This window comes from Urocitellus parryii, chromosome 1, assembly GCF_045843805.1.
Source record: "Urocitellus parryii isolate mUroPar1 chromosome 1, mUroPar1.hap1, whole genome shotgun sequence".
NCBI classification, from domain to species: domain Eukaryota; kingdom Metazoa; phylum Chordata; class Mammalia; order Rodentia; family Sciuridae; genus Urocitellus; species Urocitellus parryii.
Genome location: NC_135531.1, coordinates 55447697 through 55519785, shown reverse-complemented (window position 1 = coordinate 55519785; position 72089 = coordinate 55447697). Strand labels below are relative to the sequence as shown.

General features: G+C 39.5%; 1 protein-coding gene and 1 pseudogene across 1 annotated transcript; one reads left to right on the top strand and one right to left on the bottom strand.

Annotated features, from left to right (window-relative positions):
• The first annotated feature begins 30817 nt into the window (after positions 1 to 30817).
• LOC144249016 (palmitoyltransferase ZDHHC3 pseudogene) lies at positions 30818 to 31581 on the top strand (annotated as a pseudogene).
• An 18162-nt stretch (positions 31582 to 49743) lies between these two features.
• Positions 49744 to 69823, bottom strand: Gtf2h2c (GTF2H2 family member C). The gene is made up of 16 exons (XM_026390841.2): positions 69775 to 69823; positions 66530 to 66612; positions 65279 to 65356; positions 64928 to 64964; positions 64436 to 64522; positions 63556 to 63606; positions 63168 to 63222; positions 61713 to 61818; positions 60726 to 60816; positions 60483 to 60570; positions 59867 to 59974; positions 57418 to 57481; positions 55224 to 55327; positions 54599 to 54701; positions 52607 to 52646; positions 49744 to 50255 (listed from the first exon to the last, which is right to left on the bottom strand). Exons 2-16 carry the CDS (start codon positions 66583 to 66585, stop codon positions 50136 to 50138), a joined length of 1188 nt encoding a protein of 395 aa, XP_026246626.1. The 5' UTR covers positions 66586 to 66612; positions 69775 to 69823; the 3' UTR covers positions 49744 to 50135.
• Positions 69824 to 72089: the final 2266 nt, after the last annotated feature.

Sequence of the window (72089 nt, the reverse complement as noted above, 5' to 3'; positions counted from 1 at the left end):
AATGTATAATATTCTTATACTATTTTAATGTTATAAATTTTGAGACCTAAATTTAATTAAAATGTAAATATAAAATATTACTTTTAGTTATTGTTACATCATTATTCTATGAAACTGGCCCAAACATTCTTATGTTTCCACCAACCTACTGTAAACATAACTGTCTGAACAAGGGATAATGGTGGGAAAGATGCTGTGAGATTATTTCCTTAATGAGACAGTATTCCATCATAGTTGCCTCCAAAAGAGAATTTGAACCATGGCTTCTTTTGCGGGAGGCGGGGGGAGTACGAGGGACTAAACTCAGGGGCACTCAGTCACTGATCCACATCCCCAGCCTTATTTTGTATTTTATTTAGAGAGAGGGTCTCACTGAGTTGTTTAGCAACTTGCTAAATTGCTGAGGCAGGCTTTGAACTTGCAATCCTCAAGCCCCCACCTCCCAAGCCGCTGGGATTACAGGTATGCACAACCATGCTTGGCCTTGAACTATGGCTTTTAAAAAACACTTAACTCTTAGTAGAATCAAAGGATCTGTTGCCATAATTCCCCTACTCTATTTTCTCTAATTATCATCAGCACTCTTGTCCTTTAAATATAATTCCCATTGCATTTTTAGACAGTGCTCCTGTAGAATAATGTTCATTTAACGAATGATGGGTTTCTAATGCTGATAATCTCATTCGACAGTTGTGCTTTTATTTGGGTGATTTCTAATGAATGTCTAGATGTCTCCTCCACTAGACTGTAAATGATGAGAGACTGAACCTATTTTCAACTCACTGTCATAGTGAAATGAGCCTAGCACCATGTCTGGGACACAGTGTTTCCTTAATATTTGTTTAACGGATTATATTGCTCTATTTTTCCTTTAAATAATTTCTTAAAGATTTTATCCAAATTTTAGCAATAAAGATGAAAAAATATCAGCAGACCCAAGTTGAAGATGTAATCCTCCTGTGCCCCAGTTCTCTGTGCCCCAGATCTCTGTGCCCCAGATCTCTCCTCCTATGCCCTTAAATCTCTTACCCAGGAGATTTAAGGTTTCATCATACATGACATTTTCATCAATTGGTCAAATAATCTGAGGTAGCTTGTCTAAGGATTATGAAGTTAAGCATGTGCTCTAAAGAAAAGAGTCAAGTACAGAGTGACTGTATCCATGCTGAAAGGAAGTGGGACCAAGGCAGAATCTCACACATCTCCAATGTTTCACATTAACCTTTTTTTTTTTTAATCTTCTTGAAATAGCTGGCCTCCAACTCCTAGACTCAAGGGATCCTTCTGCCTCAACCTCCTGCTTCAACCTCCCAAGTATCTGGGACTACAGGTGTGTGGACCACCATATCTTGCTTCTCACAATTTGTTTTTGAGCTCACAAGCTCTATTAGTCCAATACTACTCAAGCAATCTATCCATAAATAATTGCTTTTCTTTTGCACTTTATGATTTTTCAATTCAGCAGCATACACTGAACATTTACTATGTTGGGAACATGCTGGTTGTGCTCAGTATACAGGTGTTTTGTTCACCAGTCACTTCCCCCCCTCCTTGGTGCTGGGATTGAACCTAGAGCCTCTCACACAATAGGCAAGCACTGTGCCACTGAGTTATACCCCTGAGTGTGTGCACATGTATGTGTGTGCACATGTGCGTGCACACACACAATCAGTCCCTTCTTTTTTTTTTTTTTTCTTTCTTTCTATTGTGGTGCCTCTGCTCTCAGTTTTTCCTGTGGCTGTGTGATCAATTAGTACTAGCATAATAATGAAAAGATAAGTTTCTATGTATAAGTGTATTTCTCAGGGTAAATAAACACCAAAGTGGTAAGCTTTCCCAGAATTTTACTGAACTGTGGAATATATCCTTAACTTCTAGCAGCTAAATAGCCTCTCAAAAGTCATTAGGACCCAGAGATAAAAAATGAAATCCAAAAATGGTGACCAGTAATAAATGGTTTAATGCACAGTTGCCAAACAGAATCAGATTGTCTTTGTGCAGGACCAGTAAGGATTTTTCCATGTCATTATTATGCTTAGGTTAGTGAGGATGGGTGGGAATTACTGATCCTCATTACCAAACTAATCAAATATGTATGTGTGGGGGGAGTATATAAAATATTTCTATAAAGGTCATTCCCATACCTGTACTTTAGATACAGGAATCTCTGGTTAAATTTAAAGAGACAAAAGAAAAACAGAAATTAAAACACCAGTATCTAATCTCATAGTTAGGACCCCACTCCTTCCTGCCCTGTCACCACAGGCACTTCACCAGCTAGGTGACAAAGCTGCAAAGCAGACAGTCATGTTGTTAGCTGTGCCCTGGTGTTGTGCACGGGCTCTGACCCAGGAAACAGATTTAGGGTATAGACTCAAGGTAATAAATATGAACTTGTGAGCATGCGCCCCCACCCTCCCATGTAACCTGTTGGTTATATGCCTTCTTTGTTTGGACTGCATATAAAAAGGGCCTATGGAAATGGGTGTGAGGAGGGATTAAAATGGAACTGGCTAGAGGTTGAAGCTGAAGCTGGGCACTGACTATGGCTGCCTCTGAATAAAGGATGACCAATATTTCCAACATGCCTTGCATTTTCTTTCACCTGCCAAATCTGTTTCCTGGGTTAGAGGCCCTACAGGGCGATCAATGTAGCTGGCAGAATGTTCCACAAGTGGGAGATGCCTTAACCCTGGTGGAGAGGAGGGATCTGTGGCCAATGAGCAGCTTGTAGAACTCAGTTGCCAAGGTCCTATTAGCATGAATTCCTGGGTAAAATTGGGATATGGTCAATGAGACTCTTATGAGCATAGAGCACTTCTGATTGCCCCCTAGTGAAAGTGGGCCTGCCAGAGCAGACTGAACTGAACAGAGTAGCCCAGGTGCCAGCCTATGGCCAAGGACAAAGATGCAGTGGTGGTGCTGGTAAGATGTAGAAACAGCCTGAGGAGCACAGTTGCTAGGGCTATGGGATAAATGTTTCTTACAGCTCTAGGAGCAAAAACTGATGATGCAGCTTTACCAGAGACTGCCACAATGGAGGAGTTACAAGATAAGGAAGAGGCCTTGAGAGGCAGAGTATGGTTACTGAATGAGGAGCTCCATACCTTGAAAATACCCCTCAGTCTCCCCATAATGCTGATGGAGTCCCAGGAGGAGGAGGCAGATTAGAGCCTGCAAGCCCAGCCAGTGGGAATGGAGAAAACGAAACAGCACAGCTGATAGTTCCAATGGGCAGCTGCCAGCAGGGCCAGCCCAGTGACCAAGTTCACCATGTTCTACCAGAAAGTAAATCAGAGTTGGAGTTGGTGGACTTGGGAAAATAATTTGGACAGAGTCCAAGAGACCCTGGCCAATTTGTTTTTATGAGATTTAAAATTGAGATTTAAAATTGCCAATAGCTGACAGGAGAAGATGCCCCATGTTATTGTTCCTGCACAACCTTGTGATATAGATGTGCTGGAGGCCAGCAGGAGCCAGGAAAGCCCAATATACTAGAAGCTGGCAAGAGCCAGAAAGCCCAAATGTGCCAGGAGCCAACAGGGGAGAGAGAGCCCAAGTGTATTGGAAGCCAGCAGGGGCTGAAAAAATGCCCAACTGCACTAGGAGCTGGCAGAAGCCGAGAGAGCCCAAACGTGGTAGGAGCTGGCAGGGTGGAAAGAGCCAAGTGTGCCAGGAGTGGAGATAGGGTGGGGGTGCCAAGAAAGAGCCCAAGTGTATTAGGAGCTGGAAGGAGCCAAAAAAAGAGAGAGGTGATAGAGCATATTATCTATGTCATGAACCATGATCAAGCCCATTCCTTGGAGGTAAGGCATCCATACTGTTCAGTGTTTGGTACACTGATGCCTATGTGGATGGCAGTGGCTGTGGAGTCAGAAACAGGCACTGTCTGGTTTGATGCAGGTATACAACAAGAAAGCCAGTGAGCTGAGCTAAATGGTGATAGCAAATGAAGTATTCCCCGCAATGATATGTACTGACAGTTGTGTACTGGGAACAGGTTCTGTGGCAAGAGAACTTTTAGAACTGGCAATGGCTTTTAGTAAACTACCAGAAACAGGTGACTATAGGGCATGTTATGGGCCATGCCCCCCATGACTAGTCTAGGGAATGATGAAGCAGATACTTTGGCTAGGGTGCTGTGGTTAGAGCAGGTACCTCCCACTAACTCAGTGGCCTACGATACGCAAGTGTGAAGGCTATGTGGAATGTAGTCAAACAGTAGGGTCTGCCTTTAATGTGGGATGCCCTGGTAGAGGCTTGCCAGGCATGTGTGGTTTGTGCCCAGAAATATCCACACACCCCATGCCTTGGATCCATGCATGGCCAGGTAATGTGGGGGCACATCTCTTTAACATGATAGCAGGTTGACTACATTGCCTTTACTGAGGTCAGAAGGGACCTTGACAGCAGTGGGTATCTTGTTGTTTGCTAGGCCCTGTTGTCAAGTGAATCAGTGTGCCATAGTTTGTGCCCTGATAGGGTTGACAGTTTTGTATAGACAGCCTATCACAATGGAAATACCAAGGGCCTCATTTTACAGGTCAGGATGTGCAGCCATGGGCAACTCAGTTACAGATTCAACGGCAGCTGTACATCCCATATCATCTGCAGGCTGCAGGCCTGATGGAGAGATATAAAGGCCTGCTTACGCAATGACTTAGGACTGCAGTCAACACACCTTCCATGAAGGGGTGGGCACAGTGCCTGTGGGTAGTTGTGAGAGCTCTGAAGGAGGATCCCCAGCAAGGGGGACCATCTCCTGTGGAAGCTTTGGTGCATTGCACAGCAGCACCAATACAGGTCCAGGTGACAACAAAGGATGTTATACTTAAGCCTGAGTTTGGGAAACAAGGGAATGTTCTCTTCCCTGCTCCCCAAATTGGATTGAATAGGGTACAAACTACATGGGACATGGACTTGGACAATAAAGGTCTCCCACATTCATTGTGTAGCCCTGTTAGCCCCATGGGGAAGAGAATTGGAGTGTGATCTCCTTGTAATGTCATGGGTAACTAATGAAGCCCCCCACCCGCTACCCGCTGTGATTTGGCCCATGTACCACAGATAGGACACAGATTTTAAAGTGCACATTTGTTTTTTCCTTTGACCAATTATGAGTTCCCTGGTTTTGGTGCACACTGAGCTTGCTGGGGAATAGGACCAAGCTGTATGAGTGTGATATCACTACTCAGGGAAGCCACCACAGGTGGCCACTGTGCTTTCCCAGGACTCAAAGCTGGCAGAAATTTTTCTAGATGAATGTGATTTACATGTGCTAACGCTTTGTTCTTTCTCTGTAGGTGTGTCCTTGCCAACACCACTGTGAACTGGACACACACCTACAGCAGAGATCCCTGATGGGTATGCATTGAAATGCCTCTGAGTTTTGCTGGACAACCCTGGTGAATCTAGACTGTCCCTTGACAGTTAGATGTGAATGAGAAATACTTTTATTGCCACCTCAATATAGGATACAACTGGCAATGTTGTTGTACCTTTTATTGTTATGGGTACAGGGTTCTGCCCTCCTTGCTAAGGGATCATTGCAGAAGACTTCAGTTGTGTAGATTGTACAATGAGGAATCCTAAAGCAGTGGATTGTTGGGGTAGGCCAAAAATGGCTGTAGTTAGGCTGCCTTGCTGAGATTTCTAGTGGGCTATGTTATGTAGCCAGGGCTGGGAACTGGCTATGTTATGGTTTGTCAAGACCAGAAAGGCCTTCTCTCCACACAGTACCTCAGAGGGAAAATGAGCCAGGTCAGCAAAGCAACACACACCAACAGTGATCCAGGGCTCAGGTGTTAGAATCTTCTAATCTTCAGAAAAATGGGATTTAAAAATTTTTCCCCTGCCTCACATTGATGAGAAATATTTCCTTGAGCTCAGTTCTGCCTTAAATCTCATCTGAAACATTTTTTCATTTTGTTTTCAGAGTGTAGAAGACACATCAGGCTTAATGTTTACCTGTGTGTATTAATTCTATTTCAGAGATGTCAAGGTCTCAGCATTAGCTCAGAGAAAAAAAAAAAAATACCAGTGTGCTCAACTGGTTTTAATTATACCAAGTGTTGAGCAGGGACTCTGGCAAGTGGAAGAAAATGCAAGCCATGGTGGGAGTATTGGTCATCCTTTATTTAGAGGCAGCCATAGCCATAAGCCAGGTCCCAGATTCAGCTTCAACCCCTAGCCAGTTCCATTTTAGCCCCCCCTCACACTCATTTCCATAGGTCCTTTTTATAGCAGGCCAAACAAAGAAGGCAGACTACCAACAGGTTACATAAGGAGCAAGGGCACTGTGCATGCTCACAAGTTCATGTTTTATGACCTTTAGTGTATATGCTGAATCACAGTGTTTCTGGTCTTGGTGCAGGACCAAGAACCCAGGGAGAGCAAGGGGCCCTGGCAAAGGGCAGGGCTCTGTTTCCCATAATGTGCTCTGGCTCAGATGAAAATGCAGGGCCAGAGACCTGTCAAAGGAGGCCTGGCAAGGGGCCAGGAGGAGGGCAATGTGAGGGCACGGCGGGGGGGTTGGGGTGTTTGTGCAGAGCCGGGAGAGCCAGGACCCAAGCCAGGCTCCCAAGAAAGGTACCCACCTGACCAATGGTGTTGAGGAACCCGAGGAGCAGGAGACCCACAGCCCCAGGGAAAAGTGCGAGGGGAAGGGGAGGAAGGGGCTGCGCGAGGACCAGGAGACACAGGGAAGCTCAAGGTGAAGGGGCACCCTCTTTCTCCACAAAAAAAGCCTTCTTCACCATGACTGATTTTAGGACTATCAGCAAAAGAGTCTCTGCAAAAGAGTCCAATGAAGATAAACTTCCTATTTTCATGTCACCCTGTTTACTTGACCACTGGCCAAGAAGATAGCAGCACTCCAGGTGCTGGACACCCCTTACTAGTTTTCACAAATGCATCAGTGTAGTACTTTAAAGAAATGTGCAAACAAGGCCTCTGGCCTTGAGCTGGGCTTCACAGAGATGTCTACATTTTTAAAATAAGTTACAAATGAGCTCCATGGTAACAGCTGGCAGGGGGAGGAAAGAAAGGGGAGAAGAAGCTCTCCCCTTCTCAGGTGTTGTCCTTGAAGAGTTAACTTGCCCAGAACAGTGAAAGGAAAAGCTGCTTTTATGTGAACTTCTGCAGACTGTGAACTTCTGAGCCCCTCCCCTTACATGCTGGGTATAAAACTCTGAAACTCCCTGAACTCGGGGTTCAGGGGATTGATTGATTACAGCAAAAGCTATGCCCTCTGAACCTGGCTGCAGCCAAATAAAACTGTTTCCTGCTATCTTTGGTGCCTTGCCTCATTTGTCCCTACAACAAAGGGACACCTAGGGGAACCCGCTGGTGTGCCCAAGTAAGGGGACCCCAGGTCAGACCCAACATGAAGTGACTCCATGCTATGCCAAGGAACATGAGAAATGCTGTCAGGGGCTCAGGCGAGTGCCCAGGCCTGGGGCATGGAGCACAAATTGTCAGGGTTATAGAGGACTGGGCTGGGGTAGGTGCAGCATGCAAGGCTAGAGAGCAGGGGAGAGAAGGGAGGTTATTGCTCAGGGCTGAGTTGGAGCAAATCCCATGTTAACTGCCAGGCCTCAAGTTTCAGGCTGCAAAGTGGACACAGGTGAGTGGCAGGGCTGTGTTTGCCATAGGGAGTATATAGGGCACAGAGGCCAGCCAATTCGGCTCCTCTGCCCAAGGTAGTAGATACTCAGAGAGGGAGCTGGACCAAAGGAGGGGCAAAAGAGGGTACTGTGAGGCAATACCTAGTGAGCGGAGGTGGGGAGGGCATTGGGGTACCAGGACCCAGTTGAGGAGCCTAAGCTAGGGAGAAGCAGGGGGAACAGAGGGTCTTGGCAGTGCCAGGATACCACAGCATGAGGGAAACATAGGGTAGGCACAGGAGGGGGCCGGCAAAAGGGGCCTAAAACCAAGGGACAGGGACAGGGTCCTCCAGAGGGCAGCCAGGGGCTCAAGCAAGGAGCCGGTCCCAGTAATGGAAAGCCAAGTGCTAGCACATGGGCCTGGGTGAATGAAAAGAAACATGGATGAGGAGAGGAGGGAGGGGAGAAAGGGGCTTGAGTGGCACACAGGGAGGAAAGATCAAGGCCCAGGTCCACTGCAGGGAGTCAGATTTCAGGAGCAGGGCCCTGGATGAGGGAGGCCAAAAGACCCAGGCAAGGGGCAGGGCTATGTTTTCCCAAAGGGAGCCCACAGGGCCAAGAGGCTGTTTACTGGTGAGAAGTCCTTCCTTGCCTGAATGCTTAAGTATAACACCAGAGAAGCACGCTGAGGCCAGTTTAGAGTGGAAAGTTGAAGTTTTATTAAAGAACAGCAGAAAAGACTTCTCCCTGGAGGAAGAAGGGGACTCAAAATGTGGAATCTGTGGAAGGGGAGGTCTCCCTCTTTTATAGCTAAGGTCTTCTTTTAGGTTTCCCACCCTCCTGTCCTTTGTTTCCAATTATCTTGCAGTGAGAGAATGCAGGTGGGAAGGCCCAAAGATGGGGGGATACATGTGCTGAAGGAGTAATCTGGGCAGAAAAGGCCTGGGGCAGTTTAGCACTTCCTTGTTTGCTGGGAGCTGCTTCATTAACATTTCCTTAGGATGGGTTCTGGGCTTTGGGAACATTAACATTTCAATTTCCCCCAGTGTTGCTCTGGTTTCCTGGAATCCATTCTCAATAATGGCCTCCATTTTATTTATCTTACTCTATATTAGACTCAATTTACCTAACTACACTAACTATCTATCTTTAAATCTGGCTTCATTCCCCCCTCTAAATTTGGGAACTCCTTACTGCTGTAAGGAAAGAGGGCAAGTGAACATTCTGACTTCTTCAAGCTGAAAGGGGTGTGGTTTAAGCAAGCGATTTGGAGTCCCCTTTTTTAAAAATCAGGTCTATCCAGTGGTCCATGATAGAAGTCTAATTGAGAAGTAACAGGTTGGAGGGCCATTTGAGGGATGGGTGGTCTATAAGAGAAACAAGAAGTTATTAGTATTGGAACAAAATTAATGCAACAATAAATGCCACAGCTTAGGAATATGCCAATGAGAATAAAGACAATGACAGAGACTAACAGTGTTTTCCACCAGGAAGTACCAGAGAACCAGGAGCTAAGAAATTGTTCCCATGACAAGGTTGGTGGGACATGGCTTCTATCTGTGCATGTAAATCTTTAAGGATATTAGTCACATTGCCAGAATTGTCAGGGATATAAATGCAACATTCAGTTTTAATAATGGCACAAGTACCGCCTTGAGCTGCAGTGAGGACATCTAAAACCATCTGTTTTTTTTAATATTTATTTTTTAGTGGACCCAATATCTTTATTTTATTTGTATGTTGTACTGGGGAAGGAACCCAGTGCCTCACATATGGTAGGCAAGCACTCTACCCTTGAGCCACAGCCCCAACCCAAGCCATCCGGTTTTGTAAGATGGCCTTCCTCATAAGTGTTACTTCAGTGTTAAGGAGATAGATACTTTCCTAAACCTCATGGAGGGCAGTTTGAGTATAATTGTTTAAAGTCTCTATGCCACATTATATCTTCTAAACCAAGTCATGGAATAAACAGTGAAGCTAGATGATCATACCAAAGAAACACAGATCATCCCCATCTGTGTTTGAGAATGGGGAGGTTTGCTGGCTGTTTAATATTTGGGTTCCATCTCCCCTGCATCCAGGGGTACCCAATAGTACATCTCTCTATCCAGCCTGGGGGAAGCCAAGGCCATAAGTTAGTTCCACATATCCACTGAGTCCCATTGGGTGCTGGCCAAATAATTTTAGGTCTAGAGAGCCAATCTGTTCCAAACAAATCATTGGCTTGTAAAATTATAATTTGTGGGTCCATCCTAATTCTTGAGTAGCATTGAAGTGGCACCCCCTTAATCCACAGAAAAGCCCTCTTCATCATGGCTGATTTTAGGACTGTCAGCAAAAGAGCCTCTGCAAAAAAGTCCATTGTAAATAAACTTCCTATTTTCATGTCACCCTGTTTACTTGGCCACTGGCCCAAAAGATACCAGCACTCCAGGTGCTGGACACCCCTTACTAGTTTTTCACAAAAGTATCCAGTATAGTACTTTGAAGAAATGTGCAAACAAGGCCTCTGGACAAGAACTGGGCTTCACAGAGATGTCTACATTTTTTTTTTTTATTTTTTAGTTCTCGGCAGACACAACATCTTTGTTGGTATGTCCTGCTGAGGATCGAACCCAGGCCGCACGCATGCCAGGCGAGCACGCTACCGCTTGAGCCACATCCCCAGCCCCGAGATGTCTACATTTTTAAGGTAAGTTACAACTGGGCTCCATGGTAACAGCTGGCAGGGGGAGGAAAGAAAGGGGAGAAGAAGCTCTCCCCTTCTCAGCTGTTGTGCTTGAAGAGTTAACTTGCCCAGAACAGTGAAAGGAAAAGCTGCTTTTATGTGAACTTCTGCAGACTGTGAACTTCTGAGCCCCTCCCCTTACAAACTGGCTATAAAACTCTGAAACTCCTTGAACTCGGGGTTCAGGGGGTTGATTGATTACAGCAAAAGCTATGCCCTCTGCACATGGCTGCAGCCAAAAAAAAACTGTTTCCTGCTGTCTTTGGTGCCTTGCCTCGTTTGTCCCTGCAACATTTTTGGCGACCCAGATGGGACAGAGGAGGTAAAAAAGGCTATTCTGCCTCTCTTGTCTCCAGGGTCTGGCTTCCCTGGGGTGATGGGGGACAGCTGTCCCATTGGAACACCCAGGCCACTTTTGGCCTGAAGGATGATCCACTCACCCAGTGCCCTGGGGCTGCCACCCTAGAGCACAATGGAACCCACAGGCAGCAGGAACCAGAATTAGGGTTTTGGAGCACCGCCCAGCTGAACAGGTAGGACCCGGGTCCATTTGGTTTTGCAGCCCACCTGACTTCCCCTTTGAGGCCTAAGCAGGTGGAAGAGAGACTTGATCACCCTCTGTTGGGTCCCAAGTACCTTCCAAAAGTGGTTGGAGCTGAAATGGACCCCGGGAGTCGCCTGAGTAGTCTGTGTTGGGGTCAGCGAGCAAAGGGGAAACCGTGAGGCCCTTTTTGTTTGGTTTGGAATTGTTGGAATTTGGGGGGTATAGAAATTCTGTCCTGGCCATGTCTGTGTGAAAGTGTGTGAAAGTGTGTGACTGAGACGGACAAAGGGAAGGGTTCCAACCCAACCTGAGAGCCGAAGCGAGTGCAGAGTCCTGATCCGCAGTTCTGTGGCACCTCATACAGCCTATGGCGGAATTTCACCAACCAACATCCAGGTGAAAGCTCCAGTTCGGGGGTTGATACCGACCCCGCAAAGCTAATGTAAGGGTCCGGCAGAGCGTCGGAGAAAGAGACCACAAGAGACCAACTTCATGCAATAAGCAGGGGGGAATTTTATTGAACCAGCATGCTGGGGCTCTGTGCCCACTCAAGAAAGGAGAGCAGCCCAGAGCCCAGAGCAGAGGTCAAGCAGAGCTTAAGTACACTTTTTGGAGAGGGCGGGGGGGGGGGTGCTTTGCATACATCAGAACCAATCATCATGAGGAACGGGAAAATTGAACAACAACTCTGAGACAGGATTAGTACATTCATTGGCGGGAACAGTCTGGGCAGGGGTGATTGGTTACTCCTAAGCGGGGTACACATTTAAACTGATTGGTTTTGTGGCCTGGATGCTTACGTGCTGAGCTACTTGGAGCCCTTAGCTATTAAATAACCAGGGGACCAGGAGAAATATTTACTGGGCAGTTCAGGTATTGTCCTAACAGCTACAGAGATTACAGGTTCTGGGGGTAGCAGAGGAATTTTAACAATACCTGGTCTTTTACTTTTTAGCCCAGGCCTTGCAATTTAGAAACTTTACAATGCCCGGTCTTTTACACTTTAACTCAGACTTTTGCAGCTTAGAATCAGCTTAGAAATTTTACCTTTACACTAAGAGGGCCCTAAGTCCCTGCGAGAGGAGCAGCAGAGATGGACGAAGCGAGTCTTGTCCTAAGTGTGTTTTGTTCTAAGTGTGCAACACTGATGCAGGGTGGAACATGGGAGGCACACTAAGGAAACTGTGTTAGAAACCTTTGTGTGTTAGAAACCTTTAGGAAGGTTTTCCTGGTAACTGTGGGGTGAAACTTGCTCCACAAAGGTTGCATACTCTGTGAGTTAGAGTGGTTCACCCAAGACGTGGGCTAGCCACCAGAAGAATCCTTAGATGAGAGAGTCATTGCTGAGGTCCTTTGATTGTTGTTGGAACCCCTGAATCAATTCTCTTATATTGATTGCTGGAAAGAGATAGTACAGAAAGAGCCCCCTGGGTTGAGAGCCTGTCTAGATGGACAGTCCGAGCTGATGTTAGACAGGAGCATAGTGGTCTCTAAGACCCAGCAGAAAGCAGCTAAACAGAAAACCTGACTAAAAAAGACAGGAAGGGAGTCAGTTTTCCCTGTGAGCCAGAAGATGATCCAAGACCTTATGTGCCACTCTACCCAACTTTGCCAAGACCAATGGGACAACAGACTGTCCCCTGGCCCCCTTGTCCTCAGAGACAACAAATGATGGCCCCCAATACTGGCTATTCCTTCCTCTGTGATGTTCTCAGAGCCAAAGGCTTTCTAGGACCAAAGACTCTTTCACCTCCCAAGATTAAGGTGGGAGATTTGTCCCAAGATTAGAGCCACAACTCAGATGAGAACTCCCCAGATGCCCCTGCAAGGGACTAGAGGACCTGCCCATATTGACCAGAGGGAAATACCCGAGGGAGACAAAGAAGTTTTGTGTGCCAGCCTTTCTCCTCCACTGTGCTCATAAGCTGGAAAAATTATACTCCCTCCTACATGGAGAAACTCTGGACCATGACTGATCTGATGCAGTCCATTATCCAGACCTAGGATGGGGCCCCAACAAAGAAGATCTAAAAATAAAGAGATGTCAAGAAACCCTCATAGAAAGTCTAAAAGAATAGGGAAAAAAAGAATAAAACATACTGTCTGAGCCCAAGAGTTAGAAGGAATCAGAGCCAGCCCTGAGCCCCAGCCTAAGCCCAGCACATCTGCAGACAATCAGAGCTGAGATAAGCTTCCCTTTGCTCTAGAATCTCCCTCTCACACCCTGGATAGACCTGAACATTTCTCTCTGCCCCACATCTGCCTAAAGCTCCTCTGCCCTATGAAATTGGCAGCAATAATCAAAAGATATGTGCCCAACTGACTCAAAGCTAAATGTCCAGGCCACTGCCGCTGCCGCCCCTCTCCCTGCCCAGAGGCGACCGGGGGAGGAGGGGCACCATACAAACATTGCAGCTGCGGTGCAAGTTTGTCAGTGAAGAAATGCACAGGCACAAGTAACAGGTGATCAATTCAGCCTTTGTGGGACAGGCTCAGAGAGCCATTTGCCAAAAATTACAATCCTAGAGGGCTTTACTGAGAAGTGTGCCAGTGAGCTGATTAAGGTGGCCACCACAGTTTTCGTCAATCGAGATCCAGAGACTCAAAGACAAGCAGACCAGAAAGATAAAGAGGAGCATGGATCTCCTTACAGTGGCCCTCACCACAACCCAGAGGTCACTCAAAGCGGGGGTCTCACTAGAACAAAGCCAATGGTCCAAATTTTTATAAGGAAAAAAAGCGTGGCCAGACAAAAGGAGAAGCCTCCAGTGGCCCCAGCAGGCAAGCACCCACTGCCATGCTCAAATGCTAAGCCTTGAACAGAGAAGGAGTGAATGTTTTCCTCCAGCCTTTGGCCCCAGCCCCTCCTTTCAGTTTCTTCCCACTTGCTTGGAAGTTGATGATTGACGAATATGGCAGGGGTCTCATAGACACACAACTGCATCTGATGCACGGGACCCAGAACCTCAGGAGGGCTCAGCTGCTGCAAGCCTCCAAATGAACCAGGAATATGTTCATGTTAACAGCCGATAGTGGGCCATAGGGTGTTCACTCCAAAAGGACATGCCACCCTGGCTCCAAGCCACATGCTGGGAGCCACCAGCAGGAAGGGCCACAGAGCCCCATGCACCCAGGCATACTGAACAAAAACACAAGCAGGGCAGCTACTATGGACAATTAGAGCAGGCTTCCACATGGCAGGAGGAGAAAGCCACACAGTCAAGGAGCAACACCTAGGTGGGCACAACGTGGCTGCCACACTGGGACCTGCATGGGACCACACCGCTGCCCTCCACCCTTGGCAGACAGCCCACGGCGAGATTGACATAGGTGCCTTTTACCCAAATGATGTCCCAGATCATCAGTCTCTGCTAAGATTTACATTAGATTTAAGAGTTGGAGAATCCTAGCAGCAGACATCCTGCACTGGAAGATAATAAAAAAATCCTGCATCTTAAAGAGCCAGAGGCTCTATATATGCCTCCCTTCCCTAAATGACAGTTCCTCCCAGGTGCTTGAGTACACCATCTTTGCGACAGCACTGGACTCTAACTTAAAAGCCCACATTTATCAAGAAAAAGGTCAAATACCTTGGTTACCATCTGACTCAGCAACAGAACAGAACAACCACTGGGCCTCAAAAGAAACAGGAGATCTGCTAAATTCCAGTCCTTCCAACCTGCCATCAGACTAGAGAATTCTTGAGGGCTACTGGGTTCAGCCATATATGGATCACCAACTTTCAGTTATGACAAAACCCCTCTATGAAGCCACAAAGGGGGAAGAACGAGATCCTCTAATATGGGGGCCAACTAAGCAAAAGGCCTTTGAGAACATTAAACAAGCACTCACCTGTGCACCTGGATTAGGGCTCCCTGACCTCACAAAGCCTTTCTTTCTATATGTCCATGATCGGTCTGGAGTGGCTATGGGAGTTTTGACTCAGATGCTGGGGACATGGCACTGTTCAGTGGCCTGTTTGCCCAAACAGCTGGATTCTGTAGCCCAAGGCTGACCACCTTGTTTATCAGCCCCTGCAGCCACAGCTCTTCTAGTGTTGAAGCTGATAAACTGGCCATGGGACAAGAACTGGTTGTTAGAGTTCCTCATTCAATTTTGACATTGTTAGAATATAAAGGACACTATTAGTTGACTAATGAAAGAATGGTCAAATATCAGGGCATGTTATGTGAAAACTCACATATCCACATAGAGGTCCTCAGAACTCTAAACCCAGCAACTTTGCTACCCATTGGACCTGGAAAACCTGATCACATATGTGTTGAGGTCATGGATGAAGTGTTCTCCAGCAGACCAGACCTAACAGACCAGCCTCTCAAGGACACTGATGCAGAGTACTTCACAGATGGAAGCAGTTTTATAAATGATGAGGTATGTTTTGCTGGATATGCAATGGTCACTCTGGACTCCACTGTCAACCTCTGCCTCAGAAAACTTCAGCACAAAAAGTAAAACTTATTGCTTTGATTCAAGCACCTCAGTTGACAGCAGGAGTCTGTGTGGATATTTACATAGACTCAAAATATGCGTTCGCTACCCTTCATGTTCATAGGGCCTTATGTAGGCTAATTAACTCAGGAGAGGAAAAAAAAGGGAGGGGGGACATGATGTATGGGCAAGAAATTCTTAAACTTTTGGATGCACTGTGGGCTCCCAGGAAGGTTGTGATTATATATTGCCAGGGTCATAAAAAGGGAAACACTGTGGTTTCTCAGGGCAACCAGAGAGCTGACACAGAGGCCAGATTAGCTATCTGCAAGAAAAGGGAAGAAAATCCAGTCCCAGGTTTAAATGCTGCCCTTCTGTCTGGCCGACTAGCTAACAGATTGGGAGCCAACATACTCCCAACATGAAAGTAAGTGATTTAAGACTGAAAAAGAAACTTTTCTCCCAGGTGGATGGTGAAGATTTTCTGATGGCCGGAATAGCCATCCCAGAGATTCTAGCCCCAGCCTTTATCAGACAGTTTTGCAGGAAAACATGTTGGACATACAGCATTTGAGACAGTTCTGAGTCAACATTTCTATGTCCCCTGGCTCACAAGCAACACCTGGATGATCTGCAAACAATGTGAAGTTTGTGCTCACAACAATCCTTGACAGGGGCCAGAGCTCCCACCAAGAACCCAAACTATAGGAGGAGCACCTTTTGAAGAGTTGGAAGTAAACTTCACTGAACTACCATGCTCGTGGGCTATAAGTAACTTTTGGTTTTTGTGTGTTCCCACTCTGATGGGTGGAAGCCTTTCCCACCTGCCCTGAAAGGCTAGGGAGATAACCAGGATGCTTCTCAGGGAAATTATTCCCAGATTTGGTGTCCCAATAATTATTGGCTCAGACAATGGGCCACCTTTTGGGCAGAAGTGATACAATTACTGACCAAGAGTTTAAATATCAGATGAAAGTTACATACTGCCTATAGGCTGCAGAGTTCTGGTAAAGTTCAAAGGATAAAGAGAACTTTAAGGCTCAGTTGGGTAAGCTGTGTCAGAAGACTCTCTTACATTGTGATGAATTTCTCCCTATTACACAGTTGAGGATTAGATCCACTCCCACTAGGAGGACTGGATTCTTTTCTTTTGAGATAATATATGGGAGGTCCCCCCCTCCTATTAGGGGACTACAGGGAGACTTAAGAGAGGTAGGAAAATTAACCCTGAGTCAACAGCTTCAGGTCTTAGGGAAAACTTTACAGGTCTCAACCAATGGGTTAGAGAAAGATTGCCAGTAAGTTTGACCCAGGTCCACAATCCTTCAAGCCTGGAGATTGAGTCTGGGTCAAAGAATGAAATATTAAACCTCCAAACTTCTTTGGAAGGGCCCTTTCACTATTGTTTTATCCACCCCAACTGCAGTAAAGTTCGCAGAGATAGGTCCCTGTTTTCACTACACCAGACTCACGCCTGCAGCTGTGGACTGGGAGTGCTCTCCAGATGCTGCTATGCCCTTGAATCTGACCATCCCGAAGAAAAAGGAGCACCAGAGAAGCTTGAGGATCAGAAGGACAACAGCCCTGCTCCAGTCACACCGGAAGCTGACTGGTCTATGCATGGCGGAAGCTTGAGGAGACTTCGGCCCTGTTTCAGCCACACAGGAGGGACTGGCTGATCAATGCACAGTGAAAGATAAACTTCCCACCAAGACTAATGAACTATTTTAACCTCTGAGATAGTTCTTATACTGTAATGCATTTCCACTCCTTGCTTCTAGATATATACATAATTCTCTGTTTGGTTTTTGCTACTGGTTTGATAACAGTAACTCCTACTCACTGGTCTCTGGGTAACAAAATTTCACTTATATTTTTTTAAATCTTGCTTATATAAATTTTTTAGGATTTGTTTGGTGTTATTAGTTTGGCTTTGTTAATTTATGCTGTTTAACTTATGCTAACCAAAATGTTAGTCTATTATTTAGTTTGGTTTCTTTTGATAACTTTAAGAGGTTCTGCCCTACTCCTATTCCAACCATTTGGAATGGATCATGTGAACCATTTGTCAAGACAATCCACTAAAACCAAGAGGTGATAAAACATATATTTAGGATCTGTCCTGCCAGAGGAATGCAGTGGATGGGTAACTGTTTGGAAAGGAAAAAGAGGTCCATTGGAAAGAAACTTGATTTAGGAGGTCACCAATCTTGAGGTGAAGGAAACTGGCCACCCCAGAGGAATTTTTGCCACTTTTGCTCCCGACGCTACCTGAGCACAAAATCACTGTTGGAATTATAGAACTCCTATTTACATGTTAAACAGAATTATTCACTTACAAGCTGTACTAGAAATTATTATTAATCAGACTGCCACAGCCTTTGACCTCCTAGCCACACAACAGACCAGATGCGAATGGCTTACTATCAAAACCGCTTGGCATTAGATTACCTACTGGTTGAGGAAAAAGAAATATGTGGAGAGTTCAACAGCTCAGATTGTTACATCCAAACGGATGACAATAGACAAGCAGTTAAAAATACAGCCAACAACACAAGAGAACTTGCACATGTGTTAGTTCATACCTAGAAGGGCATTAAAGTTTGGGTCCCAACATGCTTTGGGGAGATAGTTTTCAACTCTTGGTAGATTTAAAATCTTAACTGGTATAGTGGGTATTCTGCTGTTAACCTGTTTATTGCTCCCCTGTTTGGCTCCACTGTGCATTAAAACTATTGGGTCCACTAAAGAAACTGCTGTTGAAAGGAGGACAACAATTAAGGTTTTGGCATTATATAAAGCTTTTAGCCAAGATAATGGTAATGATGCTCTTAAATTTCAAGGATTAAATTAAGGGGAGCATCATTAAATGGGGGAATTGAAGGGACACCCCCTTTCTCCACAGAAAAGCCCTCTTCACCATGGCTGACTTTAGGACTGTCAGCAAAAGAGTCCATTGTAGATAAACTTCCTATTTTCATGTCACCCTGTTTACTTGGCCACTGGCCAAGAAGATACCAGCACTCCAGGTGCTGGACACCCCCTTATTAGTTTTTCACAAATGTATACAGTATAGTACTTTGAAGAAATGTGCAAACAAGGCCTCTAGCCTTGAGGTGGGCTTCACAGAGATGTCTATGTTTTTAAGATAAGCTACCAACTGGGCTCCATGGTAACAGCTGGCAGGGGGAGGAAAGAAAGGGGAGAAGAAGCTCTCCCCTTCTCAGGTGTTGTCCTTGAAGAGTTAACTTGCCCAGAACAGTGAAAGGAAAAGCTGCTTTTATGTGAACTTCTGCAGACTGTGAACTTCTGAGCCCCTCCCCTTACATGCTGGGTATAAAACTCTGAAACTCCCTGAACTCGGGGTTCAGGGGATTGATTGATTACAGTAAAGGCTATACCCTCTGAACCTGGCTGCAGCCAAATAAAACTGTTTCCTGCTATCTTCGGTGCCTTGCCTTGTTTGTCCCTACAACAGTTGAATACCCCTGAGTTCAATTCCTGGTACCAAAAAAAGAAAAAAAAATTACTTAAAAAAAATCCAAGCCCAGCATATTCTAGATAACACTAATATGCATCTCCAAGAATCTTATTACTTGGTCACCTCGGGTGGGGGAAGGTGCAGGACCAAATCAAAGGGTACCATTTTTTCCCATTATTTTTTTCCATTCTTTAGACAAAGATCAAAGAGAAGAAATCATATATATATTTTTTTTACCTATCCGAGATTTTATTAGCAGGACCATAGCAGCCAGTCGAAGAGGAAAAGGGAGGGGAGAGAGAGAAAGAGAGAAAAAGAGAGAGAGAGGGGAGGGGGGAGGGGAGGGAGGGAGGGAGGGAGAGGGGGGAGGGAGAGAGAGAGAGAGAGGAGAGAAAGAAGAGAGAGAGAGGAGAGAGAGAGGAGAGAGCAAGAAATTATATATTTAAATGCAATTAAATTGTTACATAGAAAAACACCAAAGTGTTTTAAATAACCACAATATCCCATAATTATTCCATTTACACAATGAAATTAAATGTGGAGGGCTGGGGATGTGGCTCAAGCGGTAGCGCGCTCGCCTGGCATGCGTGCGGCCCGGGTTCGATCCTCAGCACCACATACCAACAAAGATGTTGTGTCCGCCGAGAACTAAAAAATAAATATTAAAAATTCTCTCTCTCTCTCTCTCTCTCCTCTCTCACTCTCTCTTTAAAAAAAAAAGAAAAAAAAAGAAATTAAATGTGGATTATTAATTTCATATTAATTTCTTCCCATAATGCCATAACATGGATACATACTCTTCAGATAAATGGCCTTGCTTACAGAGCACCCTGGCAGTCATGGTCATGTCACTGATCACACTATATCCCACCCACCTCTTATCACAGCCTGGGATCTCCCAGGGAAGGCGCTCTGGTTAGGAGTAGGGGTAGGAAGCTGCTCATCACAGCTGAGCACAAGCGTCTAATGCCAATATCACCTGAAGAGTATTGAGACAGAAAGAGGCCACCCATAAGTAGCCAGGGAAAATGTCGAGGTGGAGGGTTGTGTGGGAAGATGGGTAACTCAAACTTCTGAAGCCAGGTGACCCCAGCACAAGGACAATTCCTTAACAGTCCCTTGACATGACCAACCCCAAAAGGAACTTCTTGCACCAACAGACCCTCGCCCTTACCCTTGTGTTAATTAAGGCTTAAAAATCACTTTCTTCCAGGTTTTCTAAAAAGGCAAAATAGAGTTCTAAACCTTATACCCACTAATCATTTATAGGAACTGTCAAGAGCTTTGTAATGTTGTGAACAACCAATAAAAAAAAATAAAATTATAAAAAAAAAAAACAACTCCTAGACAACAGATACCCATTGGCCTCCCTCTCTTTGGACCTTCCCTCTTTGGGAGCTCTGCTTTCTTCCTGATACTCTAATAAATCCTGTGAATTTGCTTTCACCCTTGTGACTGAGGATTTCATTCTTCAAATTTGCATGGCAATGAATCCACCCATCTAACCTCTATGTTATAGTATCAGGTACAAAATGTGGACCATGAGAAACTTTGGACAATGTTTTGGTTCCTTAGATATCTAATACTGTAAATAAGTTACTAAACCTGTCCCTGGAATTTTGAAAATATAGATTTTATTTACTTATTTGTTGTTTATTATTATCATTATTATTGCTATTATTATTATCATTATTTGTGTGATGGTATTGGGGATCAAAACCAGGGCCTCCAACATGCTAGCCAAGCACTCTACCACTGAGCTACATCCCAGTACTTTTTATTTTGAGACAGTGTCTCGCTAAATTGCCAAGCCTAGTCTAGGATTTTTTATTCTCCTGCTCAATCTCCCTAGCAGCTAGAATTACAGGTGGGTGCCACTATAATGCACAGACACTGAATTCTTTATTGCCCTTCTGGTCAAATTGTGTTTGATGCTATTTCCTCATATTATCATTTGATCTCAACAAAGAAGATTTAAGAAAATTTTGTCCTTGTCACAGTGGCAATCCCATTTCCCCATTTGGCAACCAACATGGACTGAATATTACATAGGCCTTGAGATTCTTTTCCAAGGATACGCATGCATGTTACATGTTCATTTATAATACATACAAATGAACACTACTCTGCCTCTGTTGGGGTATAAATGCATAATCATAGCTTACTTTTCTATAAGTTTTTGTTATTTTAGAATAATTTATGAAGTGCTTTATATTTGGTCATTCCATTAACTTGAGAGTTATTAGGAATTATTAATGGAATGTTTTTTGTAGCAATCCTATAAGAAGAGGAGGAGAAAGCTAGGCAAATTTAGCTGGGCACATGGTGCATGCTTTTAATCCCAGTGACTTGGAAGGCTGAGACAAGAGGATTAAAAATTCCAGGCCAGCCTCAGCAATTTAGTGATGCCCAAAGCAACTAAATGAGACCTTGACTCAAAATAAAACATAAAAAGAGCTGGGGATAAAATCCAATGGTAAGCACCACTGGATTAAATCCTCAGTTGAGAGAGAGAGAGAGAGAGAGAAGAGAGAAGAGAGAAGAGAGAAGAGAAAAGAGAGAAGAGAGGAGAGACAGACACTGACTCTGAGGTTCAGGTTTTTTGTTTTTTGTTTTGTTTTGTTTTTTTCTTTTTGACCTAACAGTTCTGCTAACCATCCAAATGATTCCAAAAGTATATTTTTATCTCCAAGTCCAAATTTTTACTTAAAATATAATTCAGTTTACATGAGTGATATACACATTTTATGAAACCATTTGTTGTGTAGATAAAACTTTAATAATCAATTAACACATACAAATTAATTCCTCATGCATCACCTTCATTTTCTGGTTCAAGAGGATGGTGGTGGTGGTGGTGATGATGATGATGATGATGATGATGGCAGAAGCAAGGATGATGATGAAGCCTGATTTAGTCAACAGCACGGTCTCTGGCCAGGAACCAAGTTGCTTGCCTGTCATTCCAACTACTATGGAGGCTGAGTTTGAGGTCAGACTGGGCATTTTACAGAGGCTCTGTTTCAAAATAAAAAAGCCTGCTGCTGTAGCTCAGTGACTCAGTGTCCCTGGGTTCAATCCCAATGCCATATAGGGTGTGTGGGAATCACAGTTAGTGGAAGTGGATTGTTTGAATTTGAATTACTGGCTCTTACTGCCTGTGTTGTCCTAAGTTACTTAATCTCTGGACTTCAATTTCCTTGTCTATGAGACGTGATGATGATGATAATGATGATAATGATAGTACCTGTCTCACAGGACTGTTATGAGGATCAAATGGATTAATATCCGTACAATTTTAAAATAGTGCTTAGCACATAACTTTTTGCTAAGTTAAAACAGTGCCTAGCATGTAGCAAGCACAATGTAAATATTTATTAAAAACAATGATAATTAATATTCACCACAAGCACACCATGTGCCAGATTCCAAATTTAGTACTTTGAACACATTGCTTTTCATTCTCCCAGGATGCTATATGAAGTGCTATTATTTAATCTCCAGCTTATAGATGAGTCAACCTGAAACCCAGAGTGCTTAAGTAATTTGTCCAAAGTGGCACAGCTAGTATATAGCAGAATTGAGGTTGAGTTAACCTGTCTTTATCTAGAAGTTATTTTACTACCCATCACATTTCCCTGTTGCATCTAAGCCATTTTACTAATTGATTAAGTTGATTCTGTACAATTTGGGATCTTCTATAACCCTAATGAGTGGCATAAATATTCAACTTTGTCATTCTCTTCTAATTTTTCCTATTGAGATAAACCTTAATTTATTCCATGTCTTTTTTATATTCAGATATACAAATTTTTTGAGACAGTGTCCTCCTATGTTGTCCAAACTGTCCTTAAACTCTTGATCCTCTTGCCTCAGTTCTCCATGTAGCCGGATTTCAGGCATGCACTGATATGCGCAGCTTAGATATATTTAATGGCTGTATTTAATAAGCATATGATGACAAAGACTTGTTAGGCTTACAAACATTCTGTCTCTACTTTTAAGGATATTATATCAATAATTTAATCTATCTGGTAACTGATTATTTATTCATATGACTTTAGATTGAATCCTCCTAAATTAAAGCAAGGCCAGGAGCATGTGTGTGTGTGTGTGTGTGTGTGTGTGTGTGTGTGTGTGTGAATATATTTTTTTCATCTATCCAGGGATTGACTCAGGATTGCTTAACCACTGATTCATATCCATAGCCCTTTTTATGTTATTTTGAGACAGAGTCTCCCTAAATTGCTGAGAGCCTTGCTAAGTTGCTAAGGCTGACTTCAAACTTTCAATCCTCTTGCCTCAGCCTCCTGAGTAGCTGGAATGGCAGACCTGTGCCATCTCACCTGGAAAAATCCATATATTTCCAGAAACACTGGGGTCATTATGAGGCTCTTGAAATGTCACAAAGGTAAACAGGGCATTCCAATACTTGGGATTTTTTTCCTTTTGCTGGGCATTGAACCCAGGACCTTGTGAACGGTAGGCAAGTGCTCTATACCCCTAGCTCCTTTCTTACATTTGTAAATGTTTTTAATTATTATAAGAGAGATTTCAATAAATATTTCTTCATCTCAGGGAGAAAAGAGAAGGAGAAAAGAAGTCTCCTATAGAGTCAAGGTACATTTATTTAGCAACCCTCCCCCAAGTAGAGGTGTTGAATGCTCCCTTACCCCTGCTCCATTGGGACACAGTCTAGACCACATTAGTCATTTTTCCCTCTTGGGGTTCCTGGTGGTGTTGTGTGCACTGGGTACTGAAGTGGACAGACAGTGTTGGTTAGCCAATTGTTAGGGGTAGATGACAGATGAATGACATCCTCAAGGACCCCAGGGAGAGCAGTTATCATGTCCTGGTATGGGCAGTGGAGAATTTTCTTGAATGAAAGCAGAATTGCAGGTGATGGTTCAGTTCCCAAAAAATTCCTGGGCCAAATAATCCTCACAGATGTGTTTTCTCTGATATGTTTGCTTTCGCTTTCTCTCTCTCTCTCTCTCTCTCTCTCTCTCTCTCTCTCTCTCTCCCCCCACCCCCACCCCCGTCCTCGGAGGGCAGGGGGAGGATTAGACCTGGGTATGCTTTACCACTGAGCCAAATTCCCCATTCTTTTAATTTTTTTTTTTTTTGAGACAGGGTTTTGCTAAATTACTAAGGGTATCACTAACTTGCCATCTTCCTGCCTAGGCCTCCTGAGCTACTGGGATTGCAAGTTTGAACCACAGCTTCCAGCTACTCTTTTCCTTCTCCTTCTTCATCTTCTTCGTGGTTCTGGGAATTGAACCCATGGACATTCTGTTATGGAGCTACACACCCAATCCTTTTATTTATTTATTTTTTAACATTCTGAGGTAGAATCTTCCTAATTTGCCTGGACTGGCCTTCAATTTGGGATCCTCCTACCTTAGTCCCAAGTAGCTGATATTACAAGCATGCCATCACTGTGCTCTATCTACTTGAGCAACTTTTCCTTGCTGCCAACCCAGTCACAGATTCCACTTCCTCTTTCCCTCATCCTTGTATATCCTGTTGATCTTAGAAAAAAATGCTTGCTTTTTTTTTCCCTTTCTAGACTTCCCTAGAATTCTTCTTTCTCTTCTTCAAACCTAGTCTTTATTCCTTCATGATAGAGTGAAGTACATTAAACTCAGAACCCATTCCTTCCCTTGTCTTTGAGAAAGGGGAGAAATTAACCATCAGACCTTTCTAAGGTAGGGGAAAATCATTCTGTATTAATTGTTTTTCTTATGATGGTTATAACGATATATAGCATAAAATTATTTTTATTGCATTTTATGTTACTATATTTGAATATTGTTAAATTACAAATGCTACAATATTGTTATTGTCTCAACAATATTGTTACATAATGATTTATAATATAAATTGTTATATTTTAATGTTGTTAGTTTTAGAACATAAGTTTAATATAAATATAAATATTACTTTTATATATTGTTATATTATAGCAAATGAATAATTAACTACACAGATAGATAAATGAATGGATGAAAGGTATGTTGATGATGAAATGACTATATAATCTTTAATTAGTTACACAAGATACTGGACTCCTCAATTCATTAAAAAAAAAAAATCCTATGAAGTTGAGCCTTTTTATCACTGTCCCTCTAGCCACCTAAGAACTAGAGCAGTTGTATCACTGTCAGACTCTTAACTGAAAGTAAAGCTGAGTAAAATACAGTTTTCTAGTGCAGGTAGGACAGTAGTCCCTGAAGTTCCTTCTAGCCCTGACTTTCTGCAATCATTCATTTTTAAGATATTTTACTTCAAGAGTATGGCCACTATAGGAAACTGTTAATGGCTTCTTCTTGGGATGGGTGACTTAGTCTTCATTGCACAAAGATGGGGAGGTTTCTGAAAACAAAAATGTTAGATCAGATATCTGGGGGAGAGTTTCACGGTGCATCTTCATCCACTGAGGGAAAGTTCACAAAAAACACTGGTCAAATGTGGCTTTCTACAATCATCAATAGGGAGTCAACTCTCTTTGAATCCCAGCCCTACTGCTTGCTTGCATTAATGATTTAAGAGCCTTTATTGCTCAGTGTTTAATCTTTAATATTGGGGTAATAAAGGCGCTTTCTTCATAAGGTTTTTGTCAAGATTAAATGCTTAAATACGTTGAAAAGCCCAAGAACCATGCACATATTGATAGTTTCTTCTAAGCAAATAAACCACACCAGGTCCTCTATCCTCTTAATGGGCATTTGCCAGGGACTAGAAGGGAGTTCTCCTTCAAAGAATAGCCTGACAGTTACAAGAAACAGCCCCCTGGAAGACATCCTGCCTGGGAGACACCCTGCAGCCATCTATCTCCATGAGACATCCTGCGGCCATCTGTCTTCCTGAAACATCCTGCGCTATCTCACCTTGTGAAGACATCCAGCAACTGCCAATAAGAGAGCTTCCCCCATCCCCAGCACATAAATACCCCTGTGTGAACAATAAAAGTTTGCAGCTTGATCAGAACTCCTGTCTTGCTGTCACCCTTCGTGTCTCTTGTCCTTTCATTCCTCCCCATCTAGGTTGCTGCCCACGTTGATGTGTCCTGCCGGTCGGGACAGGCATTTGCTTTGTGGCCTGGAGGGTTTGAACTGACTCAACAATGCCGTTTCATCCGAGGACATTAGTGAGGAAGTTGGGGTTAGTTAGGGTGGTTGTCTGGACTGAGAAGCTGAGAAAGTTATGGTAACACTTGATGGATTTTCATCAGGTCTTACCTGTTCCCTTATCCCTCTCCTTACAGCTGACTCCTGTCAGGATGCTCTGTATTTATTACTCCAGGACCAATGCTGACCTGGGCAAAAGGAACTTGAACCAGCTCTTATCTGACATGCGGTTCATGAATGAGCCATCTCACAAATAGCCTGTTCTGACGATCCATGCTTGTGCTCTGTTCCCCATGTCTGTGATCTTCCCAGAGCTTGGTTATTCCATCCCAGCTCCTGCCTCACCCTGTTCCTATCCCCTACTCCTACTCCTAGTTTTCCTAAATACTTATTGGGTCACTAGGTCTCTACTACTCATGGCTGATTCCCCAAATTCCTCCTGCCTCCATGCCTGAAACTCTTGAGCACTTTGCTTATAGGTTGTATGTCACTATGACCATCCTGTCTTCTGGATACTTTCCTACTCCTATAAGCCTAACTACTCTGCCTCATCTGTGGACTACCTTGTCTGCCTATGACATTGAACTTTCTCCTACTGTTTAAAAGCAGTGTGTCTTCTTCACCCCCAGCTGCTTCCTGGTACTGTTGCTTCTTTTAAGTGGATAGGATAGAGTTGCTATGTGTTCACCAAAACTTATTTCTGCTACCTCTTGAGTGTACAATTAGACTACATTTTCCAACCTTCCTTACAGTTAGGTTTGGTCATGTCACTGAAGTTCAACTGAAGGAATGTGGGCAGAAGTGATGTCCTTCCTTCATGTGACTCCACACATTCTCTTTCTTCCCCTATGGATTGTCTAGATACAGTGTTGTGTAACAGGGGACTCCAAGGCCGTACAGAAGACAGAGCCAGGATGTAAGGAGCCTGGTTGTCTGAAGACCACAGGCAAGGCTGCCTACTGACTAGGAATTTTTACACTGAGCTTTATGTGAATGAGAAATAAACTTTTATTTTGCTTAGCCACTTTTAATATTTTTTTAATATTCTATATAATTGAATGTTATCCTACTTTATACTGTGGGCCTGCCTAAATCCAATCCTCAGCTATTCTCTAGTTTTCCCGTCCAGTTTTACTATAACTCTCCAGACAGACCTGACTCGATTCTCTTCCAAAGAGAAATACTTCAAATGCACATCTTTGATTTCATGATCCTCAAGCTTTAACTGACATGGTTGTTTCCAATTTTTCTATATGCTTTAAACAACCTTACAAGTGTAAATCTTAGACCCCTTTGGAAACCTATAGGTGATCTCTTAAAAAAAAAAAAAAGAAATCTGTACACAAATACATGTTCAAATCACCTGAGAGTTCAAAGATACCTTAAGTCTACAGAGCTCATGCTCTAGGTGTAAATAATGACAAGAATCAGTTTTATACCAGTTCTCTCCCACTGGGTTGCTCTGTCTTCCATATTGGATAAAAGCATTCACTAACTTGGTTGTAAATGTGCTCATAATGGCAATTTAATCTCTCTGGTCCTTCATTTTACCATTTATGTTGCCTTTTTGTTCCCCTACTGGGAATGTAGTTTGTGTTCAGTGGTGGAGTGTTTGCCTAACACTTGTTAGGCTCTGGGTTTGATCACTAGCGCATGCACACTCACACACACACACACACACACACACACACACACACACACACACTTTTCCAGGGCTGGGGTTATAGCTCAATGGTAGAGTGCTTGCCTAGCACGTGTGAGGCACTGGGGTCGATCCTCAGTACCACATCAAAATAAATAAATAAAGGTATCATGTCCATCTACAACTAAAAAAAAAACTATTTAAAAGAAAAAAAGTTTCCAGATTTCTCCTAACAGAAAATTTTCCTTTCTTGCTGTTTGAACAGGAAAATAATGTTGCCTAAGCTTGTCTGCAAGGCAGAATCTTCATGAAAGAAAAATACATATTTAGTGGACAGGATTTATTTGCAGGCAGTTTGTGTGGAGAAAGAAGCTCCTATTATAGGGTAATCATATGAAATTATATCTGAATATACTCTTCTGTGCGCAGTGAAATATTAAAGAAAAGAGACACACCTTTTATGTTCAAATAAGCAGGTTGAATGGCCTTTGTTTGAATGAGTCATTTGTAATGATTAGCATCCATTTTTCTCTTTACATTTGAAAGTTTTTCCTTTGTATGTTAAGATAAACTACATTAAGAAAGAAGACTCACATATATGAAGAGGAAATCTGGTAGACAAAAAGAAGGCTTGATAGAGGGTTTGAACACATAATGAAAATCAAAGTCTCTAAACTGGACTCTGGGCCTTGCTCCTGGTAACTGCTGTGCATTCAATCCCTCTGCAGTTGAAAAATGGAAAACAGGAAGTATCTTGGGTTTGGGGAAAAGCTTTAATGTCAACACTAAGACATAAAGTTGGACTAGACCAAGGGAACCATGACCTTTGTAACTACAAGGTTTATCAGATACTGGGGGTTCCCATTAAGAAGACAGGCTCCCCCTGCTGATTCCCCTCCCCTGCTCAGGTTTGCAAGCAACTGTGTACTGTATTAATGGCTCTATGTGATCAAGCTGGCCACAGACGCAGGCCAAGTCAGTGGCCACCTGTGTGTCATTTGTGGGAGAGCAAAAGCCCATTTGATTGAAGATACTGCTCTCTACTGAAATGGCCACCCTTATGAACCTTTTTCTTTCATGCTTTAAATAGTACATTGAACTAAACAAGGAATTAATACCTCATTGTTTAATAGGTTCAAACACTAGGCAATGAACTAACTTACACATAGGTAGGTAATTTGGCCACATATAGTATAGCTAATCATTATGTATGACATGATATCAGCTATTTTCTTTTGACATCACTCATTTTTTTTAATCTTTTTATATCATTCTGAGCTGGTCCTAGGAAAAAAAGAAGGATGTACACAAAATTTTTTTTTGGCAGTGGGGATTGAACCCAGGGTTGCTTAACACTGAGCTACATCCCCAGCTCAGCCCTTTTTATTTTTTTAATTTGGCAGGTAAGTTTTAAATATAGGAGAGGGTCGTGAGTAAAATTAAAAGTATGAGATGCTGAAAAAGAGATCCAGATGAATGTTCATTAAAGCTACAGGCAACAAGGTACAAATGAAAATCTAACTCACCAAAAGTTCATAGAAGTAAACAAAACAAAACAAAAAGCTTGTTATGGAGTTGGGATGTTGTCAAAGACAATCTTAGGTTGGGCATGGTAGTGTACTCCTGTAATGTTAGGAATTCAGGAGGCTGAGGTAGGAGTATTGCAAGTACAAGGCCAGCATCTGCATATTAGCAAGGCCCTAAGCAAGAAGAAGACCCAACCCTGTCTCAAATTAAAAAAATAAAAAGGGCTGAGCTGGGGATGTTGCTCAGTGTTAAAGCAATCCTGGGTTCAATCCCCACTGCCAAAAGAAATTTGTGTACATCCTTCCTTTTTCCTAGGACCAGCTCAGAATGATATAAAAAGATTAAAAAAACAAGTGATGTCAAAAGAAAATAGCTAATTGTTTTGATATATTAAATGGTGATGCATTTTTTTTGAAATGGCTTCACCTCTACAGAATTTATTCATCAATTCATTAAAATAAGGCAGCCAATTTGCAAGAGTTGATAAAATAGTAGCTCTGCCTCGCAATCATTTCAGAGAAAAACCAATCCTCTACCTATCTCATCCAGTCTCATGAACACGGGCTTCCACAATGCTTCCGTCTCCTGGCCTTTCCTGTGAAGAACTACTGTAGCATCAAGGGCCTCTTTAGGGGACATGGAAATGCCAACCCTAGGGTAAAAGTGAGAAGGAGTGAGGCTGGTGTAATCTTCTATAAGACTGAAGATTTAAAAAGCAAAACAAAAACAAACCATAAAACGTATTGCTAAAATCAACAGACATAAAGAAAATGTGTGTCTTTATTGTTAATTTAGATTAAAATTAATGTTTGAAATTTAGTGGGGGCTGGGGATGTGGCTCAAGCGGTAGCGCGCTCGCCTGGCATGCGTGCGGCCTGGGTTCGATCCTCAACACCACATACACACAAAAATGTTGTGTCTGCCGAGAACTAAAAAAAATAAATATTAAAAAAAAATTCTCTCTCTCTTAAAAAAAAAAAGAAAAGAAAAAGAAATTTAGTATGATCCTTACAATGTTTTACAAATGTCCCATGAGTTAAAACATTTAAACCTACCTCCACTTTACATCTGGGGAAACTGAGGCACAAAGAAGGAAAATGCAGAGTTGGAGAGGAGTGGAGCCAGGATCCAGACCTCAGTGATCCCACAGTGGAGCTTGAGCTGTTCATCACGGCAGTACCATGCTGTAGAATGTCCCTAGAACAAAGTAGGAAGCCCTGCCTTCTCGGAGGGTTCCCACCAGCAGGGCAGTGACAGTAAAAGCAGTCTGATCTTTACTCTTTTGTCAAAACACACATTCAGAGTGAGTTTAGGGCACTTGTCTGACAATATTCTAACAAATGAATCCCAAATCCAACTTCTCAGAATGGCCAAATGTGAGGCTTCATTTTATGTGTGAACTTGGCTAGGCCATGGTGCCCAAATTCATTGGGATATTGTAAGGACAGTTATTTTTAGAGGAGTTTAATATTTGAATCAACTAACTTTGAATAATGCAGGTTACGCTCCATGATGGGACTTATCTAATCAGTTAATAGCTTAAGAAGTAGGGGTAGCTAGAGATCTCTTGAGGAAAAGTTTTCCTCTTGGTTCTGTTACTCTAGAAAAACATGACTAACATCAAATACTATTAATTTTCTTTTTCTTTTTGTGGTCTGAAAGCCTTGTCCTTGTACTTAGCCATAATCTGTGGTAAGCAAAGCTGTCAGAGTTTGTGGTCCTCTTTGTCATGCTGATTCCATCCAGAGACTATGTATACAGCATCATCAATGGAATTGTATTCAACCTGCTGGCCTTCTTGGCCCTGGCCTCCCACTGCCGGGCCATGCTGACGGACCCCGGGGAAGTGCCCAAAGGAAATGCCACTAAAGAATTTATCGAGAGTTTACAGTTGAAGCCTGGGCAGGTGGTATACAAGTGTCCCAAATGCTGCAGCATCAAGCCCGACAGAGCCCACCACTGCAGTGTTTGTAAGCGGTGCATTCGCAAGATGGAGCACCACTGCCCTTGGGTCAATAATTGTGTCGGCGAGAACAACCAGAAGTACTTCGTCCTGTTTACAATGTACATAGCTCTCATTTCCTTGCACGCCCTCATCATGGTGGGATTCCACTTCCTGCACTGCTTTGAAGAAGATTGGACAAAGTGCAGCTCCTTCTCACCGCCCACCACGGTGATCCTCCTCATCCTGCTGTGCTTTGAGGCGCTGCTCTTCCTCATTTTCACGTCAGTGATGTTTGGGACCCAAGTGCACTCCATCTGCACGGATGAGACGGGAATAGAACAATTGAAAAAGGAAGAGAGAAGATGGGCTAAAGAAACAAAATGGATGAACATGAAAGCAGTTTTGGGCCACCCCTTCTCTCTAGGCTGGGCCAGCCCCTTTGCCACGCCAGATCAAGGGAAGGCAAACCCGTACCAGTATGTGGTCTGAAGGACCCCTGACCAGCATTGCCACTCAGACACAAACCACATCACAGCACTATCATCCGATCTGTTCTCATGAATGTTTAGACCGAAAAGCAAATCAACTACTCTAAAACTTTTTTTATGCTCAAGTAAAATGGCTGAACATTGCAGAGAAAAAAAAATCCCCATGTTTTATTTTTTAAAAATCATCCTTTTTGATTTTGTGATGACCGAAGCTGCTCTTCTTTTTCCTTTTAAAATCACTTCTCTGGCCTCTGGTTTCCTCTCTGCTATCTGTCTGGCATGACTAACGTGGAGGGTGCTGTCTCCAGGCCGTGTCCACTTCTACTAATTGAGTGAGACATGATGCTGTGCGTGGATGGACTGGCCTGGTAGGAAAGCCAGGAGGGCCCTGGCCTCCCACTGCCCAGGAGGCAGTGGCAGGAGCCCATGGGACTTAAAACTCACTGAAGATGGATATTTGCCCCTTGAGGCCTGAGAAGGGCAGGATCAGGGCTGGAGCCTTCAGAAGGGCCGGTGGCTCAGCAGCCTCCTCCCCCAAGTGGACACGGTTTGCCTCCTCATTCACAAAATTAGTTATTCTGCCTAGTACTTTATGGGTCTGGGGTGTGTAGAATAATTTTGGTGGGGAAGGGGAGAGAGTTGAAGGGGTCTAATTTGTATTCTAAATCAGCAGTTTTATCCCTCTGATGATTTCAGAAGAAAATGAAGGAAAGGAGTTTTTCCATTTCAAAATGCCCTGTACAATCAAAGGGGTGGGGGGCCATGCAGTTTCAGGCAAGCTACTATGTTACAACTTTGTCACAACTACTTCCTCCCTGACCGCCCCATCTCCCTCCCTTCCCTGGCGAGATGTCAATTAAGCAGTGTTGATTCCGGGTGGAACACATGTGCCCCACCATCAAGCCCTTCTCATTTTGTAAATCTCTAACATGGGTCCACTTTCTGCTATTTAAGAGCCATGGAATGTGTGCGTACCCATGTCTTATTTTAACCTAGGAGACTGTTGTCCTGGCATGGGGCTAACCATGACCTGGGACAACATTTTTAAAGTTGACAGAAGAATGTCCACTCACTGGACTGAGCAGGGGCCAGCCTTCCCATGGGAGGCACTTCCCCCACTGGGTCTCATTTGAAAGAGGTGGTGACAAGCTAGAGGAAGGACCAAGAGTGGTGGGGAGAGGTGAGGAGATAGGGAGTGCCCTCAGACACAAAAATAACCAATCTGAATCCTGACCATCTGTGAATTCCTACACACTGATTTGTTTTTTAAGCAATTGTCACAAATCTCCCTTTTTAGCTTTTGCTTGGGGTGGGGGCGGGGGATAAGATTTATTCAGTCTAGGCCTGGGTAGGGAGAAAGTTAATCTAGCCATGTGATTTTTCAGAAAAGTCAGTGGAACATGCTGCCTCTTTTAATTCTGTCAGTGCTTCCACATGGAAACAATGCAATAAAACTTTTCCAAAACCAAAAAAAAAAAAAAAAAAAACCAATTCAACTGACTCACAGGAGGACTGAAGGGCAAATTATTGGATGCCATTAGACTCCCCAGCCCTTCCCCATATCCCTTTAGTCCCCTCACCTGAGAACCAACTCTTCAGGATGGCAAGAGTCATAATATCTCTGAAGCAAAAGTCCAGTACAAAAATGGTTGAGAAATTATGTGCCATTTTTAGAAAAAACATAGAAGAAACAGCCACCAATTAATGGGGAAACTGTCCCTGTAACATATGCTCTGAATATATCCCTTGCTGCTCTGCCACTGCAACTGATTTTTAAAATGGACATGTTTCTTTCCCTTCCTCTCTCCCTGCTCTTCCCTAATCTCTCTTGCTCCCTAATCTAGAAACAATATTACCTTTCTTCCCCCATTATGCAGAGAGTTTTCTGTCCTTGAGTACACATCCACCATAGGAACAAAGTAATCCAGGCTTTGGGGATGGTACCAGAAGATCTCAAATAGCTATCTCCCAAACAAGTGAATTACAACTCCAACAGAGAACACTTGGAATGTAGCCTTTGAATCACCTCTTTAAAAGCCCCCTGTTCCTGCTGATGGGTAGAATCACAGCCTTTGGGACAGCAATAAACCTTCTTTTTCCTTTTTCTCAAAATCATGTCCTTGTTATTGGATTGGCATCAGGGAGAAAGACTTTCAGTAATATAAATTCTGAGTGATATTCTATTTATAGCCTATGATAATTAAATGTTTTTCACTTAAGTTTCCTGGTTAACAAAGGTTTTCTGTCTGTCATCAAATCTCAAGTGAAAGGCTTTTAGCTTGTTCATTTCTTTTCAATTAAACCAATTTGGAAGTCTCAGAGCAATGTCTTTAATTGGAAAGTGCTCCCTCATGCATAAATGAACAATGTGTCACCCAGGTCATTGATGAGAACCCTCAGAATGAGCAGGAAATTCTATGGTGGTGCTCTATTAAGGTTTGCAGAAACATCTGAAATATTGATCCATAACAAGAGTAGAACATTGTGGGGGGAAGAAAGTCAGAAGATGAATTTTGTTTTAAATATAAGAAACGAAGAAAAGAGTCATTAAAATAAAAAGCACTATGGATGGGTTCAGTGACAGGTCAATGAGAAAGTCAGTTGTGAAAGAAAAGTGAGAACAGGATGGAGGAGACATTCAGGCACTGACATTCAGTGATGGTATTAGGTCTTTTATTTCCCTCATTATGTAACAGAGGTTCACTTGATGCTTTGACTACATCCCTTGTGGCTTTGAAACTTACATTTTTTTTTCTCAATATTCTTTTCCCTAAATTCTCCCTGATCTTCTGTCCCCTAAACTTCTCCTCCCTGATCTTCTCCTTTATGATCTCTCCCTAATCTCATTTCTCTGAATCACTTCTATAAAAGCCCCCTGTTCCTGGGGATGGTTAGAATTACAGCTTTTGCGACAGGAGTCCTCTGTGTTTCTCTTTTGCTAGCCAAGCAATAAATCTTTTTTTTTTTTCCTCAAAACTGCCCTCATTAATGACTGGCATGGGGACAAAGGACCTAGCTTTTGGCAACAATTATAGAAGATGAATATTCTAGATGTATATTCTCAGAAATTTTGCTGAACTTTAAATTGTTTCTCTTAAAAATCACAATCTTAAAAAAATGAAAACCATGATGAAATTATGAAGAACTGACCACTTATTAATTGAACCAATGTAGGCAAACAAATTTCATAAGTAATTCAGGGTAACCCCTCCTAGGCCTGACATCTTACATCTTTTTTATTTTTTAGTTGTTGATAGACCTTTATTTACTTATATGTGGTGCTGAGAATCAAACCCAGTGCCTCACAATGCCAGGCAAGTGCGCTACGGCTGCGCCTCAGCCCCAGCTCCTACATCTTATTTTTTATTTAATTCCATTTATTTATTTTCAAGCCATACTAGGGATTGTAATCTACCACTGAGTTACATTCCAACCTTTTTTATTTATTTTGAGACAGGATCTCATTCAAGTTGCCCAGGCTGGCCTTGAATTTGTGATCCTTTTGCCTCAGCCTCCTGAGTCACTGGGATTATAGGTGTAGGCTAGTGTGCCTTCCCTGCTTTTATTTTACTTTTTATCTTAACATTTTTTTGGTACTGAGCATTGAACCCAGAGGTGCTTTACCTCTGAGCCACATCCCCAGCCCTTTTTATTTTTCTTTTGATACAGGGTCTTGCTAAGTTGCTTAGGGCCTTACTAAATTGCTGAGTCTGCTTTGCACTTGAGATCCTTGGTCTCACCTCCTAGCCACTGGAATGCAAGCATGCTCCCGGCTTATGCCCAGCTCTTGTTTTTTACCCTTAAATAATCTCACACAGTAACTCAGTTTCTCTTTCTCACTTTACTTTTACTTTCGCCTTAATTTCCCCTACTAGTAGAGAATAAACCCAGGGCTTTATGTATGCTTATTTTACTTTTTTAAGTACATAGACTTTAAATTGATTGATAATCATGTTTTTGCACTAACACATTTTCTAGTCCCAGAAATGACTGCATCTCTATATAAGATCTAACATTTATTCAACATTTATATCATTATATATATATTATATGTGTGTGTGTGTGTATACACAAAACATCTTATATAAATTATATATTGAGCATTGTAAGATGTTTTCTGTATATTTTCTCATTTTATTTCATAACAATCTAACAAGGTAGGAAGCATTATTTTCCTTATTTGACAAATGAAGAAAGAGGGGAAGAAAGAGTTTAGCTTAAGACATGTCTTCAAGGTGATACAGGTATTCATACATAAGATAAAAGAATTCATATTTTAGCTCAAGGTTGACTGAAAGAATGACCCATGTCACTCCTATTTATAATCCACTCCTTTGTATTACAGTCCTTCCCCTCCTCTTTATTACCACCCATCCTTTTCCATCCTCCTTTCACACAAATCAAATATATCAATGGCCTGGGGGAAAAATATCTAGATAATTCAGTGGGCTTCTTTTTGTTATTTTCTTTTTAATAGAAGTATCTGGGAATTTCCTTCTTTCGAATTTCATTATGATTGTAGAGACCTGGCTTGTGGCCTTTCTTATGTCTTCTAGGAATGAAGAAAACTCTTTCAAACTTGAAGTTCTAGAATGATGGATGTACACACCTATGCAGAGGAAAGAGATTGCTTTTCAGTGTAGCCAGCTGCTGGCCAGAAAATGTTTGAGCTACCTCGAAAGCCCTATTCATAGAAAATTCTGCCTCACTTTCTCCCACCTTGTCACTTGTGCTGGAGGCAATACAGTGGAAGGATCAAGCTGTAACAAAACATTAACAAAACAAAGCTCCAGAGGGAGAACCCAAGGCAAGCCTGTTGCCATGACAACAGATTAATGACACTGGGCTGGATAAGGGATGCTCCCAGGAGTAGTTATCAAGTGACATCATCTTAATTACTCATTGAAAAGAGTGTGCTTCCAGCTACTGGTTATTTCTGATCAATAGTCCTGTTTTGTTAAATATGCTTTCCGGCCATTTATAAGCAAACTTTTGATATACTTGTCCTGAGAATCACCTTCTCAGCCATCTATACTCATCAGTAGCCCCATCCCACAGAAGTTTCTATGTTGAGCTATTCTGAGTGGTTGGAAACTCCTCATTATTTGCTATGCGTCTGGGACTCTGTGCTATGATTACAAAGGCAGGCATCTTCCCTTATAGAACCTTGTGTTATGCCCCTGAGGCAGACCTCTAATGGGGGTTTCTTGTGAGCCCTCTTTGAGGCATCTTGACCTGGGCTTCCTGTTGTTGCCTAAAGGCCTTGTGGCTGGCCTTCTGATGATGTGCTGAGATAGTCTGGGAGGGGAGAACAGCCCTCCCTTCCTCTCAAGGTCATCCTCTCCCTTCTCTCCATGATACTACCTCATTGATTAGAAAGGTTATTGATGAGTACAGGAGATTGAATAGTGTCCTCCAAGAATGTCAGAATGTTACCGCTGTTGACCGGTGACAAGTCCTCACTTCCCCAATGTTGAAGAATAACACCAAAGAAGCACGCCAAGGCAAGGTCAGAGTAGAAATTAGAAATTTATTAAAGGACAGCAGAAAAAACTTCTCCCGGAGGAAGAAGGAGACCCAAGAGGTGGAATCCGTGGAAGTGCAGTTGTCTCTCCATTTTATAGTTTCCTTCAGTGATGGAATGTAGGTGGGAAGGTCCGAGGGGTGGGACACAGGTGGGCCAAAGAAGTAGTCTGAGCAGGAAGGACTTCATTAACACTTCTTTGGGATGGACTTTGGCCTAGGGCCTTTTCAGGACTTCATTAACATTCCATGAGTTGTCCTGCGTTTCCTGGAATCATTCTCAGCATGGCCTCCATTTTAGATTTCACTTGGTATTAGACCCGATTTACCTAACTACACTGACTACCTAACTTTAAATCTGGCTTCATTCCCCCCTCTAATTTGGGAACTCCTTACTGCTGTAAGGAAGGGGGGCAAAGAAGATCTTTCTGGCTTCTTCAGGCTGAAAAGGGACGATGTGGGGCAAGCAGTTCGGAGTCCCCCTTTAAAAATCAGGTCTAGGGCTGGGGATGTGGCTCAACTGGTAGTGCACTCACCTGGAGTGCGTGCAGCCCGGGTTTGATCCTCAGCACCACATACCAACAAAGATGTTGTGTCCGCCGAGAACTAAAAAATAAAAATAATAATAAAAAAATAATAAAATAAAAAAAAAATAAAAATAAAAATCAGGTCTATCGAGTGGTCCATGATAAAAGTTCAATTGAGAAGTAATAGGCTGGAGGGCCATTTGAGTGATGGGTGGTCTATAAGAGAAACAAGAATTCATTAGTACTGGAACCATATTGATGCAGCAATAAATACCATAGCACAGGAATATGCCAATGAGTATGATGACAAAGGTAAAGACTAACAATGTTTTCTACCAGGAAGTACCAAGAACCAGGAGCTAAGATATTATTTCCATGACAAAGTTGCTGAGGACATGGCTTCTATCTGAGCATGTAAATCTTTAAGGATATTTGTCACATTGCCAGAAATGTCAGGGATGTAAACACAACATTTAACTTTTAGGGTTACAGATGTCCTTTTCCTTAAGATACAGTTTAATAATTTAATGTCATCTGATCTTGCAAAATCCTTTTACTAGTATGACCTCTGTGTCTAATAGAGAAATCTTTAATTCTGTTACTTAGGGCTGGATAACCATACTAGCAAACATTAAGCCTACCTGTGTTGATTAGAAATAAAGGCCTTAAACTAAAAACTACTCTGGCAGTTCCTTTTGATAGTTATCAGGCATTCCTGTCTGAGAATCTCTTTTGTAGCCTCCAGTTTACTTATTTATGGAAGTTAAATTTAACTATTATTATTATTTAAAATGCCCAGGAATAGCTGTGTTTTGGCTTTGACTATCTTTGCTAAGTGTTTAAGATGAAGCAAGTCAAACTGACTTTTGTTTCTATCTATTGTTAACAGTCAGCTGAGTTTCCCTGGGAGTCCTTGGGGAACTTTACAGCAGCTTCTCAGTTCTGCTAGTGTCATTTGCACTGCTAGTGCCATTTGCACAAGGATGGGTCCAGGCCTTGCTTGACCATGTGGCTTCCCTTGGAAGCATCAGGGATGTCTCCCTTTTCTGATGACCCTCCTGTTCACAGCAAATGCACTGATTGGCTTTCTGTCCTCCACTGGTCTCATTAATCTCCCTGATCGGGAGGTTATGTGGCCCAGAGTTGCAAAGCTCTTTAGAGAAGTCCCCTATTCCCTGGATTCAGACTGACTCAGAGGGCAAGAGCCAAATATTGGTTTTCTTGGCCCTTTTAATTTAACTTTAATTTTAAAACTTAATCTTAAACATCCAGCAAATAAGTTTCAACAGCCTTATACTAAGAGTACTGGGCTTTAATGTCTATCTCTCTATCCTGTAGGTGATAACTCCTTATCTTAAATTAACCCAGGTTGTGTGTTCTTAAAGAAGTACCTCTTTAAAACATTAACAGGCAATCCTTAGACCATCTATAAGCAAACTACAAAATAAAATTATCAAGAGTAAAAACATATTTAGTTCATGTAATAGCTACAGTTAATTTTGGCAGAGTTATACATTATAATCCCCTGTTTGAGACCCTAGTAATCTTGACAAAAACTAACCTTTGGACACAACTTTAAATGTACTGAAATCTGGCCTACTTCTTTCATAGTCACTTTCACATGTAGTGAGATGGGACATAGAGCCTTATCTCAGGTAAGGCGGGGTTCTTCATAAATCTTAAGTACTGTAGTTTTGAAACTGATCTTTGCTTTTTAAACATCGTTTTACAAAGCCTACATAAATTATTGTTCAAGTTCACATGAATATTAGTTAACACAATATAATATCACACCTAAAACATGAAAAAATTAAAGAAAAGCTGAAAGCTTTTAACCTTTTGTAGAAAAGTAGCAAAGTACTTTTGTGTTTTGCAATAAAACCTTTATACAGATTAGGCTCTCATTAACTTAAAAATACATTTAAATTGTATCTCAGTGTAAAGTAACATGGAACTTTACATACTTGGATAACAAGTCCAGTTATAGAACACAAATGATAAATAAATTTCCAACATGTTTTTCTTTTAAGCCTAAAATTACCATACAACTTTAGAACACAGCTTGATATAATGCTCTTTCTAAAGCTTCAACCTTACAGACTTGTATACCTGGAAGATATGAACACATTAATAGCACCAATTACATTGATGTCTTTATATTAACCAAGTTTAGCTTTTAAAGAAATAACATAGCACAATTCTCTAAAACAACAGCATTTGTTTAACCAGCTGTTTAATTTCTTTAAGATTACTTGCTCAAAAACTTACACTTATAACCAACTTACATAGACCTTCTTTATATCACTTACTTAAACCCTCTTAATTGCTTAATCATATAGACTCTTATCCAGAAACACATTTTCCCTCTATTAAATCCATACCTAGAATCTTATTCATCTGTTAACCTTCTGTTCACATTTTGAAACAATACTTGTAAATGTTTGAATTTAAGTAGATTTAACATTTTATTAGGGCCTTTTTTGAACACCTAGAAAAACTTATAAGCTTAATTTTAAAGACATCTTTACTTTCATCTGTTTACCCAATTTAAATTGAATCATTTAAATTACGTGAATCAGAGATATTTGGATCCATTTTTTTAAATTTTTCATGAGCGCTCCTCATCTGTCAATTGTCATATAACTGCATGATATATGGACATACACACATACAGACATACCAACATACAACACGTAACACAAGTGTAACACATAACACAATAGTAAAGGCCTTGTAGCTTTCTCACATGAAATCTCATTCCAATGTTAAAAAAAAAAAAAAAAAACTCCAGTTGATCAAAAATAGAACTTATCAGAAAAACATTAACTTGTCTGTAGGATCAAAATCATGAGCTCAAAAAAAATATAGAATCTAAGAAAAGGCAAAAGTCCTAGAAAAAAATGACCGGCCAGTAATTAGTAAATGCCATATAATTTACTCTTTGGTTTAATCTAGTTTGAGTTAGTTTTACTCTTTTTTTTTCTTGGGCCTCAGATCTGTCTCCTAATAAGCTCCAGGTTTCTTCTATTTGCATATCAACTTAAGTCCTAGCTGAGGTCTGGAAGGAACTGGGAAAACTGGAATTTTGAGCAGAAACCTCATGCCTAAGGCATTTTAACCATAAGTCATAATTTCCAGGTTTGGATTTTGAAAATTATGATACAAATTTAAGATACAATTTATAAAATTTCATACCTTTACACTACAAAAACTTGCTCACACAAAACTGAAAATAGGATCTTAAGCTACCATCAGAAGAAATTTCTTTAGGATCATTAAGCCACTTTCTTTGTTCTGAAGTTCTTAAAGTAGTATTAAATCACCTGAAAAAATTTTAAAAGAGAACCACACACTACCATGTATATCCAAAATTAAGCTTTAAAAATTTTCAAGACTGTTGCTATTTAATGTCATTTTAATAAGCCAGACCAACGTTTTAATTCAACATTTTTTTCCTAAATCTTACACACTGAGGAGAACAGATACCATATCATAATTTACTATTCTTGTCCAAGTTAATGCACTGGTACACCTAGTGAAATCTTTTCAGGCTACCCAGTTCAAATTGATGAAAAAATAAAACTAATGATTGGGAGTTACTTGCCAACTTGGAAGTAGAGTTCTTTTAATTTTCTATCCTAAGTATTTAAGTTCTCTGACATGAATTATCTGAAATCACAAACTAAACAATTACCTAACCCCAACTTTTAACTGCAATATTATGCAATGTTTCAAACTCATTTAGATACCAGATGTTACAATGAGACATCATCTTTTAGACACACATTTAACCTAGATTATCCCCAAGAAACAATCTATAATAACCTTTAAAACAGACCAGATAAGAAAAAATCTCTCCAGGTTTTGAACTTCCATTTAATTATGACTCCTATCAGTGGCACCATAGATTTCCCCATGAGTGGACCAGATGTTTTCACATAGGGGCAACTATAGGTGTAAAATCAAGGGTCTCAGTGTGACTGACTTTACTGCATTCAGGTGGAGTAATCCTTACAGTGCAGGGAAGGAATGAGGAATTTCCCCAAAGCAAAAATGGCTTTGGCAGCTGCTGGGAGTCCCTCAGTTTCCCTTTTACTTGCAGGATTAGCTCCTTTGGATAGATCCAATCCCAGGCAATCTGGAATATCTCCTAACTTTCCAATAGAGTCAGTTTTTATCTGCCTTAGGTCTTGAAGGGGAAAGGGGTATGTACTTTGATCTGCCCAAATTTTTCTCTTGATTCATTTTCCTCAGTGAGTCCAAGATTTTTTCTCTTCATGGCAGATATCATAGCTAAGTCTACTTTACACTGTTGGCATAATTTAGGATTTTCCTTTAGAGCAATGAAAATCTGAACATACAGCACCTCATACCATTTCCTTTTTGTAAATTTTTATCAAACTGTAAAATTGTATTAAAATTGATCTCCATCAGAGAGTTTGTATTGAGGCCAGGCCAAGAAAATGAGGTGCTTTTTCTTGAGCGTCTGAGGTTCAAATTTATCCCAATTTTTCAATACGCAGGCTAGTGGTGCACCTGGCGTATTGGAGAGAGAGAAGCTCCTGTCTGAGTGAGAAGAAAACAGGATTCAGGCGCCCGCGCCGCGCCGAAGAAAACTGTTCTCATTAGGGACGTCTCCCTAAGTTTGAGCTTCCTAAATGGTCCAGAAAACCTGTCTCTCACCTTGCTTTGCCAAGGGGTTTCTGGTCCCCTTTAGCAAAGTGCTAGAGTCTCAGTTTGCCCTGTGCCAGAGACCCTGGGAGGATTCAGACTTAAGGGCCTTACTGCTTTCCTCCTGGCCACTAAAAACCCATTGCAAAAGAAAAACATGCGCTCTTTTGTTGCCTTTGCTCTGTAGACTAAAGGAGCTAAGTGTTAAGGGATATCTACTGGTTGTAAGGTAGCAGATTACCGGAGGAGTTGATTCTAAAAATGCCTCTCTAGCAGCTTAAAGAATATAGCTCATTTTAAACATTGAGGCGGTAAAACAGACTAGTGAAAGTTACCTATGCATCTTAGGGAACCTAGGCAGATTTTACTAATTATCTCATGCCTTTCTCAGTCCTGCAACCTGAATTGCTAACATTTCTGACTTGCGAAGGAAGGGGAGCATCCAGGAGGGAATGGATGCGGGGTTGGGAGTGTTGCGTAGCCCATATGGAGGCAAATGTGATTGGGGCTTTCCCTCAGTGCCATTCATCTACCGATCACCCTAGATACCGCTGAGGGCTGTCGGGAGGGGGCTCAAGAGAAAGGAACCTTAGGAATCGTCTTGAGTGTAGCCCAAACCGGAATTCCGCAGTTGTTCCAAACTCCTTCCTCCACCTCCACACATCCGAGGCAGATCAGGATTCGGGACACTGTGTACTCATGCCAATTGCTCTCCGGGCCCAGACAGAAAAGTCGGAAGCAGCTTTGACAGAACCCATCATGCCTGCTCTGTATTGAACAGGTGATTGAGAGCTGCCTAGGCTGGGAAACCTCTCACCCGAGTCTTGAAGAGTGGCGGCTGCACTAATTGCGTTTAAGTAGCCGTCGGGTGCCCACCTTACCCTCCAGAAAGGAAGAAAGATGCACCTCAAACAGACATGGGGTGTGTGCACTTACCTAGGTGTAGAATCTCGGTGGGACCTCCAATATGTTACCACTGTTGACTAGTGACGAGTCCTTGCTTCCCCAGTGTTGAAGAATAACACCAAAGAAGCACGCTGAGGCAAGGTCAGAGTAGAAATTAGAAGTTTATTAAAGGACAGCAGAAAAAACTTCTCCCGGAGGAAGGAGGGGACCCAAGAGGTGGAATCCGTGGAAGTGCAGTTGTCTCTCCATTTTATAGTTTCTTTCAGTGATGGAATGTAGGTGGGAAGGCCCGAGGGGTGGGACACAGGTGGGCCAAAGAAGTAGTCTGAGCAGGAAGGACTTCATTAACACTTCTTTGGGATGGACTTTGGCCTAGGGCCTTTTCAGGACTTCATTAACATTCCATGAGTTGTCCTGCGTTTCCTGGAATCATTCTCAGCATGGCCTCCATTTTAGATTTCACTCCGTATTAGACCCGATTTACCTAACTACACTGACTACCTAACTTTAAATCTGGCTTCAAGAATATGTCCTTATTTGGAAGTGTGATTAAGATGAGGTCACACTGGCCAGCAAGTTGATGCACATCTGAATTCCCAGTGACTCAAGAAGCTGAGGCATGGGGCTGGGATTGTGGCTCAGCGGTGGAGCGCTCCCCTAGCACAGGCAGGACCTGGGTTCAATCCTCAGCACCACATAAAAATAAAGGCATTGTGTTGTGTCCGTCTACACCTAAAAAAAAAAAAAAAAAAATGCTGAGGAGGATCGTCCAGATTCAGCAACTTAGCAAGGCCCTAAGCAACTCAAGGGACCTGTTCCTGTCTCTAAATAAAATACAAAAAAAGGGACTGGGGACATGGTTCACTAGTTTAGTGCTTCTGAGTTCCATCCCATCCCTCCTACCAGGAAAACAAAATGGTCAATGGGTAGAGGCACCTCATATCCGACGATCATTGCTGTTTTGATAAGAGGAAAGGACACATGGAGATAGAGGAGACACACAGGGAGAAGCCAATGGAGGCAGAGATTAGAGTACTGCAGCCATAAACACTGCCCTCCAAGACCATCTCTGAAAACTTTTTTTTCTTTATTATTTATTATTTTTATTTTTTATTTTATTATTTTTTTCTTTATTATTTATTATTTATTATTTATTCTTTATTGCAGGCTAATTAGATAGATGTGTTTTCAGGGTTGCCCAGAAAAAAAGAACCCATGGGATATAGGAGATACATTATATCAGTAGAAGCTGGGGTGAGAACTACAAGCTTTAGAGATGAAGCGGAGAAAAAAGCTAAAGCCCTCCATCTTCCTCTTCCTGTTCTTTTCAGGTCCTAAGGGACTGGATCTTGTCCCTATTACCAAAAGATCAGTCCTTATGCCCTATGCGAATTCATGCCAATTTAATAATAAGGACATGGTTTTTTTTTTTTAAATAGCAATTCTTTTTTTTTTTAAGAGAGAGTGAGAGAGGAGAGAGAGAGAGAGAGAGAGAGAGAATTTTTAATATTTTTTTTTTTTTTTAGTTCTCGGCGGACACAACATCTTTGTTGGTATGTGGTGCTGAGGATCGAACCCGGGCCGCACGCATGCCAGGCGAGCTCGCTACCGCTTGAGCCACATCTCCAGCCCAGGACATGGTTTTGAGAAAAAGGAAAAAGAAGGATTATTGCTTTGTTAGCAAAGGAGAAACAGAGGGGGCTCCTGTAAGGTCCTTGCTTAGCATCTGGATGGCCATCTTAAGTGATAGCCGCCATTTTAAACAAAATTTTGCTTTCCTACCCAAGGGCATTTCTGAGAAAGGCTCACCACTCCCTCATACCAACCCCACCTTTAACTCACATTAGGACCTGCCTGGCTCTAATCCCTGAGCCTACCCCATAAAAGTCTGGAACTCCAAGCCTGTTTTGCCTGTCTCTTCTATGGAGAGATGGGCCTTTATCTGTCAGCTCTGACAAATAAACTCTCATGTTTGTATCTCTCCCTGTATCAGTCTTTCATTTGCCTGTCTGCCAGTTCCTCGCTTTCTTTTCAACTCTAGTCCCAGAGGCTGGGGTTCTGCCCATCAGGGAAAATAGAGTGTTTTTTTATATTTATTTTTTAGTTTTAGGTGGACATGATATCTTTATTTTATTTTTATGTGGTGCTGAGGATTGAACCCAGTGCCTCATGTGTGCTAGGCAAGTGCTCCACACCCAGCCCATATAGAAGCTCTTCAAAGCCTATATTCCTGGTGTGCCCTCTCAGGGGGTCCCAGGTTCATTCTGATGGTGTGCTGAAATTTCCTTGTTAATTTGAAAGATAATCACTTCCTAGTTCTTCTGGCAACTTTTTTCTGTGGAGCACACATAACTTAAGGTAATCTTGTTCCTCAAACCAAGGTTGGAAAAAGGGAGAAAGAGGAGAAAAAAAAAATGTCCCTTTTAAAATAAGCAGCAAGGGCTATATTCAAAAGGTAAAGTAGACCACTGTTATACCCCAACTTTGCGAAAAAGTAATTCATTTTTTACTGACTCCATTGATTTAAATGATAATCTCATTTGTAGATACCTCACAGATACACTCAGGCATGTTTCATCTGGGCATCCTATGGACTAATCAAGTTAACACATGAAATTTACCATGATATTGATAAGAAAAATACCAAAATAAAATAAAGACTTATAAGAAAAATCAAAGCAGAAATACCTACAAATATTTTAACTGGTATTACTAATGTTCTTTCAGGTTTTTCCCATATTTACAAATATCATTAATGTAAGATTGGACTTTTTTTTAAAGATTTTTTTCTTTTGTAGTTGTAGATGGATATCATGCCTTTACTTTATTTATTTTCATATGCGGTGCTAAGGATCAAACCCAGAGATTCACATGTGCTATGTAAGCACTCTGCCACTGAGCCACAACCCCAATCCCAAGAATTGGATTTTTTGTTACCAAAAGCTTGGTCCTTATCCCCAATGCCAATTTAGTAAAGGAGGACATGGTTTTGAGAAAAAAGAAAAAGAAAGTTTACTGCTTTGCTAGCAAAGGAGATTCACAGAGGACTCCAGTCCCAGAGGTTGTGGTTCTGCCCATTAGGAAAATAGAGGGCTTTTAAAGAAATTCTTCAAAGACTACAATCCAGGTGACCAAGCTGGGGGATTATGATTTACTTGTTAATTTGGGAGATAACAATTCCTTAGATCTGGTGCCATCCCCTAAGGGTGTATTACTTGGTTCCTGTGGTGGGCAAGTGCTCAAATACAGATAACTAGCTCTAGAATGAATAAAAGGTAATCCTGTTCTTTGCCCCCAGGCTAGAATGGGGAAGAGAGTAAAGAGGAAAAGAAAGACATGTCCCTTTTAAAATAGGCCTCATAGCAGTGAGGGCTATATTCAAAAGGTTTCAAAGGGTGAAGAAGACCACTGTTACAATATTGTAAGTATTATAATTTGCTTTTTTTTTTTATAATGGAAATTGAATCCATGGCCATGGCATATACCAAGCACATGCTATACCATCAAGCTACAGGCATAGCCATACAATCTGCTTTTCTTCCTAAACTGTACTTTATGAGTATCTTTCCCTTATCAACAAATGTGCTTCCATATTTATGTAGTCAGTCCTGTGGTGCATTTGTACTGTATCAACTTAAATGGAACTATATTTCCCACAATTCCCTTCCCTGTACGGTTAGAGTTAACTCTGGGAGTTAGAAATTTATGGAATGTAGAAATGAAGCTGTAGCCACTTTGTTGCATTGTAAAGGGTGATGTGGGGCCAGGTGCTGTCACAACTCACCCAAATTGCCACTAATCTGCTAGTTCACTTCATTGTTATGTGAAGAACACCAGCTTATTCTGCAGTTTATCTGCATCATTAAGGTTGGAGGTCTTGAGCAACAGATGCAGTGTTCAGTTTGCATCTTAAGTTCCAGTTTGTCTTCACAGATTCCAGTTTGTTCTTACTTCACATTCATCCTTCTTTTCCAAAATGCTGGGACTGCTAATTTCAAGTCCAGCATCAGTAGCAGAACTGTAGCCTTACAGAGACTGCTTACCTACCCCCCAACAATTGCATAGTGTATTACTCATGCTGGTTTTGCTTCTCCTAATGAACAGTAAACAATTTAGAATTTGGTGCCAGAGGCAGGGTTTTCTGGTTATCTATTGTTATATGACAAAATATTCCAACACTTACTGATTTAAAACAACAGTAAATTTATTAACTCTCGTTATTCCTATGGGGTTGGGTATTTTAAAAATAACTCAATGGGGTTGTTCTGCTAATGGTTTGTTCAAAGCTTTAAAAGACAAAGATTATCAGGCTGAATAAAACAGAATATGAAGCAAAAATGTACACATTTGAAAGTATTTAAAATAATATATTGTGGACTTCCAAGGAAAAAATTAAAGGCTAAAACTGTATTCATTACCATTTCTATTTATGCAATCTTTTTGTGTGGATGGTTCTGAAAACTGAATCCAGGGCCCTGTGCATGCTAGGCAAGTGCTCTAAACTGAGCACCACCCCTAGTCCTCATTTCTGCAATCTTAAACAAGCCAAGAATTTTCTTTATTACTGTTTAAAAAAAAAAAAAGTTCCTCCTTAAGTATAACTAAAATATTCATCTTAACCCCATAATGTATGTAAATAAAATCCATAATGGGGGTGTAGTGGCACCCTCCTCCTCCACAGAAAATCTTAACTGGCTTCTTCAGAAATCTTCACCATCATTGATTTTAGGACCATCATCAAAAGAGTCTCTACAAAAGAGTTCAATGTACGTAAACTTCCTATTTTCCTGTCGCTCTATTTTACTTGGCCACTGGCCTGGAAGAAATCAGGACTCCCGGTGCTGAATGCCCCCTTACTAGTTTTTCACAAACATTTATCCAGTATAAGTAGTTTGTAAAAGTGTGTTTGCAAATGCAAAATGTGATAATAAAAAAATCCTTTAACAAGGCCTCTGACCTTGAGCTGGAGCTGCACAGAGATATCTACATATCTAAAATAAAAGAAGTTACCAATTGGGCTTCAAGGTAACAGCTGACAGGGGGAGGAAAGAAAGGGGAGAAGCTCTCCCCTTCTCAGGTGTTGTGGTTGTCCTTGAAGGGTTTTCTTGTCCAAAATAGTGAAAGGAAAAAAATCTGCTTTTTTGTGATCTTCTGCAGTCTGTGAACTTGTGAGGCCCTCCCCTTACATGCTGGCTATAAAGTTCTGAAACTACCTGAACTTGGAGTTCAGAGGATTAATTGATTACAGTGAAAGTTGTACCCTCTGAACCTGGCTGCAGTCAAATAAAACTATTTCCTCCTATCTTTGATGCCCTGCCTCATCTGTTCCCTACAGCAGGGGACAATGTTAAAGATGTCAAAATAAACTTTGGAGGTCCCTTTTGTATCAGGTAGGGAGTTTGCGTCTCTATATGGTTCTAGTTTACTTTTCTTCCCTCTAAGCCAGAAGGCAGTTTAAAGGTATCTCCTATAAGTCACTGATAGCTCTGTTGACACCGCAGAAAGAAGATAGAATTACCAGGTTATATATAGCTGAAATTGGTTTCCACATAAAGATCTACTGATTCTAGGCTCAGGAATATGAATCCTGAGAGAAACACCTATTACTTTGATTGCCTTATGTCTTTGTGGTTTTTGTGTTCAAGTGTGTGCTTTCTGAAAATGCTTATTTCTAGACTTCACAAAAGATTTACTGAATAGACTATCCAAGGTGAGATTACATTGTCTTTACCAATAATACTTTTCACTAGGAATTCTTATTTATAAAATCACAAATTGCATAATGAAACACTATCTAGAGTGACTAATATTTACAGATATAAAATACACATACATACCTTTGCTATGGAAGACTTGTTCACTCTCAACAGGAAATATCTAGAAAAAAGTTCTGTCTATAATGATATATCTGCACCGAACCTAAAACAGACTCTATCATACATTCTCACCTAAGTTTCTTTGATGATCCGAATGCAAAAGTTGAAAAGAGTAGTCCCAGGGTTTGAAAATCAGGGAGGCTAACAGGGACACCACAGACACCACAACTTTGGTTTCATTAGCTTGAAGTATATATGGTAAATGAGTCTCAGATATCAAACAACCAAAACATTAGAATTAGACATACTCTATTAAGTAAAATATTTTAAAATAATAGATTTAGCATATGAGAGTAAAAGAGTTAAATAAGACCTTTTTTCTTGCTGTATTTAAATCTCATCTGTAGTTAAGCTTTCAAGCTCTTACTATGTAATTAATAAAGCTAAGAATGTCAATTGTATTGCTAAATGATTCCTGATTGCTAAATTGTGCCTGGACTGCTAATAAGAATTTGATGATGCCCTACACCCTGGCTTCTATTCTAGTTTAATATTCCTTTGAGTGGTAGCAACCACAGCAGTTTTGTGAGCTTGAGTGTTCAGCCTAAAGACTCCTATTGGTAATAGTCACAAATAATTGCAGACATATTAACTTTATAATTATCTTCCAAATATTTAGTTAAGCCTAAAAAGAACACTTTAGTGGATGTAGTAGTATATCATTTCATAATATGTATTAATTTCATAACTATTAATTTTCATCTTAAACTGTTTTAATTTATTTCAATTTTACACAAAATTATGAAATTATAACACAAAAATTCTATATTCACTTCAATTTTATTTTTTTTTTCACTTCAATTTTAAAACAAGATTATCACATCAATTTAATCATTATAAGTAACTTACCCATAATAATGCATAATAACTTGAAAACATTATGACTCAAAATAACAGAAAATTAAATTGAATGAAATACTATTGAATTCTGGGCATTTCTGTGATAGTACACAAATAAAAAATTTTATAAAATTTTTTTTAGCAAAAAAATTTCTTAAATCAGATTTTCTTCTCAAGTTGTTTTTCTAAAGAATCATTTTATTTACAGCTACAAATTTCTTTTTAGCACACATAGTATGTACTACATGCTAGAATCAAATACCTGAAGGAGTTGGAATCTTATGAATACAGCCAGGACAACAATGGAGAGATTCATGAACAAAAACATCACAGTCCACACAGAAAACATTTTGGCACACAGTACAAACATAGACCTGCAGCAAAAAGAAGAAACACTTAGTGAACAAAACTATAGTTTCCTAAAGTACAGCATAGCTAGAAGAAATTCAAGTTGCTTTGCTCTTTTATATCCCTATATGTTCCCCTACCCATCTATCTATTTTATGACTTCCAATGTACCATGCAATCTCAAATCTGGGGCAATTTATTTTTTTCCCCAAACCATCCCTTAGAAATGAGGAAAAGGGCATGGTGGCGAGCACCTGTAATCCCAGCATCTAGAGAAGCTGAGGCAGGAGGATCATGAGTTCAAAGCCAGCCTCAGCAACTTAGTGAGGCCCTAAATAACTCAGCAAAACCCTGTCTCTAAATAAAATATAAAAAAAGGGGCTGGGAATGTGACTAAGTGGTTAAGCGTCCCTGGGTTCAATCCCCGGTACCAAAAAAAAAAAAAAAGAGAGAGAGAGAGAAAGAAATGAGAGAAAGAGCCAGGCATGGTGGCACATGCCTGAAATCCCAGTTAATTAGGAGGCTGAGGCAGGAGCATCACAAATTCTATGATAGTCTGAGACACTTAAGAAGACTTTATCTCAAAATAAAAAATAAAAAGGGCTAAGGATGTAGCTCAGTGGCAAAGTACCACTGGGTCCAATCGCCAGTACCAAAAAAATTTTAAAAAGGAACTTTGTTATACAAAATAAGACTGGGGACGTGACTCAGTGGTCAAGTGCCCCTGAGTTCAATCCCTAGCACCAAAAGAAAGAAAGAAAGAAAGGAACAAAGTGTTCTACATTAAAAAAAAAAAAAAAGGGCTGGGGATGTGGCTCAGGCGGTAGAGCGCTCGCCTGGCATGCGTGCGGCCCGGGTTCGATCCTCAGCACCACATACCAACAAAGATGTTGTGTCCGCCGAGAACTAAAATATAAATATTAAAAATTCTCTCTCTCTCTCTCTCTCCCCTCTCTCACACTCTCTTAAAAAAAAATTAATACATTTAGTTTTAAGAATGATCTTCTAATTACAAGTTATATCTCCCTTTCAATTAAAACTTTAAAGAATATGTCAATGACACATAAGACAGAAAAAAAAATTCATCTTCCTATAAAATTTAACAAAATCGTTTTATGAAACATGAAAGTAGAATAAATAAGAGACACCTTTTTTGTTGTTGTTGTTGTTTTCCTTTTTTGTTTTTGTTTCTTCTTTTTTATAAATTTATTTATTGATTTTTTTAAGTAATACTTTTTTTTAAAAAAAAAAAGAGAGTGAGAGAGGAGAGAGAGAGAGAGAGAATTTTTAATATTTTATTTTTTAGTTCTCGGCGGACACAACATCTTTGTTGGTATGGATCGAACCCGGGTCGCACACATACAAGGCGAGCGCGCTACCGCTTGAGCCACATCCCCAGCCCTAAGTAATACTTTTTAAAAAAAATTTCTGTATGGAGATCAAACCCAGCATCTTATTAGCATGCAAAGTACAAGATCAACCACTGAGTTATGCCCTTGGCCAAAACAAGCAACACTTCTAATTAAGATTTAATATAATTTATAAAGTACAGTTTTAAATGTCAGCATGTAGCTTAAGTAGTAAAAAAACTAAAGCTAGAAACAATTTATATTATATATTTGCATATATAAAAGTTTACATATTCAATTTGGCTATCTTCAAAAATATTTAAATTTTTAGTTGTAGATAGAACACAATACCTTTATTTTATTTATTTATCTTTATGTGGTACTAAGGATCAAACCCAGTGCCTCATACGTGCTATGCAAGCATTTTACCACTGAGCTACAACTTCAGCCAAGAATTTTTTTTAAAGTTTCTTTTTGTTGTTTTGAGATGTAGTCTAGCCACACTGCCCAGGGTAGCCTCAAACTCCTGGGGCTCAAGTGATCCTCTTGCTTCAGTCTCCTGAGTAGTTGGGACTATAGGAGCATTCTACCATATCTAGCTCTGTCCTTAAACTTTTTAAAAAATATTTTCTCATTGGCACAATTTATATATATATATATTTTTTGTTTGTTTGTTTGTTTTTTTTTAATGTGGTTCATTGGCACAATTTTTTATCTTTGGCAACTTCAAAATGAGTTATAACAGAACCTAAAGTATAATATGAAAAAACATCTAAAATGCTTCCAAGCTTAATGCAATATAGCTTGAAAGCAGAAGACAAGGTACTAAAGTATCTTTAGAGCAAAGCTTAAATGCAGAATGATGAAACTACTATTTATTTTCCCATTCTAAATTTACCTACTGTAAGAATATTTAGAGAGTAACCTGATAAAAGCCTGATCTTCAACAACTATTGAAAACTTATTATTGTACCATTTTCTCAGTATTTCTTACATATTACTTAACATTTAGAAAGCAATGAACTTACATGTTGGTCTTTCAACTCCCCCTGACATCCATAACAAAATCTGAAAAAGAGAGTTTAAGAATCAATTTCTTTCTTCCTTCCTTCCTTTTTTTTTTAAGAATTCACTCATTAAAGTAATTCAGCAAAGTCTCAATAATTAGAATCTTTTAATAAGTAATGAAAAATCAACAATATTTAAAATCTCACAGTATGTTCCAAGGTCATTAGATAGCCTAAAATTTTGTTTTTTATTAAAGTTAAATATATGCACATGCTTTTTTTAATATTTGAAATATATGCACATACTTTTTAAAAAATATTTGTTTTATAGTTTTAGGTGGACACAATATCTTTATTTTACATTTATATGGTACTGAGGATCAAACCCAGTGCCCCAAGCATGCTAGGCGAGCACTCTACCACTGAACCACAACCCCAGCCCCCTGCATATGCTTTTTGAACTAGGATTCTGTGAAAGAATTAAGCTCCTCAAAATAAAATAAAATAAGAAAGAAAAAACTTGAATGAAATTATGTCATTTGTAGAAAAATGGATGGAACCTAAGAGCATTAAGTGAAATAAGCCAAACTCAAAAAATCAAGGGCCTTATGTTTTCTCTCATATGTAGAAGCAAAAATTTAAAAAAATTAAAAAAACAAAAAAGAAAGAAAGAAAGAAAAGAAAAGGTATGCAGGAGGATCACATGTAAACAAAAGGGAGACCAGAGAAGGGAGGAGGTAAAAGAAAGAGGGGCTACTAGGGAATGATATCAACCTAATTATACTGTCATATTTGTGCATGATATGTAACAACAAATCCCACTATTATGTATAATCACAATGCACGAATAAGAAATACAGAAAAAATTAAAAGGGCTGGAGATGTAGCTTAGATAGTTCACTTGCCTAGTATGTACAAGGCCATGAGATCAATCCCCAATACCACATACACATACAAAGATATAAATATGCTTATATAAAATGAAATGACTTCCAAATGTTTTTTTACATGTAAAAGCAAGGAGTTGGATGGACACATAATTGTCTGCTAGTCAGTAGTTTTTAAATCTTGGAATTTTTACTTTTATGTGTGTGTGTGTTACTCGAGATTGAACCCAGAGGCCTTCTATTATTGAGCTACACCGCAGCCTTTCTTCTGAAACAGGGTCTCATTACATTACTGAGGCTGGCCTCAAATTTGCAATCCTCCTGCCTCAACTGACCAAGTCGAGATTACAGACATGTGCCTTCACACTTGTCCTGGATGGTCTTAAAAGTAAACCTTTACTTCTCTTTTTTTTTTTGGTACCAGGGATTGAATTCAGAGGTGCTTAACCACTAACCCACATCCCCAGTCCTTTTTGAGACGGCATCTCACTAAGTCGCTTTGGGCCTTACTAAGTTGCTGAGGCTAGTTACGAACTTGCAATCCTCCTGCCTCAGCCTCCTGAGTTGATAAGATTATAGGCATGCACCACCATGCCCAGTTTACTTTTGTAAAACTGTTCAATAACAGACCACCTTTACTTCAGGCTTTACTAGTAATATTTCATAGAAATATCACTAATGAAAATACTTAAAGGTTCCAGATTAATTATGTTCTGCCAACCTCTTATTTTCATTAGTGTGCTAGAGTTCAAGATAATCAACTATTAAGTAATCAGAAATTTTGAAAGTTAAACTGTTAAACTGTTGTAGTTAAAAACTGGACATGATGAGAACATTTTACTAAAAAAACATGCTTTTTCTTTTTAAAGAACTGATTTACCAATCTATCATTCTTATTACAATTAAGTGAGGTTAGAGAAATTAATAGATTTCTGAAGATTCAGATCTATTCAATAATGAGTCAGTCAGTCAGTCAGTCAGTCAGTCATAAGGCTACATCTCATTTTCTGTTTTAGAAGTAATCTTACTCAGATTAATATGACTATCTTTTTAAAAGTAGTAATATTCTATAGACTAATTTACTCAGTACTTGTAACAGATAATAAGTTAATTAAAACTCATATACCTTTCTCCTTTAAATTCTTCCAGGGGAATTTCTTGAAAAGCATCCAAAGGAAATAAATGATGGTAAGACCGTGCCAAATGGGGAGCAGAAACCAAAGTAAGACCTAACACATAAAACAAAGACATGTTTAATAACCCAAACCTCATGAAGATAATGGCTAAAAAGCCAAATGTCACTAAGTATATGACCTCTGTTGGCCTATCTGCTTACTCATAAATAAAATAAAATTCTATAATTCTGTTACTTGAATTCCTTATTCTACATACAAATATAAATTATATGTACATTATATGATATATATGTATGATACATATGATATATGATTTATATATATATATCATAAAAGTAGGTACTAGAAAAATGTCTTCTACATCTACTGCAATAGCTTGAAAAAATACACTTTTTTTTTTTTTTTCCAGAAAGAGAATCAGGAAACTCTTCATAATGCTATGTTTATTCGTGGAAGTAGAGTACTGGGTACTCAATGAAAAACATAATCAATTTCTCTTAGCACATATTAAATCCAGAAACACAGGAGTCAACATTTACATTTATTTTAGCAGCAATACAGATAAGAAAGTTATTTAAAATTGATTTACCAAATAATAAATAATTGGTGTCTTACCACATATTTTACATTCAACAGGAAGTTCACAGTACTTTGCACGACACTGTGGGCAAAAATAGCCTCCTAATGTAAGTCCTGGCTCAGTGTTGTTATCCAAATGCCTGTGGGGGGAAAAATTACTTTGGAAAAGTGATATATACATAAAGATGAAAAAGTTGGAGCTAAAAAAATATATTACCTTTCTTTATCTTCAACTCTGGATTCTATTTTATAATCTATTAAAATTTATTTGAAAATATGTGAGTATATCTTATAGATCACTTAATGCTATATTCATTTTTTGTCTTTTTTTCCTCTCCTTTTTTATTTTGACATTTGTCTGTCTTTAAATTCACTAATCTTCTACTGTGACTAATCTGTTATTAATCCTTATCCATTGTATTTTTTCATCTATCCTATCCAATCCAATGTATTCTTCATTTCTAAAATTTTGACTTGGATTTTTTTTATACTTTCATATCTCTTATCATTCTCAAGTTCTCCTCTACTTTCCTGAACTTATGGAGTATATTTACAATTGCTATTTTAATATCTTTGCTTACTAATTCTATCAACTGTGTTTTTTTTCTAGCTATGTTTCCAGTCTATAATTTTTCTCATTTTTATAGGTCATATTTTGTCTTCTAAGCCTAGTCATTTTTTTGTTTTTGCAGTACCGGGGATTGAACCCAGGGCCTTTCTATCATTGAGCCTCCTTGACCCATCCCTTTTTATTTTTGATTTAGGGACAGCATCTTGCTAAGTTGCTGAGGCTGGCCTGGAAATCACTATATTCCTCCTCAGCCTTTCCAGTTGCTGGGATTATAGGTGTGTGCTACTAGGCCCAGAACCTAGTTTTTCTTTCTTTCATTTTTGATTGGCTGCTAGACAATAAGAATTTTACTTTGATTTGGGAACTAGATTTTTTTTAATGACTTTAAATATTTTGGGCTCTGTTCTGCAATATACTTAAGTAACTTGAAAATAATTTTATCTATTCAAAGCCTGCTTTTAAGCATTGTTTGGCTGGTCCGGAGCAGCCAATAATCTAGGATTAATGTGGTTCTGCTATTGTGGATTCTATTAAATGTCTGCCACAAAAAGAGGTCTTTCACACAAACTGGTGAGAATATGAACTGTCCTTTGCCCTGTAGGAGCTCTGGGGATTGTTCTATTTGCTGGTTTCCAGTGGTTTCCCTGGTTTCCAATACTTTCCTCATACAAATATACTGATCGACACTCAGCTAAAGACTGATGAGCAAGTCTCTGCTCATGGGATCTCCAGAGAGTTCTTCTGTGCAACTTTTTCCTCTCTGACAAAATTATAGCTATCTCAGCCTCCCCAAATGCAGAACTTTGTCACTTAATACCCAAACTCTGCATTGCAACCTGGAAATTCTAGGTAGTAAGCTGAAGCAGGCATAGGGCCTACCTCACTCATTTCCTTTCTTTTAGGAACCATTATCTATACTGCCTATTGTCTTATGTCTGAAAACCATTTTTTTATGTATTTTGTCTGGTTTTGTGGGGAGGACAATAAATATGGGTAAATCTAGTCTGTTACTCCTTTATGAAGAGGTCTTGACTATGACTCTGAATATTCACTTTCCAAATTTAAAACAAGGTATACTCAGAAAAGTCTATATTCTATGACCTTGCCTTTTCCCACACACATCCACCAAGGTAAACCTTTTTTTTTTTTGAGAGACAGAGAGAGAGAGAGAATTTTTTAATATTTATATTTTTTTTAGTTTTCGGTGGACACAACATCTTTATTTTATTTTTATGTGGTGCTGAGGATCAAACCCCCGCGCATGCCAGGCAAGCGCACTACTGCTTGAGCCACATCCCCAGCCCAAGGTAAACATTTTTTAGTTTTCACTTTCTATTTCCATTATTATTGCTTTTATTATTAACATGAACAAGTGTGTATATCTATTCACATCTCCACCTTCTTTTTAGATGACTGGTAGCATATTACACACCTCTCTCTATCTTGCTTTTTTACTTAGTGATATATTTGAAAAGGTCACACCATAGAAGCATATAGTCATTCCTTTTTATGGCAACATAGAAAGTAATCTTCTACAGAAGTCAACATATAATCTTCTATAAAGCCAATCTTCTATATCTCAGACGCATTTAAAAATTTATAACTTAGCAGAAGGAATTTAAAATATTAAAATATCACTGACAATAGATCTTTACTTACGCCATGCTGAAAGAGGGTTTTGCATCTTGATCAGACAAAGAAGCAATGGTGTGCTGAGGAAACCCTTCATAGAAAAAAAAATGTATTGATTTCTTTCTCCAAGCAAAGAACAGAATTCTAGGACTAGGAACTAAAAATGTTTCTACTGAAAACAACAAAGTTGTACAAAAAGTCTCTTTTCTGCCTCTTAAAAATATACACTTATTTTAGTATGATACACTGATCATAATTCCAAGCTACAAATAATAGGTGAAAAACCTGTCTGTGTATGAAATCGAGTCTAAAGCTCATATCTGGATTTTTAACTTAATACTAATTATATTGCTTTTAAAAAAGAAAAGTAGTTCATAAGTTTTATATACTTTAACAATACAATGCAAGCTTATATTACCTAGTTCTTTTTCACTTTAAGCAAATATTTTTATGTTTAAAATTTTGGAATGTGGGGCTGGGATTGTGGCTCGGTGGTAGAGCACGTGCCTTGCACGTGAGGCACTAGGTTCAATCCTCAGCACCACATCAAAAAATAAATAAAGATATTGTGTCCATCAACAAGTAAAAAATATGTATGTATTTAAAAAATTTCATGAAGTTTGCTTTATTTATATAATACTAAATTCTGAAAACAGGAAATGCAGAGACTATTAAATTATTATGTTATTATAAATTATATATTATTATAAATTATTTTTTAAAAGTTCTCATTACATAAAACTTTTAAATATATCTACAAACAAATAAATCAGCTGGGCAGAGTGGTGCATGCCTGTAATTCCAGCAATTCAAGAGGCTGAGGCAGGAGGATCATCAGTTCAAGCCCAGCTTCAGCAACTTAGCAAGGCCCTAATCAACTCAGCAAGACCTAGTCTCTAATAAAATTGGAAAAAAAAAAAAAAAGGGCTGGGGATGTGGCTTGGTGGTTAAGCATCCTGGGTTGAATCCCTGGTACCAAATAAATAAATACAAAAATAAAATCAACAAGAGAGTAGCTGAGTGGTAGAGCGCATGCTTAGTATGCAAAAGTCCCTGAGTTTAATCTCCAGCATCACAAAAAACAAACAAAATACATAAAAGTAAAGGTGGCACAGTGGAGCATGCCAATTTTCATAGTTACTTGGGAAACTGAGGAAGGAGAATTCCTTGACCCCAGAAATTTAAGTCCAGCCTGAGCAATATAACAAGATCCTGTCACAAAAAAGAAAAAAAAAAAAAAGGAATGACTAACTAGAAAAACCTGTGCATCAGGTGATTAAAGGACTCTAACAAATCAGTTTGAAGAGCAAATCATAATTTCAAACAATAACTTTAAAATGGAATAAGAAGCTAAATCAGTAAATCAAACAAACTTAGCCATCATAATATCTAAAATGTACTGAATGTTACATCAAGCAATATTCTAAATGTTTTATTTGTATTAATTCAGTCTCTGCAACACACAGGTAGATATTAATATTATATTATAATTGAAAAAAATAGGAAAGACAGGTTGACCAGTTATAGCCAAAAATAAAGTAGAAAAGCATTTCATCTCATTGACATTTAAAAAGCATATTAAACAAGCAAAGTTATATCTAAAAAGTTATATATTTTTTCAATGAAAGGGTAACAAACTTTATTATAAAATATTTAGAAGACACAGGAAAACAAGCTTTTACACACACACACACACACACACACAACACACACACGGGATTGAACCCAAGGACACTGAACCACCAAACCATATCCCCAGCCCTTTTTTGTATTTAATTTAGAGACAGGGCCTCACTAAATTGCTGAGGCTGGCTTTGAACTCTCAATCCTCCTGCCTCAGCCTCCTAAACCACTGGGATTACAGGAATATGCCACCACACCCAGCTACAAAGCAATTTTTTTTAATGGCCCAAAACCAAACATTTTATCACTCCAGAAAAAAATGACTGAGCAATCTGGTGTATTTCCCTGTAATCCTCTGTCTTTGCACAATTTATATTACACAGTTTTTTATGTTTGTTTGTTTTTGGTACAAGGGACTTAACCATTGAGCCACATCCACAACCCTTTTTAATTTTTGAGACAGGGTCTCACTAAGTTGCTGAGGCTGGCTTTGATCCTCCTACCTCAGCTTCCCAAATTGCTGGGATTACAGATGTGAGCCATCCTTGTATTAAACAGATTTAATAACATAATCAGAGATTTTGTAGCTTATTTTAAAAATGTCTTAATGCAAGTATTTTTCTTTAAAACACAATACATTCATACCTTTCCAGCTAAATGATAAAGAAAGCCAGGAGTATTGTGTAGGTAACAAGAACTATGGGTAGTTTTAATTTTCTTTACTTCTCTGTATTTTCCAAAATTGTTATATTAATAAGTTTATTTTCTTAAATGTTAACTTACACAATGAAAACAGAAAGCCTAGTTTGAAGCAAAATATGCATTTTTAAAATTACACAAAATAAACACATACCCATACGAATGAGTGAGCATTCAGAACTTGAGCTGGCAGGAGGAGGACTAACATGATGTGTTAGCAATTCTTTGTAATGGCTTTCATCTAAAATAACATGGTATGTGCCTAACATGAAAAGCAAAAGAAAAAATACCAGCTTTGTAGACATAAGAACAAATTATAATTTCTATATAATTCTATAAAAATTTTATTATCTGAAAATGTAATTTTCAAAATAATGATTTTTAGCTAAATTATCATTTTTAAAAAAAATTTATTTAAGTAATATCTCTAAATCAACTTCTCTAGGAATAATAGTAATTATAATTTAGAACAGTAATTATAATTTAGTAAAAGCAAAGTTATGAAATCTTTATAAAGATTTACAGTGAAATTTTAACTTTTCAAGAGTTATAATACTTTCTCTAAACTCTGACATAATGACTAAAAATTCACTGCATTTTGAAATTATTTCTTATAGAATCAATAATATATTTCAGATGACTGTTCATATATTGGGCATGGGATAGGAAATTATATAAGTTTAGTGGTGTAAAGCAGATTAAAGCACTCTAATTAATGTTATTTCTTTGACAGTAATTATGAATAAATATTGAAGACAACAGATACATACCACCAGTTTCACGAGCAAGTACAGTGCAAACTCGAACCTCTGCAGATAACCCAATAACAGACACTCTAATTTTAGCTGCCTTTAGGGTCTTCATAAAATTTGAGAAAATAAAAGATTTTAAGGGAAGAAGAAAAATAATTAAGAATTAATGTATTTGGAAAATAATGCTCTGAAAGCTAATAATAAATTCACTACAAAATTTTCTTTAGAGCTGTAACTTCAGTTTTGATATATTGGTTCTACCTTGATTAGATCATAAATATTAGCTGGATCACAAGTTGTAAGGCTGCTAAAAATGATTAGGACTTCTCTACTTGTATGTCCAGGCATGTGTCTAAAGAAAGATAAAATACACTCCAATTAGGTCAACAAATAAAACTAGCAAAAGATTTATCTAGAGAGAACATTACACATAGCTTACACATTTAGACCACTGAATACCTAATTTGTTTCAACACTGCATAGTAATGAATTTTTAGTATATTTTGAACTTTTTTTTTTGGTACTAGAGATTGAACTCAGGGGCACTTGACCCCTAAGCCACATCCCCAGCCTTTTTTATGAGATAGGGTCTTGCTAAGTTGTTGAGGCTGGCTTTGCACTCCTGATAGTCCTGGCTCAGCCTCCCAAACCACTGGGATTACAGGCATGTAACACCATGCCCGGCATTTTAAACACTTTAATATAAATTTTTCTTTCTCTTTTCTCCCCCAGTGCTAGGGATGGAACCCAGGGCCTCATACATGACAGGCAAGCCCTATACCAATAAGCTATATCCCAAGCTCTAATATAAATTCTTCAAAAATTAGGTATACCCAGTTGTGGTTGTCAAAGACCTGTAATCCCAGTGACACAAGAGGCCGAGACAAGAGGATTGCCAAGTTTGAAACCAGCCTCAGCAACTGATTGTCCAGCCTCAGGAAATTAGCAAATTAGCAAGACTCTGTCTCAAAATAAAAAATAAAAAGTACTAGGGATGTGGTTCAGTGGTTAAGCATCTCTGGGTTCAATCCTCAGTACTAAAGGAAAAAAAAAAGATATAATTCACCTACTAAAATGTAAAATAAAATTACCAAAATAAATATCATACATGATATTACATATTTTTCCTACTTAACTATTTTGTTATAACTGGCTTTACAGAGACCCATGTTAATATATTATCATTTCAATTTAACTGATTCAAAAAACTTTTAAGCCAATTATAAATAAGAAATATAAAATACTAACTTTAGAGTTTGCATGGCCATGCTTAGGGAATTATAAAGAGATGGTTCTCCATGACAGGTCATATCAACAGCTTTCTTCAAAGATGTTATATGTTTCCTTGGGTTTCCTAAAATAAAAATAGAATAACCTAGTTTTAATAAAATGCTATGTATATATAACATGAAAATATATACTTTTTCTAAAATTTACATATTTATGATATTAAATAACAGACTGCCTTCAATATATATTTATCAAGTTGCACTTTTATCAGAAATATTTGGTAGATAATCTCACTTCCTATTGAAAACCAGAACACAAATAATTGTCTCTTTATATCCAACAGCACACATATTTTTAAATAATATTAACCAAGAGCATATGCATACTTTTTTTACTCTTCATATTTCCATAGTTCATCTTTTTTTTTCCTCCCTAGAATTGGAAACCGAACCCAGAACTTTGTACATGCTAGGCAAGTGCTCTATCACTAAGCTACATCCCCAGCCGTTTTTATTTTTATTTGAGACAAGAACTTGCAAAACTGCTCTGGCTGGCCTCAAAACTGTGATCCTTCTGCCTCAGGCTTCCAGGTAGGTGAGATTACAGATGTGTACCAACACAAGGCCATAGATCATCATTTTAAAGACCAATATATTTCCACATTTAAAATCTCTGAAATCAGCATGTCTTATTATCACTGGTAGGTGAGCAGCTTTCATGACATAATTGTTGCTGCCTACTCAAGTGTGAACCTATGAATAGCTCTTCATATGATTTTGCTTCAATTACACTATATACAATACTTTGTGCTACTCAGGTCAAGTACAACTGCCATAAAAATGTTTTTCGAAAATTTATTAAGCAGAGTGTGGTGGCCCATACCTGTAATCCCAATGACTCAGGAGGCTGAGGCAAGCCTCAGCAATTTAGTAAGGTACTGTCTCAAAATAAAAAATAAAAAAAAGAATGAGGATTTAGAGTTCAGGAGTAAAGCACCTCTGTTTCAAGCCTCAGTATTAAAAAACAAAAAATTAAGTGAAAGATTAAGTGGATTGTATGAATGGTTATAATGAAGTTATTTTAATATTTTCAGGATAACAATATACATGTCTTAAACACATTTACATTTAACATAATATTATTATTCACTACTGTGGAGACTTCAACGTAAAACAGTTCATCCTGGCTGGAGTATAGTTCAGGGGTCCAGCACTTGCCTAGCATGTACAAAGACCTGGGTTCAATCCCCAGCAAAGCAAAAAAAATAAATTAAATTAAATTAAATACAACAACAGTTAATCTTAGATCCCAAGAGATTAACAGGGGTGAAAGGTGACATTATTAAGTTGTTTCACCTACAAAGCATAGGGGACAACTTCATATTACTTATTAGGCAACCCCTATGAACAGGATTAAAAAAATTGGATAATTAAAGCAAAGTCCTTGAGTCCTTAAAGGTTGTTTTATGCATACCTGAGAGTTCAGTCAGTTTTTCAGCTCTTTTACTCTTAGTTACAATTATTCCAATCTCAAAATAAAAACAAAAATGATTATTAATTTCATATAAAATTATTTCCTCTTGATAAGAATTTATTTAACTAAAATAAATTAATACCTATAGAAGAAATAAGCAAAATAGGAGAAATTTTTTCTCAGTGTTCTGACAAATAAATTTAGCTATAAGTTCACTGTATATTGTTTAACTTATATAGAGTTATTTTGTTTTTCATTGATAAGTGTATCAGACATGGATACACACTCTGAATCTCTTAATCATAGAATAGTCCTATTTTTAAAAAATATATGTATATGTCGCAGGAAAATTGGATTTTTATTTGAATTCTTGCACTTGTCTACATACCTGACTGATAGGATTTTGATCAAAATACTCTTCTATGAAGTATTCCAACAACTGTTTGAAGAAAACAAAAAGGAAATACTACATAAGGGAAAAATAACAACCACAAAGAACATGTCCCATTAATGTTCTGTGAAACCTATTTATCAAGCATCACTTCTCATGTTTTATTTTATTTTTAATTTTTTGAACTGCTAGGAATGGAACCCAGGACTTTGCAGACTGTAGACAAGCTCTCTGCCTCTGAGCTATATCCTCAGCCTACTTCTCATGATTTTTAAACTTATAGATGCTATCAAAATAGTAAATAGTAAAAACATGTATTTGAAATGGTGGATGATAAGATAGAAATGAGCTAGGTTTTAAAAGATGGATTCAGGCCAGGCACAGTGAAAAGCACCTGTAATACCAGTCACTGGTGAAGCTAAGGTAGGAAAATCTCCTGAGGCTATGAGCTCAAGGCCAAGCAAGATCCCATCTCAAAAGAAAAGACCCATTTGGACATGTTAAAAACAATGCAAACAAGGAAAAGATCCAATGAAGCCAGGGAAGAAAAGCACAATTGATAGTAGGCTTTTATAAATTAGGAAAGATAAGAATGTGGCTGTAAACTGACAAGACAAATTCAATTAAGTCAAAGGAGAGTGAAGACTCAGTAAAGAAAATGGATTACTCACAAAGCAAGATCCTGATTTGGGGAGGGAGGGTAGAAATTAAACACACAAATAATTAGCTATTTTGTTTTATTATTTCTCAAAATGACCAGATAGCACTTCTGCTTAGTTATCATTTATATTAACTGAAAAAAAAAAACTTATTACATTCTTAAATTTTTTTTCTTTAGAATTTTCTACATTTAGTATATTAAATTATTTTACAATACCTTTAAAGTGCATGTCAGTCTATTAGGCTTTAAATCTTGGTCTTCCATTGTCCTTGATGCATCCACTACCACATAAAGGTGGCGCATCTACTCAAAAAACAAGGGGATAAAGGGTAGGAAAAATTTCCAAGTACATTTTTGAGTAAGAAATAAAAGTGGCATTTAGGAAGGGCAGCAGAACAGACATTATGATTGCTGTATGTATATAGGTGACTGTATGACCAATGTGATTCTGCAATCTGTACAATCAGAAAAATGAGAAATTATACCCCAATTGATTCAAATGTATGAACTGCCAAGATCACTGTAATGTCATGTATAGCTAATAAAAAAAAGAAATAAAAGTGGCATTTAATATTCACATATTCTGTACATGGATTTTTAATATATTCTTTTATAAGGTTTGTCTTTTACTATTGTTTAGTCTATCAAGCCAGAATGTTCCTCTAATCCAAACTATTCCATATTGTAAAGGAAAAACTAATAACATACCATTCCAAGTCGCACTTGTCCATGGTGCTCAAATACTCTGTTAAAATTATACAAACATTTTAATGGAACACCATATACTATCAAAAAACTCAATACAACTTTCCAACAAATATGTACCTTTTAGTGAAGTAAATTATTAATTTTTTAATATAATTATAAGCATTATAGATAGTTCCTGGAGACCATTTCCCAACTGATAAGACTAGGTTGCTAGTTCTTTCTCCCTATTCAGACAAGAAGTTAGTTTCTCTGAAACACAGCTGAAAGGAAGTATTAAGTATGATTATAGATGGTGAAAGGCTTTATCGAATGCATTTTCCTTTTGTAACACACTTAGAAGGATTTATATACCTTTTTCTCTTTGCCTTGAAGAGAATATCTTCTATTGTAGCTTTAAGTGAACCAGATTCATCTTCTTTAAGAATTTCCCTATAAGAAATAATTGTTTGAAAAGATAAGCTGAAAATATTAACTAGAGAAATGAAACATATATAAAAGATGTGTACATTTTTGCATGTTTTATAGCAGCATTATTCATAATAGCCAAAAACTATTTTTTTTTTTTAAAGAGAGAGTGAGAGAGGAGAGAGAGAGATAGAGAGAATTTTTAATATTTATTTTTTAGTTCTCGGCAGACACAACATCTTTGTTGGTATGTGGTGCTGAGGATCGAACCCGGGCCGCACGCATGCCAGGCGAGCGCGCTACCGCTTGAGCCACATCCCCAGCCCTGCCAAAAACTATTATCAACCTATATGTCCATCAACTAGTGAATGGATAAACAAAAATGTGGTATTAACAGCAGGTGCTGGGGTTGTGGCTCACAGGTACAGCACTTGCCTAGCATGTATAAGGCACTGGGTTCAATCCTCATTACCACATAAAAATTAAAAATAAAGTCCATCAACAGCTAAAAAATATTAAAATAAATGTTTTAAAAAATTATTTTTAAAAATGCAGTATAACAATATAATGGAATACTATTCAGCAGCAAAAAGGAATGAAATACTAATACAAACGACAAGATAGATGACCCTTGAAATAGTATGTTAAATGAATGCTAGACCCATTACACCACATATTGTATGATTACTTATGTGAAATATCCAGAAATAGAAAGTAGATTGGTGATTGGTTACAGGTAGTAGAAATGAAACTAATTATAAATAGGAATGAAGGATCTTATTGGAGTGGTTAAAATGTTCCAAAACTGGGTAGGGGGTGGTGTCGTTCACCTGTAATGCCGCAGCTCAGGAAGCTAGGCAGGAGAAATACAAAGTTCGAGACCATCCTTAACAACTTATCGAGGCCCTAAGCAACTTAGCAAGACCCTGTTTTAAAAAATAAAAAGAATTGGGGATGTAGCTCAGTGGTTAAGCACCTCTGGGTTTGAGCCTCAGTATCAAAAAAAATCCAAAACTGGTTTCTAGAAATGGCTCCACAACTTAGTAAATTTTCCAAAACAAATCACTGAATTATATATTGGAAATGGGAGAATTATAGCATATGTAAAATACAGTTCACTAAATTAAAAGAGAGGGAGAGAGAGAGACAAAGAGACAATGTCCAAAAGAAAAAAGAGGGCAATAATGCCCTACTTACCATGTCCTCTCATAGCCTCCTTCCCACCGCTTAGTTCTTTCAGGTTCTTCATCCATATTTTTAAAAATGTATTATTCAGCATTCTGTGAAAAAAAATATATCATGAGTTTTCTAAAGATATTTGTTACAAAAATACATCCACTTATTTGAAAGTTCAAGAGAAACTTTAAAAAGTAAAAAACTGAGAATTCAGGGCATCTTAGTTTCTAGTCTATTCAATTGCTATAGGATAAAAGTACAAAACCTTCATGGAACTCTTTTTTATTTTTCTATTTCCAATAAAGAATATGAGTATCTATAAATAAACTTGGCACCAATAGAAATAAGTATCTTTTTTGTTTATTTATTTTTATGTGGTGGTGAGGATTGAACCCAGTGCTTCACATGTGTAAGGCAAGCATTGTACCGCTAAGCCACAAACCCAGCCCCTTGAATCTTTTTAATTGTAAAAAAAAAAAAAAAAATGCTTTACAGATTTATTACTGGACAAGATCACAGAATTATGGGAAGTAGGTACAAGGGTAGCTAAAACAAGATTAACCACAACTGAAAATTATTATGGCTGAGTGATAGACAATGACAATTCATGTACTCTCTCTCCACTTTTGAGCAGGCTTGAATTTTCTTATAATCAAAAGTACTTATTCATTTAGGTGATGAGAATTGAACTCAGATAAGCTTTAAAGTCTCAGTGCCCCACCCCGCCTTTTTTTTTTTGAGTCAGGGTCTTTTAAATTGCCCAGGATGATTGAACTAACAATCCTTCTACCTCAGCTTCCAGAGTAGCTGGGATTACAAGCATGTGCCATACACCTGGCATAATCAAAAGTTTTGAAAAATGAAAGTTCATTACTTAAGGCTCATAATTCATAAGGACACAAATTAAACATACAGTATGACCTCAAATATTTAAGGAAAAAAACAAAGGAAATACTGATATTCAATAAATGGGACAAGTGGTATCAACTGCATGATAGGATGAAGAGTAATTGGATTTTTTGCTTATTTATTCTTTTCTGTATGTTCTTATTACATCAATTTCTTTCATAATTTAGGATAAAATCAATGAACAATAACCCATGAACAATAACCAAGTAATAAACATCCCTAATACCTTTATCTCCACCTTTCCCAATGCCATCTCCCTTCCTACTGCATGTTCAATTTCCTTCCTCCATAAATAAAGGATCAAAGGATTTGGGGGTGGGGGTTGGTACTGGGGATTGAACCCAGGGGCACTTTACCATTGAGCTACATTCCCAGTCTTTTTTATTTTGAGACAGGGTCTTCCCAAGTTGCTGAGGTTGGCCTAGAACTTGTGATCCTCATACATCTACCTCCCGAGTAGCTGGGACTATAGACATTTGCTACCATGCCAGGCCAAGAAATCTTAAGTGCCAAGACACTGAGGACAATAGCATATCCGCTGTCATTGGCAGAGACAAAGATTATTTTTGTAATAAAGACCATAACCAATACTTTATCCTCTGTGTATTCACTGCTTCTATAAAAAGCTATTTTTTTAAAAAAATAGAACTGCCAGGTATGGTGGCACACACCAGTAATCCCAGTGACTCAGGAGTCTAAAGAGAAGGATTACAAGTTCCAGGTTCAACTTCAGCAACTTAGTAAGATTCTCAACAACTCACTGAGACCCTATTTAAAATAAAAAGGACTGAGAATGTAACTCAGTGGTAAAGTGCCCATGGGTTCAATCCTCAGTACCAAAAAAATAAATAATAAAATCTGAAGACCTGACCTATAAGTAGACATTTGGAATTAAAATCTACTGACAAGTTGGATGGAGCCTGCTTCTAAGGCTTCACTTCTTTTTGTGGCACCTACTGCAACAGATGTTATTAACTAAAATTCTGAATATTTCCCACTACATAAATAAACCACTCACTGTCACTGAAAGAAATCCTGAAAGTTCATCACTTAAGGCTCATAATTCATAAGGACACAAATTAAACATACAATATGACCTTGTATTGAAAGGAAACTTGGTGACCGACTTTAATATCATGAAGAACTAGACAATGGTTTTAACATCTGTGCTATTTCAGTACCTTATGTTGGTGCCTTGTAGGTTTGATGATGCGTGTAGGAGCATAATATAGAGACTAAAGTGAACATTTTGATCCTGTGTTATCTGGATTTATTGTGAACATCAAGACCAGAAGTGTTGGTGTTGTAGCTCAGTGGTAGAGCACTTGCCTAGCACGTGTGAGGCTCTGGGTTCAATTCTCAGCACTATACAAAAATAAGTAAATAAAATAAAGGTATTGTGTTCATCTAGAACTAAAAAACAATATTTTTTAAAAGTCCAGAAAAGATCACATAATGTTCTCAATATTTTTAAACTCCAATTTTTGAAAACATGGCTCCTGCCATTCATCACATCAAAATTTAAATTGCATTTTATTTTTAATTGTTTATAATTATTCATTCTCTGAAATTCATAAACAAAGTGAGAACCAGTGAGTAGAAACTGGAAGCTGGAAAGGTCTCGGCTCATTGTGTACAAGGACATCTTCATTAGAAATGTCTGCAATGGTAAAACAGAAAAAGAAAAGGAGCACCATCAAACTATAGATGTACAAAAGTAAGTTGGATGTTTAGAATTCATTCTATTAATAGAGAAGAGTTTTATGCATCTTGGAGAAAGAGGTACTCTGGAAGATCTCCAATGGCTTATGAATTCCCAAGTTCATCATATGTCGCTGATCCATTTCCTGGAATCCAACACCAGAAAATCCATGCCCCCCAAAGTGAGCCTAGACTTGTGATTGCTGTTAATATGAATTCGGAATGCTGCAAACAAATGGGAGCTTCCCCAAACATCACAATTTGTAAAGCTTTCCCTCACACCTTACTCTGCCAAACAAGTGATGAGACAGGCAAGGGAGAGTACTGTCCCCGTTTTTCAGATATGGAACTTGAGGCACAGAAGCTGGTAACTTTTTAGAGAACACAGATGGAGGTAGGTCACCAACTCGAACCGAGCATAACTGCTAAAACTCTGCCCTAGGTTGAGAGGACCATTCCCGCAAACCGCAGCTCTGATGCTTCCCCACGGCTCCCGGCACGGAAGCCATTCTCCTCCGCCTTCACACGCTCCATGCTACCCTACGGAGCCAGCCAGAGCAATTCAACACAACCTGGGCCCGAAGTCCCCTACTAGCCGCCTCACTTGACAGCTTGCCCGGGCAAGGCGCCGTGAGAACCGCCAGGAGCCAACTCACCAATTTTGCGGGGACGATTCTCTACCGGAAGCGCCGCCCAGTCCTAAAGGAGCGCCGCCAACGTTCTTCCGCAGCGCGCTGCAGTCACGCAGAAACGTTCCGGCTGGGAACTCGGCTGCCAAACATTCTTCCCTGAGCCAACTAGCTGCTTCCTAGCTGGTCTTCACAAAGAGGCGGGAAGAGCGGTCACTATTCACTCCTGCGAGTTCAGAGGTACAGCAACCGTCCGTTGCGAGCTCTGAGGAATTTGATCTTGTTGGGATGAAATACTCTAATCACGGCAGCAGGGCCAGGACCTTGCTGTGCAACGATATTTTATTAAGCGCTTAATTTGGGCCCGATACAGTTCTAAGCGCCGAGAAAATGGTAATGAAAACTCAAAAAATCTTTGTCCCGGTAGAGTTTTTTTTTTTTTTTTTTTTTCTACTAGGGGGAAAACTATTAAGAAAAACGGGCGCGGTGGCATACTCCTGTAATCTCAGCCACTCGAAGTCTGAGGGAGGAACATCGCAAATTCTAGCCCAGCCTGGGAATATTAGCAAGACCCTGCCTCAAAATAAAAAATTAAAAGGGCTGGCGATGTAGCTTAGTAGTAAAGCATCCTGATTCAATCACTGGGGAAAGGAAGAAGGGTCAAAAATGTATCAAATGGTGGCGGTACTATTCAGAAAAAATAAGCTTACAGAGGGAAAGGGTTGCAGTTTGAAACTCGGTGGTCAGAGGAATTGTCAGTGAGAACCATAACCCAAAGGAAGGAAGGAGTTAGCGTTACCTGGGGGAAAAGCTCTCCAGACAAAGTAAACAGCAAGCACAAAGGCTGTGAGTAGAAACACGCTGGTGTGGTTTAGGGACTGTTGCAGTGAGGCAGTGGGCGTAGTGATGTCATTGGAATTTTTAGGGCAAGAGGCCCAAACAGACTGGGCTCAGTCACCTTCCCAATATGCCAATCAAGGAGACCAGCTGTGGTGAAGAAAAAGAGCTTTTATCAGCCTGGCTACACTGGGAAGAACAAATAAAGAGGTTCTGTGACCTAAGGTGTTGACAGAACGTTGAGATTTTACAGCAAAGGTAAGGATCGAGGGAGCCTTGGTCAGGCCATGGTCCGGTTGATCATTTGGGATTGGTTCTAGGAAGCTCCTGGAAAGCCATTATGGCTTGAGGGGGGCAGTTCAATTCCCATCATGACTGCTCCTGCTTTGGGGGCACAGCCTTGGTTCCATCATGGGGCAGTTGCTCCTGCTTAGTAAGGGCAATCTCATCAAAGGGTGATCTGCTCAGTGGTGGCATTGTTTGGAGGTACTTTTGGTTCCTTGTCATAAAGATGCTTATCCATCAAACCTGTTCCTAGAATCCAAAGTAAATACCAAAGAGTGGCTCAGAAAGTCAAAAAAGTTGGAGGCAAATGGAGGCAGAGATGGACAAAATGGAGTATGTCAGTGACTGAGTCCTCCTTCAGTGACAGCTAAAATCATAAAGGGGTGGAGGACTAAGAGCATTGTAAGAATTCAGGAGAGGCCAGGATGGCTTTGACCAATTTAGTATGGCAGTGCAGCTCATGATCAGTGGATAGACTGGATGTTATTTAAAAAAAAAATCCTGATCATGATCAATAAAAGTCATTGATCATAACTCAAAAGTTTTTAGCTGAAAGGGTATAGTTGCAATTGCTGAGAGGCCATGAGTAAGATCAGTTCAGTTTTGGACAAATTGTTTGAGATATATACTGACACATATGGAGTTACTAGAATTTCTCACACTTGAGAAATGGAGAGGCAAGGCAACTCCCAAAGGATCAGAAAAGAGCCAGGGACTAAGGGAGAAATAGCAGAAAGGAACCTCATGAGCAATGATCTCTTTCCTTCTCTTATCAGCATATTCATCCCTTTGTCTTTATTGTTTTGTTGGTACCCAAATCTTCCTGGTCTGCATTCTGCCTCCCTCAAAATCATAAGACAGGTCTCCTACATTGTAGTAGAAAGACCACAGCTGGGTTTTAAATTACCTATCTGCAAAATGATGATAGCTACAGGGTTTGGTGGCAACTCCAATGTCATTTCCTCTGGAATGACAAGGTCTTATTGTTCAGTTTTTGTTGTCTTGCATTAACAAAGTTTTAAAGGGGGAGAAAGGGAAACTAGCATTGCTGAGTGCTACTCTCCATTTCCATATTTACTTTTAGACAAGGATATATTACCTTTAAAATTAGGTCATTACAAATATCTTTTACAGATTCAAAAACCTCAAGAACAGGAAGGTTAAGTAATTCATCCAAGGACCTACTTGAGTAACTGCTGAAGGGCAAAGCCAAGAACAGA

What these genes read in the sequence shown, in the direction of transcription:
- Gtf2h2c (XM_026390841.2), bottom strand. Translation starts at nt 66,585, where the DNA reads ATGGATGAAGAACCTGAAAGAACTAAGCGGTGGGAAGGAGGCTATGAG. An exon ending in TTCAAGGCAAAGAGAAAAAG is followed by an intron (nt 64,965 to 65,278) that starts GTATATAAATCC and finishes TAATTTTAACAG; the next exon opens with AGTATTTGAGCACCATGGAC. An exon ending in ATCAAAATCCTATCAGTCAG is followed by an intron (nt 63,223 to 63,555) that starts GTATGTAGACAA and finishes TTTTATTTTGAG; the next exon opens with ATTGGAATAATTGTAACTAA.